This window comes from Enoplosus armatus, chromosome 18 (assembly GCF_043641665.1).
Source record: "Enoplosus armatus isolate fEnoArm2 chromosome 18, fEnoArm2.hap1, whole genome shotgun sequence".
In the NCBI taxonomy this organism is placed as follows: Eukaryota; Metazoa; Chordata; class Actinopteri; order Centrarchiformes; family Enoplosidae; genus Enoplosus; species Enoplosus armatus.
The window spans coordinates 7,965,146-8,037,234 of record NC_092197.1 but is presented as its reverse complement, the minus strand read 5'-3'; the positions used below and the strand labels follow the sequence as shown (position 1 = coordinate 8,037,234).

At 40.6% G+C, this 72,089-nt stretch overlaps 2 protein-coding genes across 2 annotated transcripts; both read left to right on the top strand.

Moving 5' to 3' along the window:
• Positions 1 to 11,959: 11,959 nt before the first annotated feature.
• On the top strand, positions 11,960 to 57,474 carry znf462 (zinc finger protein 462). Its single transcript, XM_070924872.1, has 13 exons — positions 11,960 to 12,064; positions 34,147 to 34,397; positions 34,630 to 39,860; positions 40,569 to 40,703; positions 43,100 to 43,524; positions 45,239 to 45,357; positions 47,154 to 47,351; positions 50,435 to 50,690; positions 50,973 to 51,112; positions 52,121 to 52,344; positions 55,108 to 55,411; positions 56,226 to 56,364; positions 57,169 to 57,474. Exons 2-13 carry the CDS (start codon positions 34,187 to 34,189, stop codon positions 57,386 to 57,388), a joined length of 7,602 nt encoding a protein of 2,533 aa, XP_070780973.1. The 5' UTR covers positions 11,960 to 12,064; positions 34,147 to 34,186; the 3' UTR covers positions 57,389 to 57,474.
• A 7,313-nt stretch (positions 57,475 to 64,787) lies between these two features.
• Positions 64,788 to 71,987, top strand: rad23b (RAD23 homolog B, nucleotide excision repair protein). The gene is made up of 10 exons (XM_070924294.1): positions 64,788 to 64,966; positions 65,949 to 66,030; positions 68,150 to 68,229; positions 69,122 to 69,303; positions 69,415 to 69,470; positions 70,092 to 70,219; positions 70,362 to 70,500; positions 70,620 to 70,747; positions 71,318 to 71,506; positions 71,640 to 71,987. Exons 1-10 carry the CDS (start codon positions 64,901 to 64,903, stop codon positions 71,751 to 71,753), a joined length of 1,164 nt encoding a protein of 387 aa, XP_070780395.1. The 5' UTR covers positions 64,788 to 64,900; the 3' UTR covers positions 71,754 to 71,987.
• The last annotated feature ends 102 nt before the right edge of the window (positions 71,988 to 72,089 follow it).

Here is a 72,089-nt window from a genome sequence, read left to right as displayed (position 1 = left end):
ATCTTTTTATTGACAACTATGACCTTAGTAGGGCCGAGTTCAAGGAAAAAGACAACATAACAAAGTGTCCCTTCATGGACCGTGATTTAGCCACTGGTTACTCCTCATTTTTGTGGAGAGCCCTTTAATTATCGTACCGTTATAAAAAGTAAATTGGATTTATTCAAATATATCCATTCAGGCTACTAATTTTTGAGATAAAAATCAATTTGTCACACTTTCTGGATGCCTAAATTAACAGCAGTTATTTGTAATACACTGCAATGTTTACAAATTATATGATACAAATTTGATATGAACACATATTGTACATAAGATCAGAGACTACAGATCAGGAAGAAGAGCATTACCCAGATCTGGGTGGACTGAAACAAGCAAGTCATGTGAGGGAAATGGCCACACGAAAAAATATGGGTCACTATGTTGCCTGGAGTGTTGGATTTGATTCATGAGGTTTGACCTAAAGGAAAAAAATCACCCGAAATGAAATTCACAAATATTGGGGCTGTCATCCTGAACAGGAATGGACATTTCCAAACATGATTGGCAGTTTGGAGTTTTCTTGCCTAAAGTAGAAATAAAAATAATATATAATAAAACATTTTTTTAAAATATTATAATTTATGAAACAACTAATGGACAAAATCCCCTTTGTGGGATTTTAGAAGACCACAGCCCAGTGGTTTGTTGTTTTACCCCTGAGGATGCTGCTCGCTTTTTATTATATTTCTCATGATTGCATGACAGCCTTGGTGGAGAGATGAAATGTGACCTTGGAGAGACTGTGGCACCTTGTAGCGCTGTGGGTGCATGAGAGATATCATCTTTATTTACTGTGTATGATGGTACAACATTACAAATTCATGATTTTAAAGGCAAATGTTCAATGTTATTCCTGTAGTACTTTCCCTGGTGTTTACTGAGAGCTTACAGGGCTGCAATCAAATAGACTGGAGGGAAGAACTCGGCTCAGATCTCACCAAGACAAAGCCCTCGGAGGCTTGTCGAGAACCTCGGATAGTAGATCAGTTATCCTCATCAATATGCTGAATAGACATATCTATCTGTACCTGTAGACATACATATGTTATGGACCTACTGACTCCCATGAGATGGCTACTCATGCTTTTACAGATTCCTCATAAATATTGGCAACTGACTCTATTTGTGACCACTGCACTTGATATTCGAGCATTCAATATTTGTGCTGTTTAGCCTTGCTAGCACCATCGCTCTGAGGTCCACCACTTTGGTCCAGACTGAAATATTTCAACAGTCATGATTCAAAGACAATGTTTCCTAATGAGTTTGGGGACCCCATGAATTTGAGGTTGACATTTGCAGTTTCGAGTGAAATGAAAGTGAATCTCAACAATATATTCATATTGCACCATCATCACATCAAATTTTTAATTTGCCCAGTACTTTGGTTTATGATCAAATAAATACCTGCAAAACTAACAACATTCCCATTAGCAGATGTTAGCGTGCTAACATGCAAAAACTAAGATGTCGAACGTTTTAGCATACTCATTGTGAGCATGTTAGCATTTCAAGGTCAAGCTCAAGGTAATCTTTATTATCCCAGATAGGGAAATTCGGGTGATCAAGGTGAAAAACAGTCAAAACAGTCATAAAAACAGATGTAAAAACAAATATACAACATGCAGACCCCCCTTCTATCCCCCTAACACACACACACACACACACACACACACACACACACACACACACACACACACACACAGAAAGAGCATTTCCAGGCACCCTCACAGTCTTGCATAAGGATTACACATAACCCTGACAAAAATACCATCAAATCCTATGTTTTTGTAAGGTCCATCTCAATTAACTGTCTAGACTAAAAGACTAAACCTGGCTGTTCTTATTTTCCTTTACAGAATCCTTCCTTTGCCCTGATAGCTTAGTTGGACCTATTGTGGAGAGGGTGCGTAGGGTCACTGAGGATGCACTCAGCCTTACTCAGAGTGAGGTCTTTACACAGCTGAGCAGCTGACATCTCGTCACACCCAGTGACCTCACTTGCCATCTTGATCATGCACGGCAACCGATCTTGGTTTTCTTACTAAACACACAAATCAAGCCAAAGGACAGGATGCTCTGTTGGACACCCTTATAAAACAGTTGCAAGACATAACGATCAACATTAAAACTGCAATTTCCATAAGAAGAACATTAGCTGTTGCAGTTTTTTGACCTTCACAGTAGCACACTGGTCATCAATCTCTATCCCTAAATATTTGTATGTATTAACTCTTTCAATGGGTTCAATGTTGACCTTGAGTCGGACCTCTACTGTGTCTAAAAATTTCCTTTGGTTTAGTTGCATTAACCTCAAGGACATTGTCAGAACATCATTTAATGAAGTCCTCAAAACCACCCAAGGATGTGTTGTCAGGCTTTAGGAACTCCACCAGGGCTGTATCATCTGCATACTTAAAGAAGGTGTGAGTGGATATGAAGCTCGACACTCATTGGTGTGCAGTGTATACAGAGCAGCTAGTGTGTTTATAGCGGTCTCATGTTGCTTAAATAACTCAAATATCATTGTGACAGATATCAAAGTCAGGTCAAAAGAGTCAAAGTTAGACCTCTTTTAAGACACAAATTTCATAATACAACCAGACTAATGTGATGTGACCTTGTAGCTGCACCTATATAGGTGAGTATGCGCTGAATCCTGCCAAATCCACATGAGAGAGACGCCACAAAGGGTTGAGAGTAGCATAGCTTGGATCCTGCGGGACTTCCAGATCCGGTAAGATGAATGAGTAGTGGCCACACAACCAGTCAGTGCAGTAATGGACCAGGAAGAAAATACAGCAGTTGAAATACATGTAGTGGTCCCAAGTGGCAGCAACATGAAGAAGAAGGAATATGAGAAGGTGAAAGGAATAACGGGCTCAGACAGGAACTAGACAGGATGTGGAAAGACCAAGTGGTTCCATCGATGATGGGACCACTTCAATGTTGGGATAATGGTTTCAAGATTTAAGGAACTTTCAAATTCTCTGTCAAGGAAGCGCAGAACCGTCAAACCAGTGGACTCTAGTAGTACTTTAGAAAGACATATAATTTATGATATAAATAGTCTTTTTTAATATTTGTATGCAGAGGCAGTTGGGCTCCGTTTCACTATATGTTCATTAAGCGAACAGCAGGAGGCAGGTCAACATTTTCAAGTCAAAGTCGAGGACATCCATTAGCAACCTGGGCTTCACAGTTGCCAAAAGCATTTTTGTCAAAATTTTAACTCTGCGCAATTAGTCAGTGGAGATGTCAATGTGTGGATGCTTTTGGGAAAGTCATCCCCTTTCTGTACAAGCTTGAATCTCTGAGAGACAGAGACTGCAAAGAGAGAGCGATTTGAAGAGAATTGGTCAGGAGAAGCAAAGTGAAAAGCATAAAGATGAACATTTCAAATGTTTCTCAGTGATTCAGGTGTGATTGTTAGCAATGCATGTTGGTGTCTTGTTTGTCTCTCTCCTGCACTCTAAACTCTCTCTGTATTAGCCGAGATGCTTTTAAAGGGGGCGCTGACAGCAAAATGGATTAAATGGGGTTTGCTGACGGAATACATATCAAATCTGCGGGCATGCAATTGTGGGCTGCGGCATTTGCAAGGCTTATGACTTCTGCTGAGGCTGTGGATCCATCATGCCTTGCCCGCTCTCCTCTTCTCCTTGCTATTCAGATGTGGAGGAAGAGAGAGAAGGAGAAAAGCGAGAGGGGAAAGGAAAGAGCTCTTGATCACCTGCTTTGTCTGAAGTGAGTCACCTTGCAAATATATGAATAGCAAATGCAGGAAAAGTAATCTGGTGGCGCACTGGTACATCCTCCTATTTGCATACCTGCCTGTAGTTAGCTCCTGCATTTCAGGACTTGGCACCTCAAATACGCAACGGTATGCATATATTTTCTTCCCTTTTTTCTATAACTGTGTCTCTTTCTTTTTCTATTGCACCTTCCTTTGTCTCCTTCTCAATCCTGTCCATCTTTTCCCCCCTCCTCTATTTGCTTTTGCCCCCCCCCCCCCCCCCTCCACCCCGCCACCTCACTCATCCTTTTCCCTCTGTCTCCCTCAGACATCAGGGTGTTTTTCCCCCCCGGCAGGATGCATGACAGGGGAGCAGGTGGAACGGAGAGCAAATGACAAATCTCTTTCTCAGTCCCTCCCTGGATCTCTCCCTCTCTCTCTCTCTCCATCTCACCCACTGTCCTGCCAGAGGCCCTCCTCAGCCTTCCTTCCTCCCTCCTTCCGGCACCTTCCCATCCTTTCTGACCACATTGATATTCAAATCTGCCCAGGCTGCATTCCACCTTTCTCTCGCCGTGAAGGTCTCGCCAAACCACCAAGGGAGAAAGAAGGTGGGCTAATGTCCCCACCCTGATTCTTAATCCACAGCTAGACACACAAAAATGACATACGCTGTAGGTGGTGCTCTGCAGCACTCATATCCAGCTCACTGGCCTCAGATCTGTGATGAAATAAGCTGAAGGTGGTTAATAAAAGATTGTGAGACTGCTTATGTAAGAAAATGGTCCTCCCTGGGGGCAAATCAACTCACGCTTTCAGTCCCAAACCTGTGTGTACATTATGTGTTCATGTGTGTGTCCACATAGCTGCTTCTGCAAGACACAATCCCCAAAGAGAGACCGCAGAAGAAAGTGAGAAAAGACTGCTTTGTCTGTCTGTTGCTGCTGTTGTTATTGACATGGTCCCACATGACATGCGAGTGGTGCCAACGTCTCACATCTGGCCATGAGCTATCATTATCTTTGCCTTCTTCTCTCTGATGAATCTGCCCCAGCTCCTTGCTGAGGAGCTGGGCTTTATTTAATGGGCTCTTTCAGCCGTGGTTTGCTAGGCGGAAGCCTCTTACAAACCCATTTAAAGAAAGGTCTATGGATTTCATGGCTCCCCGGGCGCTCTCTCCTTCTTTCAATAAGGTGAAGTCCAAGGCTTTATCCATCCGTCAATGGGCCAGGGGAACAGTGGATGCAGCAGTTTTTAATCCCAGAGATGCCACTGTCCACTGTATGCTTGGCTGTTCCCTGATAGGAGGGCCTCCTTGCGCAGCTCTCACCTGGGGACTTTTTAGTTCCTGTGGCAGAGCAGATTTATTGTTACATAGATGGGGATAAAGACTTGGCACCCTGGACACCGCCTGCAGACAGGAGCGTAGATAGACTGATGAAGGGAGAGACACAGTAAGAGGAAGTGAGATGGTTCTGAGGTAGAAAGTATGAGATACAAATTCAAATACATAGGCTTCACATGCATAGCACCTTTCATTCATAAGATGCAGCTCAAAATGCTTTACATAAAACTGAATTTTTGTACTTTGGCCTAAATCATCATGCTAACATGCTCACAGAGAAACGCTAACATGTTGATGCTAAGCAGGTATAATGTTACCATGTTCCACCTTAGTTGTGTGTGTTAGCATGCTAACATGTGCTAATTAGCACTACATAGAACGTACAACAGAGGCTGATGGAAATGCCATTCGTTTTTGAGGTTTTGACTTGATGACGGTGCTACATGAAAAGTCAGGAGATCACCAAAGTTATTACAATTCATCCTGAAGGCGGCATGAATGTTTGTACTAAATTTTATGGCAATCCATCCAAATTGGTGGACGGACAGACCGACCAATTGACCGACATTGCTGTTAAAGTTAAAATTCTGAAAAATCCTATATTAGCGAATAATATCACTATATCAAATAATAAAATGCAGTTTGAGAAAACGTGTATCTTGACATCATCTCTTCTTTGTATTATATTAAACATAAAATGCTCAGATCATTATTATGCCCTATTTGCTGTTTACAGAAACATACATAGAAAAGAAGGCCTTAGCTTAGTGGCATTTGTTACTGCCCATTCATTTGACTATCTTTCTTTGTCTTAGCCCATGGCATAAAAATGAAAGGCTTAGTAGGTGAGGACCGATCAATGTATGATTCAGTTACTTAGAAGCAAATAAAATGTGGTCAATTTTTGCCCTTTGATAAATCAGGAGCGAGAAACATCCACACCTCTCTCAGAAATAAAAGTATTTTCTTTTCTCAGTCTCTTGACTGCGCCCTAGAGAATTGCAGGGCAGTGGTTAATGGCATTATCAGAGGCAATCACTTCACTGAGGTCAGAGAATGAGGACTTGAAAGCAATAAAAATCCCCACAATGAGAAATTATCCACCAGCACATGCAGAGAAACACACACGTGTGCACACACAATGGTATTTCTATTGTGCAAAAACATATGGCAAAGCACTTTATTATGAATTGAACAATTTTCTGCAGAGAACAGTGTCTTTGCATGTTACATCACACATATTTTCAACTGTAGAACACTGAATGCAGCAGATAAAAGACAAACAATAGACTAGTAAGTTCGACTTATTTTAGCCATGCTAGCAGCAAGGCTGTATAGATGGCGGTCCACCACTTTGGCCCAGAATGAAATATTTTAACAACTATTACTATGTCATGTACTTTTATACAGACATTCATGGTTCCTAGAGGATGAATCATAATGATTTTGGTGACATTCTGTCATCATTGGATGGATTGCCATGACATTTAGTACAGACAATCATGGTGCCCAGAGGATGAATTCACATGAATTTGGTGATCCCTGGACTTTTTATCTAGCAGCACCAACAGGTCAAAGTTTTCACTTTGAAATATCTCAAAATCCACAAGATGGATTGGCACACAACGTACAGATGTTCCCAGATGATGTATGCTAATGACTTCATGAGGTTAACATTTGTCATTTTATCAGATACCTGCAAAAGTGTTTAGTGCTACATAGCAAATGTTAGCATACTAATATGCTAAACTAAGATCATGAACATGATAAACATTATACTTAATGTTATACCAAGCTAAAAATCAGCATGTTACCATTGTCGTTGTAGTTCAGTCTCACAGAGCCATTAGCGTAGACTCTTATTAAAATTAATATTAGCGTATTCCAGCATGATATGAATATGCCCTTACATGATTTAATTATAAAATTCAGAACCAGTAGGAAATAGCACTAACATTAGCCAGTCTTACTGTCTTTTATTTTATTCTAAATGTATAATATCAAGAGTTGTGGATGTCCAGACATACCCATTTGTCTGCATACGGTCCAAAGTGTACAGATCGCTCCTACACACCATCAGCACCCGAGGAGCAGTCACAACCAGTCAGCCATGAGGGAGACGAGGGATAAACAGGAGTGGCAGAGCAATCCCTCAGCCCTTTACAGAGGTGATACATCCAGCGACAACGTCTACAGATTGGAGTATCATAACCAAATGAGCTGTGGAAAGGTTATGCAAATCACTGGGCAGCAGTTTGCTGCTGAAGCCATGCAGGTTCTGTCATGTTTGGCCCATTCCTTTGAAATCAGGCAGTGTCTTACAAACTGTATCTACAAGACTGTATCAGAGGTTCAAATGTTTATTTACCTTCATGTGTATGTTAATGAATGGCTTTACATTCGTTAGATGCTGATTGAAGTAAGTGGAAATGCGTATTTTGTCTAGTTCACTTTTATCATTTGATATTTTTATGCTGAAGGTCAGTGAGAAAGAATTATTAATGTCATAAAATGTTTTTAGTTGTCTTCTGATAAAAACAATATATGTGTTCCTTTCCAATTTGTTCTTAATAACTAAAGATGCTCTATAAATATGGTGATTAGGGACATTTTGAGCATTCTAAGGGAAACGGCAGCATTTTTTTAATCTTGAAAGTATAAATGAAACGCTCACTCTCAGTCCCTTGCTTTGTCTGCCATCACAAATTGTTGTGCTGCACAAAATATATAAAGTGCTCTCATTTAAAAGAGCATTTTAAGTTTAGGCTGCTGAAAATTGCATTCAGATTACACAGCAGGTATGTGTATTGTTCACTGTGCCATTTTGATATGTACTGTAAGTGCACCATAATGATTGTACTGCCTGTTCTCTTTTGAAAATTTGACTTGAAACTACAGAAGGTACAAAAATCAAAGTAAATAAAGGCTCAGAAACACCTGAATATTTTTTTTCAGATACTGCTAAAAAGTCGTGTCATTACTTTTTGTGGAACATCTTTACAGATCTTCTTTTCATTGTCTGTATTTCCACATTCCTCTTCAGAGTAGTGGGGAGCTGGACCCAGCATGTATTGAGAAGACGGCAGGGAAACACGCCATACAGGTCACCAGTCTGCAGGGTAAACACAGACAAAAACATACACACCTTTTGGCAACTAAGGGCCTCAAATTCACCTGATTTGCATCTTTGAACTGTTGGAAGACAGTTGAACACACAGAGGAAAACCCTGAGAACACAAGGAAACATGCAAATTGCACACACAAAAGGCCAGAGTCTGTTCGAAAGTGCAGACGCCTGAGCAACCATTTCTGGTAATCCTGAAAACATGAAGACATTTATGAAACATTTCTGACAAGTTAAAGGGCTTATCTAAATGAAATAGTAATTGAAGCATTAATAATTCATGATCATTTCTCCATTTAGGCACATGCCATGACAATTTGCTGGATGTAACATCTCTGTCTGAAAGTCCTCGCAGGCAGCAGCCACTGGTTTTATTTCCATTTTATGCACATTGTTATACTTGTGTTTTGTAATTCAAGTGATCCCTCACACAGAAGCTGCAGTGTTATTTTTGGAGAAAAGGCTATTGTGGGGGAGATGGTGTAGATACTGATGAAAGAAACAATCATATGTATTGCCGTTTCTTTCATCATAATCTCATAGAAAAATCCATTTCAATTAAGAAGACATGTCAAAATCCCTTCATTCTACTGTCTGTCTTAGTTGAGAATATAAAAACCACAGCACAGACACACAGTTCATATGTATGTTCATGTGTTCATTGTGTATGTATGGGGTTGTCTGTGTTTTATGAGGGAGAGAAGTCATAGAGATAAAAGAAAAAACAGACAGTGCAGCACAATCAGACTTGTAGTTGAAGATAGTTGTCCATGAAAACTCACACTATCAGGGCAGCAATCATTTTATCTCCTTGTATCTCCTCTGTCCCCTCTCCACTGGCACACAGTAGACCTCTCGTAATGTGTGCTGACCCATACAGGACTCCGCTGTGTCTCAATTCCCCGTCTTGGGAACTTTTCAAGGAGGTGCATTTGAGTTCTCACCAGCATACAGGAGAGTATGCATTACAGAAGGTCAACATTTTTCTCATTTAATCATTTTTATCTGCAAAAACCTAAAGAAATAACTAATAGAAGAGGCTTGTTTTTAATCAGCAATTAGATATTCCCAGTGAAATGGTGATACGATAATGTTTATATATCCAAAAAGTCAGTGGCCACCTTCTAAATCTGTACAGCGCCCCCAACTCCTCCCGCTCTCCCACCGTGTAGACCATCTGAATCCCTGACGACTGGTCTGTTTTTAGCCGTGCTGGATAGAGGCCTGGCACGGTGTGTGCGGGGGAGGCCGGACCAGTGGGGATGTCCTGGTGCAGTCTGTCCTCTGCCTGTACACTGGACTCCTGGCCATCCCATATTAATCAGATTTGCCGCAGCAGCCATATGTCCAAGCAGCATGATAAACCCCGGCTGCTACCTGGCACCCACAGGACGCACTGTCAACACAGTGTGTGTGTGTATGTGTCTGCATGGGTGTGTGTCCATTTCACACGTCAGTCCTCCAGAGACAATCCTTCAAAGATCTGTTGAGACATCAAAAATCTTATTGGCATAAATGTTACAGGTGAGTATTTTGAGTGTTTTTGATTTTTTTGAAGATGCTCAGAATAAAAAAAGAAAAGCATGAATGGACAAAAGGGTATCAGAGGTAACCCTGAAGGAGGAGGAAGTCATTTTTGGGCCAAGTGATCATTTGCCACAGTGTTTGGGAAAAACATGGGGCTATGTACGTCACTGCCACAGGAGAACTGGCACTATGGACCTGCATTTAAAAAAGGCTCATTCCTGTTTCCATCTGTCACCTTATGCTTAACAGCACATTATATATTTCATATTCTTACATGATTCAGGTCCCAAGGTGTCGCATATTTTAGAAGCTGTTTGTATCACACTGTTTAACAGCATTGTGGAGAACCTAGCCCTGTATTATCACTGGTGATACGGATAGCAGGTTGGTGATACGAAGACTGACTGAATATAATTTCTCATCTGAAGCTTTCTATTAAATTTCACACAAAAAAATATGTATTCCACAATCCATAATTCATAACCAAACCTCGCAAGAGGCAACACCAACACTTGTCAAACATGATTAACTACGTCTGTATCTTACACAAATTTAATTCCTCTCTGTGTCTCTGCCTGTAAATCAGCCAACAATCACCAGCAAACCTGCTCACAAGATTTGTGGCCGTGGTTTTTCAGGTGTTTGAATGTCACAGACAGGATTATCGGGTGAAAAAAAAAAAAACGTTTCTGGGATTCAAACAACTTTGTTGCTGAATATGAATAAAAACTGTGCAGAACAGTTCACATGCTTTTGTTATAATCTGGACAGATGTTGTTATTACCATCTAGCGTCTGCAAAAGACAAAAGAAGAACACAATGCATCTCACTCACACACAGATCACAGTAATATGAACAGGTATTAAAAATAAACATATTGGCGTTCAGATAAACATAATGTTCGTGTGTGTTTTATAATCTTTTCTCATAATTCTGCAAGACAAAAACAAAAGTTCAGATTTTCAATGTAATGAAGCTTTATTATGAATTTTATATGGTGCATGATTCATTCATCTGCAAGAATTAAAAGATCAGCTAAGGTCAGTTACACCATGCAATGCAGTCAAATCTTAAGTCTTTAGATAGTCTGAGTGTATAAAGATAAAGTGCTCCTGACATAAGAAGTCTGAAGTCTACATTTCTCAAGAACACTTACATTGTGTGGATATTAAATATATTATAAGTGCAACATTCATGGTGAGAAGAATGACCAACACATGTTAAATTCTTTCCAACAAAAGCCATCGAGGCAGATTAAAGCTCTCAGATGACATTATAGTCGCTCGATGATACAAGGTAGACTCTGCTCTTTACTACCCACCCTCCCATGCGTGCCCCCTTCTTGCCGCTCAACCCCCACACCCACCCATCCATCCTTACACTGACATACATCTGAGCAGGACCCTGCACCTTTTGTCTTGGGCTCCCTCTTTGTTAGCATCTGGTGGACAGAGCAGAGCAGCAGCGGCATCATGTCTACTTTACAGTTACAGTGTCATGGCAGCATACTGCAACACATCAGCCATGTTTTTTCTGAATGAAGGACAGAATGAATTAACACTCTAATGTAAAAATGGGTGTTTATGGTTTTGATTTTATTTGAATGCAGATCATAAACCTTGGGGGGGGGGGGGGGGGGGGGTGATCATGGTGTTGAATGGGACGGGTTATTTTTTTTATATTTTAGATATTTATAGATTTTATTATGAATGTATTTTGATTTATTTTTTTTTATAAAATTGGTGTCAACAAATCTATCTATCTATCTATCTATCTATCTATCTATCTATCTATCTATTTGTCTTGTTGTCTGTCTGGTTGAAGTGTGAAGCAGCATCATCATCACCAAAGTGAACTGCAGATAACCCCATGACGTGGCAGACACAGTATGGAAAGCCTATATAAAATTCACAGAGCCCGCATGTATCTGGTGGTGGTCTGAGCCGCTGATAAGGCTTTGCAGGCTATCTGACTTCAGTCTAGATGAAGGATGAGCTTCTCAGACATAGACGTTGTCCATCCTGCTGATGCTCCCTCGTCTCATCGTAAACTCTTGTGCACCCTCTGGTGCTTGCTAGTCTCCCAAACTTCTTTGTGTAGCCTGCTTTGCAGATTGTCTTCCTTGTCTGTGTGGTTGCTCATTATTCAGAGACAGACGGATCTCAGGTCATCTGCAGCTGCAGCAAAGGAGAAGCAGGAAAGATGGCGATCATCCATTAGACCGACCGGGCGCACGCATGAAATACGAGGACAACTTTTGGGAGGATCGCTTGAGGAGAAGATTGTACCAGTGAGTTTTTCCCTCTTGCACTATATTTCCAGTTTCGCCAAGATTTCGGCTGGGCTTTCAAGGTCTGCGAGAACGTCGGTATGGTAGATCATGGGATATAATTTGGAGAGCGCCTCGTGAATGACCTGGAAAGAGCTGACCCCCCCTCCTCCACCTCTTTTCTCCTTTTAGTCCAGGTCCAGCCGACTTGTGAGAGGAAGCCGGGGCGAGATTTTAGTCGGGTGGGCGCTCCGGCTGGCACCCATGCAGCCAAAGTCAAGTGGGTCTTCTCGCTTCCCAGTTAATATCCTAACCAACCCACCGCTTCCTCGCTATGTCGCCTGTCGGTTTGTTGTCAAAGTGACACAAGGAAATGGACGCGGCGGTGTAAAGAGGGGTTGCCTGCGTGTTTCAGCAGCACCGGAGCGGAGTGTTTTGTTATTCTGACATGTCTGGTCAGGGGAATTACTGGCCCCGGCTGCGCGTCCCCTCTCCGGCCGTGCGTGTTGTTGCGCGTTAGCTTCATGGAGAAGCCATTGCACGGATTGCTCTCCTCTCCCAACCAGCCTCCATTAGCGACACAGAGGAGCTGGCATAGCCGCTGGTCCAGTCTCACACACACACACACACACACTCACACACACACATACACACACTATGAAAGCCATGTCCAGTGTGAGGAGGCTTTATGTGCTCCCCCCTCCTCCTCCTCCTCCTCCTCTGCTCCTCTCAATTTTAAAAAAAGAAACCATATCTGGTGGCGATTTTGAGTCGGTTCTCCACAGGGTTGGAGCGAGATATCTCTTGATGGTGGTGATATGAATGTAAGCGCAGTGTGGCTTTGATCTGTTTTTATTCTAATGTTTATTATTTTTTTGTTCTTGTTGCTTATTGCTACATTGTTAACCCGCTTGCCCCCCCCCCCCGCGCTCTCTGTGTTTTTGGATGCCTAGTTGCTGTCACTGGTCTCAAGTCAGGTATGTCACACTAGTAAAGGGCTTCACCATAAAATGGAGGAAAGCAGATGAGTCTCCAAGGAGAGCCCTGGAGTCAGACAGGCAGGATCCCTCACGCCAGAACAAAGGTTGTGTTAAAAAAAAAACCCACAACAACATCTCCTTCTTCTCCTTCTTCTTCTTCTTCTTCTTCTTCTGCTTCCTCTTCTTCTGCTGCTTTTTTTTTTTTTCTGTCCCTGCGTTTTCAGCTCGGAAGTTTAGTCAGCTAGAGGAAGCAGAAGAACTCTGAAAAGTGAGGTTAGATCCTTTAGTGGGGGCTTTCAAGGTTAACTTCTGTGTTTTTAACTCCACTGCTTTCGATTTATACACAATGTTGGCTTGTAAATATGTGAGATCTTTTATTATTTTTCTTAAAGATTTGCAGCTGACACTTTTGGACAGTACAGTGTTTGTGATTGGCTGAGGGACATATGAATGAGATAGGAATTTTAATGCTGAATAATGCAGCGTTTTGACCATGCAGGTAGTTAATGTTCAACAAAGTGGTCTTGGCACACACACACACGCTCTCTCTTCCCTCTGTGTGCATGTAAGTAATGGCTTGTGCAGATAGTTTCTTAAAGGAAGTTCTCAAGATGATTCTCTGCTTTTGTTTTGGATGATTTTGTGGACATATTTTACTCATGTCTGTCATCTACACACTCTGTGGTGGCTTTAAATTCAAAATGAAAGTGTTCTGGTTTATTGTCTTACTCATAATTTACGGAGTAATTATTTATAGAGGGACGGGGGGGGGGGGGTCTCCTGTCTGTTTATTTGGCGGCCTGTTATTGCAAGATTGTACGTATTTATTTTCAAGCATATTAAATGACTTTTAAAGTTATTGGATGAGGTTGTTGGTCATCTATTAACAAGCACTATGTTGTAATGCACTCTGCGTCCACAGTACAGCCCTAGTTGACTTTTCACACATTATATCCTAAAGGTGTCTGTTGACCAGCCTGTCGGGAGAGTGAAGGAGGTGTGTTTGCAAGCTGTAGTGTGTGTTTCTGTGTGTGTGTGTGTGTGGCTGTGCTACGCTCTGCAGTTCCCCCGGCCACTGTGTGAAATCTTGCTGACAAGGAGACTGTGAGCTTGACACACTGTGCTGCGACAATGCTGGGGCTGAGAAGAGCAATCAAAATGGTGGCGTTGCTCCTTCTCCCTGGCGTGGCAGGGCAAACAGGTTCTCAAGGAGGAACGGCCGGGCAGGAATCTGCTGCGGTCGACACATTTGTCTGGCAGACGGGTGCAGTGGATGTAGTCTGGTGGATGGTGGATGTTCTGCAAATGAGCCCGCTGATTTAACTCTGGATGCGACTGTGATGTTTTTCCTACACAGATTGTCTCAGGGATACTGACACTGTGTGTGTGCTGTCTCTGTGCGCTTAGAGCTCCTGTCGTAACTTTCACAAGTCTCCAACACATTCTTGAGTCTTTCTCAGTTGTAAAGCTTATTCATGCTACACTAGCAGCTGATCTGTGTGCTCAGGTTTTCAGTTCAGCTCACCAGCTAAGGTCGTGTGGGTCAGGGCTGTTTGCTTTTGCTGTGGCAGAGATGGCATTTCCAGTGGTTTGTGTGATAGTGAACCAAGGCTGGCTTACTAACAGGGGCCCCAGACTCTCTGTGTGGCAATCGCTTTGTTGTAATTTGATTAATCACACATTTGTCTGGTAATATAATATATACCCCTAAAGTCAATTAAGAACTGAAAAGCTCAGGGTCCTCAGGTGGCTCCGGCATTCTTACCTGATCTTGAGGACCTGTCTTATGGAGGGCCTGTGTCTAAAGTGTAAAGCTGGAACGATTAGTTGACTAATCGGTAATTGATGCTGAAAATAATCATTACTTGCAGCCTGACCAAATTGAATTCAATATCTTAAGTATTTTAATTTGCTTACATGGTGTGTATCTTAAAACACATTTGTGATTAATCAGTTCATCCCAAAGTAACTGACATGCAGCTGACTCACAAAACGCGTTGGGTCAGTATGTGTGTGGGGGGCTCAATAGGGGCCCACAGCTCAATTTTGCCCCGGGGCCCCTTAGCAGGTTTGTCTTAACATAACGTGCTATGAGATGCATTCAGAACACATTTAAAGCTTTAGTTGTAATTTCATGGTCCAAATGTGTGCCTGACTAAATATTTGTATCATGTTTTGAGTGCTACAAAGGCTATCTAAATCAAACTAGTTGACTTTTTACCTCCACATTGAAATATTTATCCCCACATTGTTGCTGCAGTTCAGCTTTAAGGTGATGGGGCAGAACTGAACTATGGTAGATACTTTTAGAAAAAAAAATGAATTACATAACTAGATTTTTGCAAGGTATTTCAGGATTACGCTTTAAAAAAAGCTCGACAGAGAGGACAGAGGATTAAACAAGAGAGACTTCTGTGATGGTTTGAACGCTGGAAGGAAGTGGTTGTGAAGCTCATCACTCACTCTGATACTCTTTCTGTGTCTCTTGCACACACACACACACACTACTGCTCTCCCTCCCTCTCTCTCATTCACTCACTCACATTGGGTGATGCACTCTTCCATTCTTCTCTACCTGGGGCAGTGAAGAAGGCCAGGGAGACGCACAAAAGCAAATTGAAATGCTCCAGTGAGTGCTTTCTTGACATGATGCATGGCTCATGAGATGCAGCCTGGCCCCACTGCTACACTTGTAAGTGTCCTGAAACACACAGGCCCCCCAAATCCAAAACACTACGGTCATTACAGCTTCTCTTGCCTTTTACCGACCTTCCTTGCTCCATAAAAACACGTTTCTTTCTTGATTCAGATATTTGATTTAGATGTGAAAGAGTGGCATTGTTACATTAAAAACAACAGCCAGGGTCCTTTGAATAATTGAGAGCTGTGTAACTAGGTATGGGCCTATTTGAAAAACTGAAAAGCAACATCATGTCAGGGTTTAAATGTAACAAGGAAGTGGCTTGCTAGAGGTGTCATTCCAGTTTCTGTTGTCAGTTGCCACGTCGCGCCGCTGCAAAACTGGTTCCTCCTCTCTGCTTTCCATCAGAACATCAACATTTCTAACGTCACCTTTCCTCTCCTGGAAAAAAAATGCTTTTAGCTCAGTGTAGCGCACAGTTGGGTCTGTCTTTGCCAGTCTTTTCAGCACATGTATGTTAAGCATATAGGGGGTTAGTTTTATAGAAAGTGAAGACTTCAGGTGTAAAGTGGCCATGTTGATGTGTTTGTCCAGTGAGATAAATGAAGCCATCACGACATGCTCAGGTTTCCAGCCTGAATTCAGGATTTATGCCCTCCTCTAGTAAGACACAGTGAACCAACTCTGTCAGCCCCGAGCTGCCTGTGGTGGAAAAAATCCTGAATTCTTTGGAGACGCCCGTTCCTTGGGCAGTGTGGTGCCACCAGACAAGGCCTTCATTGAGCAGGAACAGGAGTGGTCTTGTAGAAGGGATCCACACTGGCTCAGCCTACGAAGCAACAGAGCTGTCCAAGGACGATTAAGTATTTAAGAGCTTGGAAAGGAGGTCTCAGTGGTAAGTTAATATTGATGGGTCTCTCATCTTTCCCTTCTCAAACCTGTTGCCTCGAGAGGTCTGTTTGGCGAACCTGGAGAGGAACCTCACCTCGTCTGTACTTAGATAAACTTACCAGTAGATTTAAAAAAAAGCTGTCCAAAGAACTTTGCGAGTAAACCAGACAGAGTTTGACTTTTCTTTTTTTTCTTTTTTTTAATTGCTTCTCACGCCCTCTCTTTTGGTTACTCTGAAATACTCCATCATGACTAGCTTGTAACCTCACCCACTCCCTGTAACTGTAGTAACTGCCATGTCAGGCTTACAAGGAAGTCAGCATTGCAGTGTTTTCTGGCAGTTGTCCACTGAGCACCACTTACAAGAATCCCTTTAGTGCATCTCACAGCCTTTTCTTGTATTCTTTTTTTTTTCTCTTTTGGTGAACTGGTGGAATTAGAAACTGCTGAAGGCATTTTAATAGAATAAAGGAAAAACAGGAATGAAATCAAGGTTTTAGACTTTTGACTGAGATGAGATGAGAGCCTTCAGTGGAGTGAGAAGGAAGACATCATACAAACAACACACTTTGCTCAATTATTGGAGTGTAGTCTGTGTTTGTTCCCAGATATCCATACATGTTTTCTGAGATATTTATTCGAGACGGCAGCAGATTGATTTACGTCAGGAAATGGTTTCCTAGGAGAGATGGACTTACAAGGCCGCATGGAATGTAAGGTTTCCTGGAGTAATTGTCTTTGTGGAAAAACACTTCCTGGTTTCTCTCCAAGATTTGTCCTTGGACATCCTTCACTTGCCCGACTGGTGTTTATTTAGCCCATGAACCCATGTCTTAAAGACCTCTCAATGAAGCATATTGTCAGCCTCTTATGTCTGACTGTGAACATGCATGGATTGAACTTAATGTATTGTGTCTGGAGCAGCAACCAAATGAAATTTTACTTTTGCTGTAGCCTACTTGTGTACAGTACTTGATAGAATTCCTTTCTGAGAATTTTTCTCTTCAAGCTCGAGGGGAAGAAACCTCTTGAGAAAACCAAATATATCTACCTATTCCTTCCCATATAAATTGTAAAAATAATCACGCCCAGGGCTATTAATTAAATTGTGCACTTAATCATTTTTGGATTGAATATTTAATCATGTTGCTGAGGGTTGCCCCAAGTTTTATCCTTTATGCTTTTCAGTCTAGAAAAAAAAAAGATTTCACCTCTCTCATAGAAGCACTAAAACGTGGTTTTTGGGTCACCTGTATTTGATAGTTATCTACTGAAGCGCACCCAAGTTCTGTATGACAGTGTGAGTGAAAGCTCCATATTTAGAGGCACAGTCCTCAGATCTCTTTAGGATGCTGCCTTCAGCTTGTGAAGAACAGCAGAGCCGCACTCTAGGTGGCCATCTTTGCAGCGAAACAAAACCACACATCTCACTTCTGCTTTTGCTGTCTGCCATGACGGTCTGCTGAGGAACAGACAGGAGGGGAAGCTGCTCGCTCAGGTCTGTGCTCTTAAAGTTAAACACTTCCATCTGTGTAACAAGATAGCATGAGCGAGCAGAGGCAGCTCCACTCAGCCGAGCAGGACAGTCAAAGACCTTGAGGAGCACAAAATGGTGGACGGCCATGCCACTGATACTCCAGCATGATTGGCTGTGTGTCTCCTTGGCCACAGTGGGGCTGGCTGTGTGAAATGGAGTCCTCTGTGTGGAGCGTTGGCCCAGCCTCAGCTCTGATGCAGAAGATAATTCTGTCAGCCCCGAGAGAGAGAGAGAGAGAGAGAGAGAGAGAGAGATGAGAGAGCAGCCAAGTGAGGTGACTATACTGAGGGAAGGTTGAGCAGTAGACTTCCAGAAAACTCAAACTCATGCATGTCTGCCTGCTTCCACCTCTTATCTTCACTGAAATACTTGATTTCCTGGGTTCTGACTTCTGTTATTTACTGCATTTTTCTTCCATTTTTGCATTGAACAGGCTAAAAAAAGATCAGCTTAGATGAAAAGATTCATTTTTGGTTTTGTTAACAGGAATGAGGAGGGCAACTATGTAAGGGTATTCACTATCTAACCTTCACACCCAGCAGGCTTTAGCTGAGGGATTTACCAGCCCCCTGTTTTGTTGCTTTGTGAACATTTCAGGCTTGAAGGTCACATAAATATCTCTGAAGGCTCATGATTAAAACGTAAATGCAGGAGATGTAAAAGACTGCAAGCGCTATATTTTTTGAGAGTTTTTTAAAAAGAAAATTCATGGTGAGTTTTCACCATGACAACCTGGAGACCGTTGCCACATGGCCATGGATGCCCATTAATTCTCGTCTCCTCCTAATCTGCTTGGTCATTATCTTCTGTGCAAAAGAGGTCAAACGTTGCTACTGAGTGCTCTGCGTTGCAGCCGTCCTCCTTTTCAGAAGGAACAATCCGAACCCTCTGCTAAACACAAAGGCTACCCTTGGAGCAAGGTTACTTGTGCCATGATGGCCAGCCTCTCTCTCTCTCTCTTTCTTTCTTTCTTTCTTTCTTTCTTTTCTTTTTTTTGTTTGATGCAGCTTTAGAGAGGAAACATGTAATTAGCAAGTTGGATGTTCTTTGATTGGGAAAGGAAATGTCTTGGTTTGCAAAAAAAAAATAAACTAGAGAGGAGAGCGAGTGCAGTGATATTAAGTATTAAAGGCCGTCTGAATGGCTGGGTGATGTCAGGTAACCATCTGTCAGAGAGAGACGGGCGCTGTCTGACCTTGCAGTATGGACGACCCACACATAAAATAGGAAATCATCATCTCTTCCTGGGATTAGCATAGCATTGCAACTGTAAGCCATTCTAATGGCATGCCTCCCTCTCTCTTTCAGCTTCTCCGTCTCTCCTTTTGATGTGAGGGCTTGCTTGAAGGCCTCAGCTCAGTCAGCAGAATCCTTTGAGGTCCAAAGATCAAAATCCTTCAGTTCCCTAGACTCTGCTCACTGTCCTTTATTACCCAGGTGGCACATGTTCATACGTATCATGTAACGCATTAACTTTGATGTCGAATCAGATGATATCCTAGGTACGATATTGATAAGTAAACCAGTTTTAAGGGTAGTGATATTGTGAAAACACCCATTCAGTGATACAGTAAAAAAAGAAATCAGCAATGCATCTCCTGCTTCATTTTCTTCCATTAGACCTGCATTTAGTAAACTTATTAGACTGGTGGTGAGCCTGCATGATCTTCTCCTTTACCCAGACTCCTTAAGGGTTGCCTGGACCTGCAGCGGTGAAGTGTTTCTTTTTAACGTCCTCTGAATGTGACACCAGTGAAGGTCAGGCTGCAGACAGATCAGCAAAACTCGCTGGATTGCAGCGTCTGAAAGGCTCTGCACCTGTATTTACCAGTCCTCTGAGACAATCTGGGATTACTGAGCTGGTTTCCTGAATGTGCACCAAAAATCCAGACTTTTTTTTTTCTTCCCTCATTCAGTCAGTTCATATAAACAGTAAAAGAAAGTTAAACACAAAAGGCTACTGTTTGTAGTCCCTCTGTGTTAAGAATGAGTTAACACTTTGGTTGCGCGTACATCATTAAGTCAGGGTTAGGGTTGTAATCGTGTTAAGATTCAGTTAGTTGCATTAAAAATCAAGAACTTAGCTAATTTTCTTCAATTAAGTGAAGTGATTCTAATTAGATGAAATGAAACTAGATTTTCAGTGAATGTCAAAGTGTACAGAGACGAGCATGGGCAGCAAGGAGCCGACACAACATTTTTGAGATGTTACTGCTGAAAGATTCAGATTATGAAGCAGATCTAAAATCAGATTTACTGTAAAACCCTTTACATTGTTTATCTGGAAGATAGTGAAGACAAACTTGAAGACTTAGAGGAATGATGGCACCATAAGGACCTTATCTAGATCAGGTCACCTTTCTATGATGGATGGCCATGTAAAGAGGAAGCTCTAAAGGAAAAACTACCAAGAGGCAAACAGTGAGCTAAAAATAACTGAAGGACTGTATAGCAGAGTCTATCCACAACATGCGCTCAGTTTCATGTGTTCTGAACACTTCTGAGCTGAGGGGCAACAAGATGAAGACTTCTTCTCACCAAAAAGCACATGTTAATTTTGTAAGCATGTGGTTCATTCCCATGACAGACAGTGGAACTTGTGATCTTATGAAACCAAGGTAGAAGGTTTTGATCTTGATTCCTAAATATAGACCAATGGCACATGGAGTACAGGTCATTACCTTAAGGACAATGCTACTGCACAGCTGTTGTGTTGACTAGAAGGGGAAGAGAATAGTTTAAGACACAACAAAATGTTTCCCCTGTAAAAAAGTTAAAAAGGAGTTTAATAATTTATTGTGCCTGAGAAGAAATATCCTAAATCTGCATATGCAGAAAAGCAGAATCTGAGAAAGGAAAAAGCATTTAATGTCATTTTTCTACTGGATCTGTAAACATTTTTTAAACATCTGTCACATGAAAATAAGACATAAAATTAAAATGTAATTAAAAAAGAGGTAATACATTGCAGGGAAAACCACTTCCTGTCTCCAAAAGTGAACCAGAGCAGTCCAACAAGGTGACCTTTCTTTATCTCCATTTACAGCGATCAAATGTAACTTTGGCTAAACAGAGACAACTGTGGCAACACGTGTCAATTACAGGATGCTAAAATGTAGCTGAACAGTAGTAGAGAAGAGTCAGTTACAGAGCAATATCTATGTAAAGTCTGCTAACAGTAGCCACCATAAGCTACTGGTATTGAGCTGAGCAAGGGTGCGTTTTATTTCTTATGAATTCACCTTTTAATTTGTAAAATGTGGTATTTCTTGTTTCAAAAATAACACAATCTTTCTTTAATGCAGAATGTTTTTGCTTTACGTCAGATATTTCAGATGGACTTAAGATGAAGGAGTATGAAGAAGACTGTCTCTGGTCAAGGCCGTGTTAGTGTGGTTAATGGTTGACCTACTTTTTTGGATGCCATATGCTTCCTGAAACAGATTTGTTGCCAGATTAAACGCCAGCGTTTTTGAGTCAAGTGGCTGATAATATCTAATGACAATGTTGATGTTTTTGGCCGCTCTCAGTGACATTTTGGACTTTTGGCCACATTCACACATGGTTGATTCGTATGAACATGATATGGATCCACGTTTAGCTGCATAGCTGGTGATTCAGCTTAAAAGATGGTTAATGTTGCATATTTATTCAACATATTGACCTCAGAGAATAAAAACTAAGGCAGAATCTATAAACATTTGCATATTTGGAGAGTACCCTAAAGTTTGAATGCAATTTAAGCTTAAAATAATTTAGTTAAAATGTATGCCAACAGTTAACAGGGAGGTGTGTGATGGTTACCAGCTCTATTCTACTCTTTTCTCTGCTGTATTCCATGCCATTCTCACCCTTTTCATTTAATTCCAGCAGACGTCTGATGAATGTTATGACAAAACGTTCATACCGAACATTATTGATTCCTCACATCTCCTCTGAAAAGGCCTGGTCCATTGATCGGCCAGGTGGGATCGATGTCTCATCTCTGTGTATTCAGACTTCCTCAAATGAGCAGCACCACGTGATCACATTATTTAAGGAAGCTCTCTGCTCTGATCACAGGCAGACAGGAGTGAGGTCACTGTTGTTCTTATCACCCGAGAGCGGAAACGCTGTTGTAATGAAACAGATATGCTCATCAGGACTACAGTAACAAGATATCTATGTGTCACATTCAGGTGGTTAGATTGTGGTATTGTAAATTAATACCAATGTCAAAGTCTATTAGATTACCTATTAAAGTGGATTATTATTACTACTTGTTTATATGCATCTGCATTAAACAAGGTAGTAGAGGCCAAACAGCTGACACTGCTAGTTAAAGTTGTATGGGGTTCCAGCCTTGTAAGGCGGGTGACATATAGGGCTCATTATTTTCAAATTTTATTTTCAGTATTATTTATTTATTTACTTAAGCATCTAAAAGAAATTGTGGAAATCAAATTTAAAAAAATCATTATTTATGTATTTATTTATATTACTTTAAATCACTCTTGTGTAGTGCTGAAACTATTAGTCAATTAATCGATGAGTTGATTGACAGAAAAATAATTGGCAACTATTTTGATAATTAATTTCTCGTTACTACAAGTTACTACAAGCACCAGTACCAAGAGTCTACAGCCATGCTAGCAGCTCTGTGAGGCTGTACTTGTACTGTGCTATGAGCAAAGTGCTAACATGTGTATGCTAACTTGCTCACAATGACAATGCTAACATGCTGGTGTTAAGCAGGTCTAATGTTTTATCATGTTGTCCATCTTAGTTTAGCGTGTTAGCATGCTAACATTTGCTAAGTAGCACTAGAGACAAAGTACAGCTGAGGCTGATGGGAATGTCGTTACTTTTGAAGGTATTTGGTCATAAACAAAAGTAAATTTTGACCTGATGATGGCGCTAGATAAATTTAAAAAAGTCAAGGGTTCACCAACATAATTAGGATTCATCCTCTGGGCACCACAGAAATCTGCAGTACATTTCTTGGCAATCCATCCAATTATTGTTGAGGTGGACCAACTGACTGACCATGGATAAAATGCCAAACGTTTGCTGGTTCTCCTCAAATGTGAGGATTTGCTGTTTTTCTCTGTTTTACATTGTTGTAAACTCTCATTTTTGGGTTTTGGATTATTGATTGGTGAAAACATGCAATTTGAAGACTTCACATTGATACTACTAATGAAACTATTGGTTGCAGCTGTAATCTTATGCAGAATCAGCACCTCATTGAGATTTTTTTTCTATTCTCTTCACTTGTTCACCTTTCTCCCGACTCTTCATTGTCTGAGCTCTCCTTCGTTTACTGTAAACTTTGATGTCTTCTTGTAGCAGGAAACCCAACACTTTTGGGTGCAAACTGGACATAACAACAGTGTGAAAACTAGTTTAAATCGATCTACTCTTCATGAAAATCTGTAAAACCCCAAAAACAATGAGCATTAGAGATATACAGCACCTACGTACAGTGTCTCCACTCTACATGCTTACGAACACGATATGAGGCTCATTCAGTGTTGTGGTTGTATCTGTCAATAAGTTATTCTTCTGTGAGGGGATTAGGCAGCGGCACAGTATTGGAATATGAAGGTCATTCAGGTCGGACCAGCTTTCCTCTTTTGAACTAGTGTTGTTATCTGCTACAGTGCCGACAGATAAAAGCCTAACTGTGAGCCAACAAGAGTGTAAGCTGCACGCAGGCCAAAGAATCACCACAAACCAGACGCTGTTATTCTGACTGGTTTGCATTTGTGGGCACCAAAATAACTTTCAAAGAGTGTATTCAGAGTCTTGGGGGATCCTTTTTAAGGAATAATGCTCTGTGACATATTCAGAAGCCATTCCTTTAATGTGTGTTTTGAGACCTTCAGTGGAGGCAAAGACACAAGAAATCCAAAACAAGTTGACGCTGGAAATCAGACCGTTGTGAGTGTTTGAGGTGGTGATGGTGCCGGGTGGCTGTGTGCTTATATGAATGTTGTGCATGCATGGCTCGGACAGTGTAGGCTATGGCTGCATGTTAGCCGACAGTCCAAACGTTAATTATGCTTCCTGGTTACCCTTTGGCTGTTTGTAGCAGCCCTGAGTCTGTTCACCATAAATAATACAGCAGGAACGTTGAAAATGATGAAAATTATGCCATAACTGTGTCTGACCCCACAACACGGTTAACAATGTCATATTATTTTATTTACTTTTTTAAATTTTATTTTATTGAAACCTTCTATATCTGATTTTGTTTTTAGGCCACTTGGGGGCAGCGGAAACAATTTGCGAATATCATCACCTTTTTGTTAGCGAATAGTTGCTTATTTACGCATCCAGCAGTTACGGAGCAACATTATCATTCATTTGGAGTTGTTTTTCTTTCCACCTGACGACTTTAAGTCCAATATTCACTCTCTTCTAGCTCTGTTTTTGGTCTCTACCAACTCTGTAGGGAAATATTTGGCTCTACAGCTGCTAAGTGCTCCGTTCAGCAGCTAGTCGCTAACTTTGTCTGCTTGGTGCTGAGCAGGTAGTGTACAGTGGGTTATTAGAGCCTCTAAACTGAAAACAGCTGCCTCCTGAGGCCGAAAACAACACAATGAAAACGCTGAAACTCACTATAAAGCTCCGTAAAGCTGAGGTGGTAATTCTCTGTACATTTATCACCATTTATGTGAGTGAGCCCTTTCACTTTGTCTGTGTTACGACAGTAGAGAAGTTAGCAGACGGACTCACTGATATCAGTTACACGGAAAATATCTATTTAAAGTTTGCTAACATTAGCTACCATGAGTTTGTGGTTGATTGACAGAAACTTAATCTACAACAGTTTTAATAATATTTTTTTTTTTTCTGTGTGGCTTTCAGCTTCTCAAATATGAGGATTAGCTACTTTCTTTTGTTATATGTGATAGTAAACTGTTTAGCTTTTTTGATCAATGGTCACATTAAACAAACGATTATTAGATGCCACCTTGGGCTCTGGGAAATTATAATGGGCACCATTTTTATATATTTTATTGACAAATGAATAATCATTAGTTGCAAGTGTAGATGGGAACAACCAATGTGATGTGTCATACTGTCGAACTTAATTTACTCTCTGACACCAGAAAAACAACTTCCCAGACTGTTTACAGGAAATTCAATTAATATTGTAATTACTACACTGTAGATATGGCCATTCTAAAGTAATAGTTTAATTAACTATTTTATATACAGAGCTGTGATAAAACTGAATGTGCAGTCGTCGCAGATCAAACTATTTTGTGGTTAAAAATGATGTTAAGGTTAAGTGAGTTGTCTGCAGCTCAAACAGAGATGGTGTCTTAAGATTTCCCACAGATGTGGAAGAAGTGACTCAGTTGTCCTGACCCTCTAGTCAGCGTCAGTGGTGGCTGTATTTTGCAAGTCAGGGCAGCCTGGATGGTAGTGGCAGTCACCGAGTCTGAACTGTTTTGGTGATCCGTCTGAGTTTTCAACCTGTTTTAGGAGTTATGCCAAATATAACTCAAACCCTGTCAAGTGTAGCCCCACATATTGCCCTCTTTGAACAGATTTAGCGCCCCCTTCAGCAATTTTCTTGATTTTACTTGTGGATATGAAGATTTCATGTTTTCTCAAAACTTTAAATGCAGCTTGCGCATCGTTTCGGTGTCTTTTACAGTCAGAATGGCAGAAGTAGCTCTAAAAAGTCCTGCACATGAAAGAAACTACTTTTTGAAGTTGAAATACCTTTTTGTGTGTGTGTGTGTGTGTTTTTGTGTGTGTGTGTTTTCAGGCAGAGAACATACGCACACAAATCAGTAGTCTGGTCGAGAGCTAATAATTGCATTTGTCACAAATTAATCTGTTTGTTATCTCAAGTAATTGTTTAATTGTTGGTCAGAAATAGTGAAAAATGTCTGTCACCAAGTCAGAGGTGTCTTCAAATTGCTTGTTTTGCTCAACCAGAAGTTCGAAACCCAAAAATATGTTATCACATAAGACAAATCACAAGATCAACTGTAGTGTGGTCGGATTCAAATCTTCACAGAACGTGAGTACCTCTTCAACCCACATTAGGCCAATGAAGTCCATTTTAATATGTTTCATGATCATAAAACTGCAGAGCTTTATTTAATAAATATATATATTTTTGTGCCAAATGACTACTGTCAGTCTACAAAACGCTGTAATATTGTAACATTGCAACTGTAGTATTGGGAGTTAAATGCCTACATAAACTGGCACAGTTGTGAATGACCTCATCGACAGGCTTTAATTATCACTCTGAATCTTACACCTGATGATGCCGTCACCAGGTGCAGGATGAGCAAAAAAAAAAAAACTTTGACTTTGAAACCAAAGCCTTACCTCAGTTTCTCTGCTTTCAAAGTCCCTCAGTTGTATCTGGTAAAGAGAATGATTAAAGGTTTGGTGCCAAAATAAATATTTCTTGCTGCTGCTTGACTTGGCCCATACTTGCATCAGCACGATTTGAGCCTTCAGATACAAAAAGCTACTGAAAGGCTGCACAGAGGTTTGTCAAACTGTGATAAAGACGGGTATTGTTGAAACTTAGCCAAGAGGTCCTCAAAGTGTTTTATGTAAATGCATTTGAAATCAAAACAAGGATGAATCAGAAGCAACTTAATAATTTTATAGAATAACAGACGATATAACATGTCTTTAATACCTCAGTTTGAAAAGAAAATAACAACTGACCTTTAGGAACCTTTAACTACTTAATGAAAATGGTGTATGATCCCAAATGTTAATGTAATAATAAAACTATAATGGAAAACTTATTTGAAAGTTGAATAGATTTTTCTTTATTGAGTTACAGATACATTCCTAGAATCTCATTATTCTGACTGACATGATATTTCTTTGTGTAAAGGAACACTGCGCAGACTCAGAGAATCGTAGGCAGATATGGCACGTTCAGGAAAAGCAGGTTGTGCCGTTAAATGTTTACTAAACTTAAAACAAAAAGTGTGATAACAAGGGTGGGTGGGCAGGCGTGCACACAGCATGGCAAGGCAGTATCCCAGTAGGTGATCCAATGAAAATAAATATGCATTGAGAATTTGATATTAAGGGATGACTGACATCCATCCACAAAACGAAAATTAAATTCAATCAATAGCTGTTACTTCCACACCTGGTCTAAGACTTACTTTGCATGGGTGCTTGTCAACAACATCTTCGGTCAGGCCTAATGGGACTGAGTCATAGTTGAAATACTTGTGACACTTGTGATGTGTTTGTTGTGATGTGAGTCTCAGTCCCTTGTCTAAACACCAAAGTGTTAAAAACATTGATAGGTATAATAAGGAAGTAAAAAGTGAGAAAACTACCTGAGCTTAAACAATTTCTTGGGCTTTTGTACATCTTTTTGCATACATAATACACTGTATGCCATGAGATCAGTATTACTATGCAAAACAACACATTTTTCAGAATTGTTTGTGCTTTGCCGTTTTGTTATGTTTATTCCTCCCGTGCTTCTGTTTGGACACAAAGGTGACATGTAAGCATAACGTGCGTCAGTGTAGAGCTGGAAACGATTAATCAATGAGGTGATGGACAGAATTTATTGGTTAATAATTTATAAAAAGTGTTTATTCAAGCACAAATGCCAAACATTTGATGGTCCCAACCTTCTCACGTGTGAGGAATTGACAGACAGTAAACTTAATATCTTTGAGTGTTGGACTGTTAGTCAGATAGACCGAAAGATTAATCGGAAAAAGAAAACAGCCCTGCTTCAGTCTACATGACACGCTTACTGCTTCACCGTAAAAGCCTTTCATTGCTGCCAATATTGACTCTTTTTTTTAATTCCGATATTTATACAAATGCAGTACCTGATGCTGTAAGTGCTTTAAGAGCTAGTTTCTACACATCAGCACCATTAATACCTATTATTATAAAAGCTATGCATTCAACTACTCATTGTCATATTCAGTCTTTCTGACCAGATGTATTACAGCCCTTAAATGAATTCTTCTATTGCAGCATCCTGTCACAAGTTGGCATATTTCATGTCAGGAAGTGCTTTAAAGTGGAATGATTTTTGCATATTATAACTGTGAGGAGAGTGTTGGGGTGGGGAATATTGACAGAAAAGAAATGCACAGATTTTGGCGCTGATAGAGATAGCTGAAGCTGAATTTATGTAAACAAATCTCCTTCAAACCAACCTTTTACTGGTTAGGAAGCTTTTTGACATTGAAGTCTGGTTTTGGATATCACCTTCTAAAGCTTGCGGTTGTGATGATGTCTGATTCATGTTTCTATTGAACAGAGATGGTGACAGTTTGGCACATTTTTAATCCAATAACCAGAAGTTTTCTGTTTTTAGTTTATGAAGCATTCTTGATGAACGTGATCGTCATGTGAACTTAATATTTAGAATTTAGAGTTTGGCAGGAGTTTGAAAGGTCATGTGTTTACTTTCACCATAAATGAACTGCTTTATAACTCATGTATTTGTGACAGTTTTAACATGTTTTACAGTTGATTTTGAAGTTGTTAACTTCACATTTGTTTGTATAGAGCAGGTGGACATATGAACACCAAACTGGTATAAAAGCCATGCAACCAGTATCCTGCTACTTTTCTAAAGCTTATATGTTCGTTTTTTTGTGAAGACTTGTGTTAGAGAGGTACTGTTTCAACTCTGTGGTCATTTTGAGTCCACAGCTTGTGGTGTATTGTATTATATTGCATTATATTAAGCAGTGTGTGTTATTTGTGTATGAGCAACTGTTGAGCACACTATCAGATCCGGTGTGTTGAGTTCTCCAGGGCTGATGACATCAGGGGATGGGAGTAGCCATCTTGATCTTCAGCTCTCTATCTCCTGTTTGTGCAAGAGGCCAAATTCTCACTGGTGCTGTGACGCAACGTTTTTCTGCTCTTCTGCAGACACAATGAGATCTTTCTCTGCTGTCTTTTTGCCCTCCTCTGAGAAAACCCTGGTGGAGACTGAGGGCCGAAGAGATCAGAATTTGAAGTACTGTACGATTTACCTTTGCACTTCTTTTGCTCTTTTTTTCCTTGAAACTAAAAATGTATTGATTTCTCTCTGATGTTGTCATCTCATCTCATGCAAAAAAAAAAAAAAAAATCAATCGCCACAGCTCTGGCTACCTGCTGTTATTGCCACTGTATTTTTCCTTTAAACAGCAGGCTGTCATTTTCAATCAATGGGTCATTCATTATCCAGGGTGTGAAGGTTATCAAGATGCACATCCTGTCTTGTTTGCTAGATGAATTGTCTGTAGCCAGGATGCCATATAATAATATCACAACACACCAGTGGATTTTTCTCTCCCCGACGGCATGAGATGGTAGCACTAACCAACAGTTAAGGACAAAACCTCTGTACTCCTAATCAGCTTAATACTGGCTTATTCAAAGGCCCTCTTTCAGACAGAGCAGCTGCTGTCAGCCAGTTTGAGTAGAGGGTGTGACTGCTGGCAGAGCTTGTTGATGCAGAGAGACCGGTTGGTGATTAACAAATGTCAGTAGACTTTGGAATCTGGGGAGCCCAGTCTGATGGCTTTGTCCTCTGCTGCTTACCACTGAAGGTCTTCCAGGTGGCTCTGTCATGCTCCCTGGCTTCCTCCCTTCTCCTCCCACCCTTCCCCTTCAGGCCTGCTCTACCCCCCTTCTGCTTCTCTCTGCCCCCGTCTCGTCCTCTCCTCAGGGCTCAGGGTTGCAGAGCTCTGAGATAAAGAAGTTCAGACATGCCTCACATTTTTAGACCCCCTTGTGGAACGTAGTTGGCAGCTCCTCCAGAACGCTGTATTCCTCTCCGCAAAAGTGTTGGTGCATGCCGCTCGCTCTGACCTATTCTGTCTAGCATTCTCCGAAAATCTCTTGATGCGAGAGATAATGTCCCTGAGAAATGAAAGGACTAGGCAAAGACAGCCTAGCAAGCATGTGAGATGTTTTCTGCTGAGCTGTGTGGGCAGAGGGCTTGGGTGCAGCAATATACATCTGGCAGATAGATTTCTGTCAGCGGCTCTCCAGTGTCAGGCTGCCTGCCTTTGAGGAAGAGGATCAGATCTGTGGGTCCATGTTGTGTGCTGGCTGAACACCTAAGCGCACATAGTCGGCTCCTAAAATGGCTGCCCTTGAAGCTCGGCTCAGAGGAGGATCTGAGCAGCTCAGTCGCTGCCTGTTAGAGCCCCAGCTGACTAGATGAAAGCACTTACACAATCTCACCCATTAACTTGGTGTGGCGCAGGGACTGACTGGCTGAAAAGACACAGCCAACTCTAAGGCAGATGGTGGTTGTGTAGGAGGCTTTTTTTTTTCCCCTCTGCAGGCATTCCTCTCCCCTTCTCTACGAAAGGATTCTCTTGATATCCATGTCAAGGAACCTGGCATTAGGAGGCAACTTTGTTCAAAACAGCAGTGAACTGCCAAGAGAGCAGGGTGGGGCCCCCGTGGTGAGGCTGTAACCTGACCCCCGAACAACAATGGATCCCCTGGTTGCTCAGGGACATGCTGGCAGCTTGGCCGGCTCACATGGAGCGCTCCACTGGCTGGCCACTTGGGTGTGGGAAGCAGGGCGGGATTCCCAACTATCTCTGACTGGATCTCACTTGAAATGTCTTGGTTTCAGTATCCAGATCAGTGGACTGAATTTGATCGCGGTATTAAAGCTGACTTTGTAACACAATATGCAGTTTGTATTTGTTCAGTATTGCATAATTTAATTTGTTGCTTTTTCTAGTGAAAATTATTTAGATGCCAACAGATTGTCTATAACTTTGGAAATATATGTCAAATACAGCAGCGGTTTTGTTTGAAGCTAACATGGTGCCATTCAAAGTCTGTTTTCGAGTTGGCACACTAAAGTAATAAGCCTGCGGTAGTTCTAAAACATGCGCAACAGCATGATATTCTGACTTGTGTCGGCACAGTTAGGGCACTGCAAGGGAGAATATTTCAATGTCAAATATTTCAAAGTGTTAATTATGATAGCATCAGAAAATCCTTTTATTATTTGTTATTATTTTATCACCAACTTACACCAAGTTTTAGTTTTTTTGGGTATTATTTCAACCATTGATGAAACATCCTCATCCTCTGGTATTTCAGCTAGAATATAAGGAGAGCTGTTGGTTCTGATGGTTTTAGTAAGATTGGATTTAGTTGAATTCTGTACATGAACTATGGTGTATTGTGATGTACGCTTTTTTTTATTAAGAACAATGGATCAACAAAGGGTCATGTTTGCTGTGTGAACCATTAATCCTCTTTGAATACATGCAAAATATGTCTGCCTTTGTCTAATAGAATACACAAATGAATACTTGTTAGAAAGAAATAGTACTTACTAAAAGTGGCTCTCAGCTTTCAACAAAATGTGTGTTTTGGTTTGGAAAGTGTCCATCAGCGTGTTAACGTTTTCAAAGTTACATTTAAGTTGTGTTCCTGGGATGTCAGGATGGACCATAATGTGTCCAACGTAACTGTGATGGTCTCAGTTTGGTGAAAACATATATCTTAAATACCAAAAGGTGTGTTACTTTGTCAGTACACAAAGGAGTTTGGTACAAAAGAGAAACATAAAGTTGTTGCATGCTAAGGCTTCTGTTGTGGTCGTTTTTAACGTTACCAACTGAACTGACATGCAGTGTACACAATATGTGTGTAGGCTGATTTGTGTACATACATACCCACAAGTTGTGTGCACAACTTTCCATGTGTAAACTTTTTGTTTTAGTCTTGTATTTCAAGTTTTTTTTCACCACCTGACATTGATATGCTGGGGTGGTCAAAATAAAGGAAACACCTGGCTTTATATTTGGGAGCTAATGAGGAGAATGGCCTCCTGTGCTTTCAGAGGAGCTTTAATCCATCTAGAAATGCTGTCATAGACGGCCTAGCTGTGCACTGGTTCAAATATGTTCAGACCTGGATGGTGGCCATATTGTTCATGAAACCACTCTTAAACTTACTTAGTGGTGTGGGGATGTAATCATCCTGAAATATGGAAACATCCTGAGGGACCCGTGTTTGTACCACAGGGTGCACCTGGTCCTGTAAAATGGCCTCCTACTGTAAGGCCATTATGTATCTATGGAGAGCAATCAATATCCCTAATGAATCCCACAACATAGCCATACAGATCCTCCGTGGTATTTGCATCTTTGTGTCTGGGCCTTGGATATGAGCAGTTGGGATATGAATGGGAGCCTTGTTATAAATATCAGCTTTGTAAACTCACATGTACAGTTCTTGTACAGACTGGTTCAGAGATGTGCTTATTCAATTCCTGTCAAGTGTCCATTTGTTGGCTTTCTTTAAGCTGGGTTACTTTTTGTTTGTTCACGTTTAATATGTGCAGTTTTGTGATCTCTTGGACTCTTGGACAATGTAATTTGTTGTCGTACAACAGTAATATGGTTCACCTTTATTTAAAAGTTAAACTCAGTTTTCATGTGGTATCTTCTGTACAATGTGTTTGATCTTGTCCTTAACAAACATAATATGTTCACAGAAATGAGCAACTTTTTACTTTGATTAATGTTATTGTGTTCAAAAGAAAATGTGAAAAAATTCATATTGATTGGGTTTTCATTTGAGTCAAGGTTGTACTGTGTTCTCTAAGTGTGCCCTTTAACTAGGTATCTCAGTGTGAGCTACAGAACCTCTTTGTGATATTATATGCTTTTTGAGACAAAATGACAATTGATTAGAAAGCCATGATGAAAGAGCTGTGAAATGATGGCCACATCATCAGCATCTATTTTTCTGGCCCAGTCCAAACTGCAGTGAAGCCCAAAGACGTAAAGCCTTCATCTCTCAGTTGATTCATTCAATCTTATTTCAGAGCAGTTGATACAATCTGATGGAATAGTCTGCTCTAAATACTGAGCTTTGGAGCTGCTCTCCAGCTGTTGCTTATCCCAAGGTAATAAAAATGGGACAAATCAGCCCTTAATCCCTCCTCAGTCCCTCCATTGTTCTTGGAATGATGCTATGCTAAAAAATGGGACCTTCTTAGTATTCTGCCTAACATCAACATCTGCTGAATTCTGCTCTTTGTCATGTTTTGTGAGGCTTTCTATCAGAGTTTGTGGACAGCTCCAGACATTATAGTGATTGTACATATTCTCTTTTTCATGTGAATTTGTGGCTCTATGTGTCTTGATAATGAGGCAGCAGAAATTTGTTGCAGTTTTGCATCAATTTCTTCTGTATTTAATATTTGGGAATATTACTTTTTGCAGTAACAAAACAATCGTCAACAAATCATTTTAATTTAGCATGATTTGTTTGTTTGACAGGTTTTTCAGTGACCTATTCGATTCAGACTTGAAGGCTCATAATGCTTTAGATTTTTTCTTTTATTAAAATCTATTAAAAACCTCTGCTTTAATTTTACCATCTCATCACTCCCACATGTTATTGAACATTATGGCAATCATAGAGAAATGAATGCACAGTATGATGTGTCTTCATTCATCCTAATTCAAATTACAGTCACAGTTTACAATGCAAGAAACATTTTCCCCTCCAGTGCCAAATTTACAACAATGTTTTACATTTTGTATCAAATTCTTGCAAATGCAACTTGAAGAGGCTCTATAAAGCCAGCAAATGAGACTGTGTTTTAGAAGGATATCTTTTCAGCACATAGTCATGAACATTTGAAAGCATTATATCTTTTGCCAGGCATTGTCTTACTTATGTGTGTCATCCATCCTGCACTTGATTATTCTTTGTTCACAGCGGGAATTGCTATTGGTAATCATGCTAGATCATCAGCAAGCTCATTTTTATGGAAGGGCATGTTCACTACTCTAAATATTGAAGCATCACAGGATAATATTAGTGAATGAATGAAGTATATATACAAGTCTCTGTGCTATAGTAAATACCCCTTAACTTGCTCTGTAAATACAGGCAAGCCTATGGCTCCTATGAATATTTTAACATGATTCTCATAAATTACTTTTTTATTCAATCACAACCACCTGATTAAACATTTATTCTACCATGTACTCTTTGGAAAATGCTGTATGTCCTCATGATTGTTTCTCTCTCTTTTTCTTTGCAGGTTTCCCTGATTTTCCAGGGAGTGCTCCCTCTTTTTAGTGATGGAGGTATTGCAGTGTGATGGCTGTGACTTCCGTGCCGAGTCATATGATGACTTGAAGACCCACATTCAGGAAGTGCACACTGTTTTCCTGCAGCCTGCAGATGCAGACGAGTCTGACTCTATGAAAGACGAGGATGAAGATGAGGAGGAAGAGGAGGAATTTGAGGATAAGCATGACAAGGATTACACGCCTCCTAAAGCTGGAATGAGTATGTCTACCATATTAATTCTGATGTTACAGTTAATTTGTTAAGGATTAGGAAACAGTTATTTTTCTGTTTCAAATAACTCTTTATAGTAGAATGATTGTATATTTTATTGAGGAGCATAAAGATGTATTGTGTTGTCGCTGGTTTTATTGACAGAAACAACAGAAATGTTACTGATTCACTATTTTATATTCAGCATACATGTCACATCTCACACTCTCATCTTTCTTAGGCCCCAACTCTACCGATTCCAACCAAACAACACAAAAGCAGACAGCTGAAACCCATCTACCGTTTTACCAGTGCAAGTTCTGTGTCCGTTACTTCAGATCGAAATCATTCTTAAGAAACCACACCAAAAAAGTGCATAATTCTGTAGAGGAAGATTCAGATGCAAGTATCTCCTCACAGACAGCTAAGCAGCCCAGCTACACTGTTATAATGCACAATGACCATTCAAAAGTGTATTCCTGTCAGTATTGCACATACAAGTCTCCGCGCAAAGCAAGAATAATGAAACACCAACTAATGTATCATAGCAAAGTTCCCTCAGAGAGCACTGGAGATCCTTCAGAATACGCTGAGACTGGAGAGGAATCTGACTCAGCCAGTGGGCTCGTGAAGGGAACATTTGCCTGTGAATGGTGTGACTATCAGACTGACCAGAAGGACAGCTGGACTAATCACGTGGTGAAGGAACACAACGACAAGGTCAAGATAGTTTCCTGCATTGCGGATCTGGAAGGGGAGGCAAGTGCAAGCTCACCCAAACCAGATTCTCCCTCCGCTTCCCAAAGCCCGACTAGATCAAAGACGAGTTTCACTGATGTTCAAGGAAAGGAAGAGTCTGAAGGAAAAACAGCAGAAAACACGTTGGAGTCAGTCCCAGAGATCTCGTCCTTTCAATGTGCACAGATTAGTGCAGTAACACCCAACAGCACAGGTTCCTCCATTTTGTCCAAGAGGTTTGCTTCATCTGATGTCTCCAACAGTGTCATAGAGATGGATACCAACATAGTAAATGAGGAAGACTCTAGGAGCAGCTTAGAGGATGATGATGATGAAGAAGAGTTGGGCGATATAGATGATCCCAGCTATACTGGGACCCTGTCAGCTGATGCAAAGCAGCTTTTAACTGATGAGGATAACAAATTACTGGAGACTAAAGGAATACCATTTAGAAAGTACATGAACCGATTTCAGTGCCCCTTCTGCTCCTTCCTCACCATGCACAGGCGGAGCATCTCCCGCCACATTGAAAATATTCACCTTTCTGGTAAAACCACAGTGTATAAATGCGATGAATGCCCATTTATTTGCACCAGCCCTCTTAAACTAGGCACGCACAAACAGAGCCACAGTTCCTCAGATTTAGATACCTTGGACCTAACAAGTGATAGCCCAGAACCTCAGAATGACAATGCTGCAGAGCCAGTTAATGGGGGTAATGTAAGTTCCAAAGTCAATGGAAAAAAGACAACCAGCGCATCAAACGACCAGCAGAACCCTCATCGCTGCACGCTCTGCAGCTTCTCTACCACCACTCTGAAAGGTCTGAGAGTTCACCAGCAGCATAAGCATTCCTACTGTGATGACCTAGATCCCACTGTCTTTGAAAGCCAGCTGACTGACCAGCCGGACTCTGAAGTGGACCCTTCTCCAATCTTTCTACAAAAAACCCAGACCTCCATTTTAGGACTTGCCACCAAAAAGACCTTAGTAACAGGGAAAAGAGCTAGGAAGTCCATTAATGACTTGCCTTTGGATTTGTCCTCGGTCAAGAAGAGAACTAGAATTGATGAAATTGCCAGTAACCTTCAAAGTAAGATAAGCCAAAGCCAACAGGACATGATCATAAACCTAGATGACATGGATGATGAAGATGCAGGAGAAAATCACGCCAGTGCTGATAAAGAGGGTAGAAACCATGACAATAAAAACCCTGTCTTCACTTATAACACACAACAGCTACATGCAAGAGAATCAATGATCTCTCACGAGGGAGGCAGAATAGGGAAAAGAAAAAGCAACCCTAAGTCAAAACCTAGAAACATTCCTATATCACTGACTCTCTCAGATGATAGTGAAAACATCTCTGCTGACCCCAGTGACAGTACTATCCAAGAGAACGCTGATTATTCAGAGGAACCAGGAACTGCACGTTTCTACTGTAAACACTGTGATTACCATAACAAATCAGCTCGTAGCGTCAGCACCCATTACCAGAGGATGCACCCTTACATCAAGTTCAGCTTTAAGTACATCCTGGACCCTGAGGACCAGAGTGCAGTCTTCCGCTGCTTAGAGTGCTACATTGAATACACAAATTACAATGATCTTCACCAACACTACATGGATCACCACCCTGAAGCAAGCAATGTGCTCAACTTTAACCAACCAAATCTGGTATACATGTGCCGCTTTTGTTCGTACACAAGCCCCAATGTCAGGAGCCTAATGCCCCATTACCAAAGAATGCACCCTACAGTGAAAATAAACAATGCTATGATCTTCTCCAGCTATGTAGTGGAGCAGTCACAAAAAACAGGTGAATCGCAAACCCTGAGGGAAATATTAAACTCTGGCCCCAAGAATTTTAACTCGGCAACTTCAACCCCCAGGTCCTCCTCCAGTCCAGTGCCGAAAACTGTCTCCAAGATCCCTGAAGCCAGTGCTGAGACAGACTCTCTCAAAGAATCCATGGGTGGCAATGTTGTTGTCTATGATTGTGATGTGTGTTCTTTTGCTAGCCCCAACATGCACTCTGTTTTGGTCCACTATCAGAAGAAACACCCTGAGCAAAAGGCATCTTATTTCCGTATACAGAAAACCATGAAGGTCATCTCAGTGGACCAGTCACAGTCTGTTGCAAACTCTTCATACAATCTCAGCATGGCTACGCCTTCAAAACAACCAAGCACAGCAGTGTATGGATCAGATGAAGAAATGTACTACTGCAAACATTGCGTGTACAGCAACAGATCTGTTGTTGGTGTGTTGGTCCATTACCAAAAGAGACATCCAGAAGTAAAAGTGACGGCAAAATATATCAAACATGGGGCTCCCACCCCTGGTTTGATGAAATTAATGGATGAATTGCAAATTGCGGCTCCCAAACAATTTTTGAAGCAGTTTCAAAATAACGGTCATGATGGATCTAATAACTCAAGCCCTAAACCAGGAAGTTGTGAGAAAGGTGAGGACGAGCTGTTCTTTTGTCAGCACTGTGATTATGGCAACCGCACTGTAAAAGGAGTGCTTATTCATTACCAGAAGAAGCATAGGGAAACTAAGGCCAATGCTGACCTTGTACGTCGTCACACTGCCGTTGTCCGGAGTCAGCGTGAGCGTGCACAGATGGTTCAGTCGAGTAGTGTCTCTTCTGCTGTGGTCCCAGCCCCTCCAGACCCTGAAAACACTACATCCCTGCGTTCCCTTAAGTGCAGACACTGTTCCTACACATCCCCCTACATCTATGCCCTAAAGAAGCATCTGAAGAAAGAGCACCCCACTGTGAAAGCCACAGCCATGACCATTTTACACTGGGCTTACCAAGATGGCATTCTAGAGGCTGGCTACCACTGTGAGTGGTGCATTTACTCCCACGCTGAACCCCAAGGCCTGCTGCTCCATTACCAAAGACGCCATCCTGAGCACAATGTCGATTACACATACATGGCCAGCAAGCTATGGGCTGGTCCGGAGACTACCCAACAAGGGGGCAATATGGAAACTAAACATTACAAATGCAGAGACTGTGCCTTTGAGGCCTGTACAATATGGGACATCACTAGTCACTATCAGGCAGTCCACCCCTGGGCCATTAAAGGGGATGAATCTGTGCTTTTGGATATCATCAAAGGAAATGGCTCAGCTGAAAAGATCCACCAGCAGGTTGTCAAAGAACATGCGTCTTTCACTTGCCAGTCTGTTGAAGATGATGGAGCACTGGTCATTGCCACCCCACCTCAAGAAAGCAATCCCCATCCTTCCCACCCACGTCTTTCCATTTCTAACAATCCTTATCAGTGTACTGTATGTCTGTCAGAGTACAACAGTCTCCATGGCCTCCTTACTCACTATGGAAAGAAGCACCCAGGCATGAAAGTAAAAGCTGCAGATTTTGCACAGGAGGCAGATATCAACCCCAGTTCTGTGTATAAATGTCGACACTGTCCGTATGTAAACTCTCGAATCCATGGTGTCCTAACTCACTATCAGAAAAGACACCCATTGGTGAAAGTCACTGCAGAAGACTTTGCAGATGATATAGAGCAAATCACTGACGTAAATGAAGGAGAAGACAAGTGCAAAACTCAAAGGCAAGGCTATGGCGCATACAGATGCAAAATGTGCCCATACACACACGGGACACTGGAGAAACTCAAAATCCATTATGAGAAATATCACAATCAGTCGGCCTCTGTTATGTTCAGTCCCTCTATGACACATTTTTCTCCCAGTAAAGAAACAGAGCCAGTAGCTGAATGCAGTGCTGGTAATATATCAAGTGCAGCAAAAGTCCAGGAGGTCAGTGAATTGGACCTTGCCCTCTCCCAGTTACCCATCAATAAGACAGAGAAACATGCTGTATTCAAGTGTCAGCTCTGCAAATACTTCTGCTCCACCAGGAAAGGCATCGCTCGCCACTACCGTATCAAGCACAACAATGTCCGTGCTCAGCCAGAGGGTAAAAACAATGTCTTCAAATGTGCTCTGTGTTCATACACAAACCCTATACGCAAAGGCCTGGCAGCACACTACCAGAAGCGGCATGATATTGATGCCTATTACACCCATTGTCTGGCTGCTTCCAAGACTATGAGCGAAAAGCCTAACAAAGTGATAGCACCCCCGCCATCAGAGGGGGACAATTCGGAAATGAGTGAAGACTTGCGTTTGGCTGTGGAGAGCCGAAGGTGTTCTCTTTGCGCCTTCCAGGCCTTCAGCAGGAAGAGCATAGTCTCACACTACATTAAACGCCACCCAGGTGTCTTCCCCAAGAAGCAGCATGCTAGCAAGCTTGGTCGCTACTTTACCGTTATCTATGCCAAAGAACCCGAGAAGATTGCTGTCAGTGCAATGGCAGAGGAAGACAAGGAAATGCCGGAGGTTCCGCTTGAACCTGAGCAGGACAGTGAGGTTGAATGGCTGCCATTCAAGTGTCTAAAATGCTTCCGGTTGTCCTTCAGCACAGGCGAGCTACTCTCTATGCACTACAACGACCACCACAGCAATGACTTGAAGAGGGACTTTGTGGTATCGCCTGGTCCCGAGGATGAGGACTCTGAGTTGTACCAGTGTTCTCACTGTGAGCTGAAGTTCCTGGCGCTCCCAATTCTGGCCAAACATCTATTGAACCACAATGAGGAGTTTCAGAAGAGGGCCATGAGGCAGGAGAGGAGGAGGCAGCTTCTCAGCAAACAGAAAGCCGCAGAACTACCTGAGACCAAACCCGAGAAGGTGAGCGGAGATACATGTCTCCCTTAAACCTTGTGAATGAAAGAATAAAACTGGCATAATTAAATTTGTCCTTTTACCATTAACATCTGAGAGCATACTATAAGTCTTCTGATGCCGTAGTCATAAGCTACTACTGTGTATCCTACTACAGGTGTTCCTTAACTCCTGGAAGTCATGGGCTCCCATGCTTTGTAAAACATCCATGGAAAACAGCTCATCGAGACATCATGTATCACTGAGAGTATTGTTGATTTATCGTAATATGACTTTATAAATCCACAATCATTGCAGTTGATCCCAGAGAGAATATTATGTATTTTTAATTCCCCCTTCACTGTCACCTGAAATATATAACAGTGCATAATAATGAGGTGAGATAATTAGCCTTATAATAACTTTGTAATGATTCCATTGATCTCATATAATGTATATTTGAGATCAATGGCAGTTTCTAACTTCTTGGATAAAAGGTACATCTCGAGAAGAAACAGTAGTATCTTCTGACTGCGGCAAATACATCAGCTGGTTTAGATATACTCATAGGCATTAATGGCACTTTTATTTCATTATACTGCTATTATCCTTAAAAGGTTAAATAATATAATTTAAGATAAACATCTTTATCACAAATCATATTTAAATACAATACAAAAGATATCAAACAAAAAGAGATACAAGTTATTTTTGTCATTATTTTTTTGTAAACAGGAAAACCTTGTAAATAGAGCTCCCATAGGATTCAGGTGTAACTTCTGCATAGAGGTGCACCCCACCCTCCGAGCCATCTGCAACCACCTTAGGAAGCACGTCCAGTATGGAGAGGTCAAAGAGGGACATGTGAAGGTAAAAGGAGTTGGATTTATTTAACATCAAGTCTCAAATATTTTCATGTTACTATACACATGTTAATAAGAAATAAGACTAAATTAATGAATATAGATAATGATTCTGATAAATATGAATTAATGTTCTTTATTTATGCACATTTCTTTTCAAAACGGCATGTATTGGCATATGTTGTTTACTTGTTTGTAACATGCATTAAAGGAATAGTTTGACATTTTGGAATTTATATCTGTCTGATAAATATAAAACTATAGCCATCTGCTGGTTAGATTAAATTAGCATAAAGGGAAATTAGGAAGCTTTAGAGGTGCTTGTTGGCATATTTTGTTACCTTGACAGATCCAAGCTAGCTGTTTCCCACTAGGCAAAGCTAATCTGCTGCTAGCTGTAGCTTACTATTTAGCGTACAAATTTGAGAGTGGTATCAACCTTTGTATCTAACTCTTGGCAAGAAAGCAATTAAGTGTATTTCCCAAAATGTCAAGCTACCCCTTTAACAAATCGTGCAGCTACAACTTTTGAGATCAAGCAAAGATGCAGTACTTACTCCTATTCAGCTTATTCTGATATCAACATTATGTTTCCTTAAACAATGCTCGAAAGACCTACTTTGTCTGTTCCCAGTGTATTGTCTTGTAATCTAACCTTCATCCTACTGGGCTCTGCAGTGATCTGTTTTACTGGACTTGGGTTCTGTTTGCCATTTTGTTTATTACTGACGGAGGCTTCTGGGTAGACAGTCTGTCAGCTTCCCCCAGAGAAAACAGGCAATGCTGTCCCATTGCAGTGGAAGGGGGAGGAGTGGAGGACAGAGTGGTGAGCCATAACTTTTAGGGCAGCGGCGGGTAACCATTCGAACATTAGTATTCCACTGAGGCTGCCAGAGAGGGGAACAGGCCTAAGGATCCAACGCCTCACCCAAATGGAGGCCTGGTTCTTCCGTCAGACACTCTGTCTTTTATGTATTTAAAATGAGATGGTCTGCCAGGGTTATGGGTTAACTGCAAGCATTCATGGCCTATGACCATGATGGTGTACAGCATTTCCACCAGATGGAAAATATTGTATGTTTTACACATTGCACAGGGTAAAAAATCATTTTGCTTTCTATAGTGTCACGAATACAGTTTAAATTGTCAAACTGCAATGGTTTTTGATACAGTTGGATGAAGAACAGGCTGACAGTGCAGTCAGGGCAGACTGGATGGCAAGGTTGGGCCTGTGGATGCCACATCTTATTTATGGCTGCATGAAGTGCAGGGTCAGGTCCTTCCACAGAAAGAATGAGCTTCCTCGGGGCAATAAAAAAGTCATGGTGATTGTCCACTTGTGACGACTACAGAAACAAGCCTGCACTTCAGCAGATGGAGGAAGAAGAAATAGATGGAGTTTTGTTTTGCAATTGGTTCGTGTTGTTGTTGGTAGATGTGCGAATGTGCAAGGTCTTCTGTTTTAGCTCTTCATCTGTTATGTTGTGACTAGTTTTATGACTAGTTTCGTATCATCTAATTTCTTTTCTGGGTGATTTAGCATCAGCAGCAGCTAGTAATGAAACAGGTCTAGTAGCCGAACAGACAAAATGTATTAATAATTCAGAACAAATGCTTGTGGTTTGGTATAAAAGATAGGACTGGGTGCATATTGAGATTGAGATATTGAGACTTTGTTGAGAAGAATTAGAGTTAGTAATGATGTATAACAAAGCTCCTGAACAGATTCAAGGGGTGGGACTCAAATTTTCATGTCACATTCCATTTATATAGTGCAATCAACTCAATGTCAACCAAGTATGGCATGTCAGTAAATACCGGCAGACTACAGAGTTTCAGGTCAGGGTTGGAGTTAGCCTAAGGTTACTGTTAAGGCTTGCCTATACTGGACTCGACCCAGTCATGTTTTTCAGTCATTCGTTCTTGGATCGCACTGCAGCTTGAAGTATTTTAATGTGCTGCATAGAAAGGCTTTCAGGTTAATGATATACCCAAATGTTGATCTCCCAATAGTCAGTACTCAAGCACAAATGTATTGAGTGTGAGTGAGAGAGCTGTAACTGAAACCTAACTGACCCTAACCCTGATTGCACTGACACAGCATAGCCAGAACCAGAGGTGTTAGGCAGAAGCTTAACTGTTGCTTATGTGCTGTTAACATGATTAAGCTGATTTAGGAAAAAGCGTTAGAGGTGCCAGACTAAGTGATACTTGAGTGAACAGCTATTTTTGTCATCTGGTAGTTGGTTATCAACACTGGGCTGTCCTAATAAATTGTTACCCTTAATCTTTCTCCTTTTATCGCAGTGTTGTGCATCCACACAACGAAAAGGCTTTGATGGACAAAATCAACAGGCTAGAAAGGTTACTGAACATCTGAGACTTCTCCTCTTTGTTTTGCAGCAGGAAGTCAGCGAGGTCCCTCTGACTCTTCCTTCAGAGAGCCTAACTAATGGCGACCTGGAAGGGGATGAAGCTGCTGAAACAGATGGCCTCGAGAGACCTGTGGCTACAATGATGGGTTCACCCTTGGTTTCCACAGCCTCTAGTGGTGTTGTCATTGCCGCGGAGACATTGGAACCAGAAACGGATGCTGTGGAAGGAAGGGCAGCGGCCCTCGTGGCAGCAGCGAGGGCCGTGGTGTCAGAGGACCAACTGAAGCAGCGATTAACAGCAGGGGGTCACCCATGTGCCCAGTGCGACAGAGTCTTCATGTCCATGCAGGGACTGAGGTCCCATGAGAGGAGCCACTCAGCCATGGCGCTGTTCAGTAGAGAAGACAAATACAGCTGCCAGTACTGCCAGTTTGTCTCACCCTTCAGACACAAGTGAGTAGGGAGGAGCAGGGTCTATGATTGATACCTCAAATGCTATTTCTACAGTACACTACTACCAACTACAGAGTCCCCTATATTTATAAGGCGTAAATAAGAGCAAATTGGGCAGCTTTGTCCAAGGTAAACAGATACAGTATTTACCAGAATGTAACTTTTTACTTGTGTTAATGTGTTGGTCCAATCATGAACATTGATCTGTTCTGACTGTCCAGTTGCTTTCATGTTTGCTTTTCATTAGAGTTAGTTCAAGTTGTAATCCTTAAGATTTCAGTCCTGGTTGATTTGGTGACCCATGATTTCAGAAGAGCAACTGGTTTAAATTTTTATAATGCAACCAAACAAAATAGGTTGTTTTAAATATGCATATACATATGCAACCACAATCTTATTTCAATGCTGTTGATGGTGCAATTTTGATGAATGATCGTGGTCAGCCTTGGTGACAAACAAATTGCCTTTTCTTTGTCTGCTTCACAATAAAGGCCACCCCGTGGTTTGCTAGTTGAATGCTTTTAATGTGAAGCAGAATCAGTAATCAGGAAATATGTGGTTAGCATTAGCAGTAACTCAATACAGCTGTGATATGGCAGTAAACAGTGAGTCTGATATTTGAGACAATTACAACCAGTAACGCTGGATTACATGCATGCATCATTTCCTGTGAATCCCAAGGCAATTTCAATCGAGTGCGGGATTGGCGTCCCCCGCCACTAACAATGAAAACTACTATATTGTGAAGTAATTATAGAGTGTAAATACATTGAATGGCTATTGCTTAAATACTGACCATAAATTGTATCAAAAATGGGGTTTGATCTCATGAAGATCTCAAGGATTATAACTTTCAAAGTTAATGATGTGATCCTGCCAGGTTTGCTGCCATTTTGAGAGGTTTGACTTATTTGCCGTCTATAAAAAGCAATGCAATAGTATACCCACACTATACCACAATATTCCCAATATGTAGCCCAGGTAGCAGTATATTTTAAACTGTCACCCTTCTGTACCAGTCTTACACCAGCTGTTCTCCAAATCAACTGGATGTTAAACTCATTTTGTACAGAGCACTATTTTACACCTTATTCTGTTTACCCTATCACAATCCCTTTTGAATCTTCAATCTTCTCTAAGATTTCCTGCCTCCTAGGAGAGTAAGACAAACATTACAGCGAGACAGACATTTGGGTAGTGTGATTTGTTTTATCCATCACAGAGACTCAGAGCGAGAGGGAAAGAGAGAGTCTTCATCTCCTCTGAGCTCCCAGGTGTAATCCCTCTGTACTGTATGTGCCCTGACCCAGAAAGAAGCCGCATTCCCATGCCACCTAGGAGGCTGGCATTAAAAACACAGCCACCGTCCCCACAGGCACTCACGCACTCATTCCCACCAGGGGATTGTGGGTAGATGTGTTCACCCCATGGCTCCTTGTTCTGTAGTCACTGAAAATGTGCGGCTGTTGTTTGTGAGGTAAACAGAATCGAGCGCTTTAGATGCTGCTGAAAAACCCTGCTGTTGAAATCATCAAAGTGGATGCTGTAGAGCAGAGCTCTCTCTCTTTCTTTCCTGTACTCTATTCTTGTCACTTTCGCTCTTTATCTGCTATCCTTTTGTCCTCATTTCATCTATTCTATTTTTTTTTTCATGTCTTTTATCCTCTTATCTCATATCCCTCCCTTCTTGTTTTATATTTTGTCTCATCACCAGTCTGGACAGACATGTGCAGTCTCACCATGGGCACCACAAGCCCTTCAAGTGCAAACTCTGCCCCTTTAAATCTGCCTACGTGAGTCGCTTGAAGAGCCACCTGCATAAGGCACACACAGGTAAAAACAGACACACACACACACACATACACATACATTAAATCGCATCTTACAGCTGTATCCATGACTAACAAGGTGTTCCTGGGCCAGAATAGCAGCCTCCTGTTTATCTTATTCCACATAACAACGCTGTGCTTGATTTAGCTTATCTAGCACGATGCAACCAGTGGGTTAGCTGGAGGAGCAGCATCACCATTCATACATTAGATACACCTAATTAAGCACACCAAAAAGAATCATATTTGGATTCAGATTTTAACACAGATAGCCCAGATGAGTTTATTGTTAATACTGTTTATTTGGGAATATGGTGAGAAACCCTCAGCATGTTACAGAGGTGAGGGCATTCAGGTGTCTTTAGTTAGATGTGATTGTTCACCTTGAGGGAGCCAGACATTGGCATTCAAGCAAATGCAAAAACCCGAGCGATCAATACATGAGTAAAATGAACAATCTTAAGACTGGCTATTTTCAAAAAGGCATTTGAGTGCTCTCAACTGGCTGATTGGAGAGAACAAGAAACAGCAGTAAGAGTTAACAACTGCTGTGGATAATTGGCACAAACCAATTTTGAGTTGCGATTACATTTGAAAAGTGGAGTTTGGTGATTTTGTATACTTTGTGAAAACAATCAGTGTTAAAATTTCGTCATTGTGAATCACTTCTTTACCTTTGTGTCCTTGCTTGCATGTCGTCCAACAAGCTAAAAATACTTTGGGTTGATTGTTGTACCAGAAACAGTTCAATAAGGAAGTAGTTTCCTTTTTAAACCACTTCTGGTAAGAATATGTTCCAGTCAGATCAGATTTGGTTGTAACGGCGCCACTCCTCAGGATGCTGCATGCATTAGGTTGGTAAGTAAATACATCCAACAGCTACAGGAGGCAAGATGCTACAAATCCGCCATGGGTACATTTAAAACTCTACCAAAGCGTTTGCCAACAACAGTAGCCAAAAGAGCATCGGGACTGTCATGTGCACAGCTCACCAACCAGCACAAAACTTTATTTAATGCTGGCTCTTGTGTCAGTCTGACTCGACGGATGTGGACAGCTGAAATCAGCCCTCACTGGGCGACTTTTACAACCTGCTCCATTCAGGTCTCCTTTGCCATTTTCATTGAAAGACAACAACAATCAGTTGAGCTAGCTAACAAGCTTCATGCTAATTACGGAATTTGTGTCCCCTTCAGACTCAGACCTCCCTCCTGCAATGAGAGACTACAGTATGTCCATGTTTACATTCAAAGCCTTCTATACTATATATATATATATATATATATATTAATATATGTGTATATTTATATCAGCTAAAAATAGTATTTCACGTTGTAGCACTAGTATGTCTAACATACTGTACTGTTGATTTTTGTAGAATAAATACAAAATCAACTTTGTAACTTCCAAATTGCCTACAAGGAAAGTGTATGTCGAGGAGTTAGAATGTGGATCTGACTTAATATGTTATTAAGTTCATGTCCGTGTGTGATACCTCAAGACATTTCTATTTTAATTTTAATGGAACTTCAATAAACGATGCAGCTCAACACTTTTTTTCAAAATCAAAATTATGCTAATTAGTCCAAGGGGAGCACTAAGCAAGTACAAGATGACATATTTGTTACAGACTGGCTCAGAGGGGAATAGCTTTGTATGTGGTGGAGGATGTGTTTATTATCACTACGTTTTAAAGAATCTTCAAGCATTTACAGGTCTCAAATCCTCATCTGCCTTTGTACAGTCAGTTTCATAAAGTAGTTGAGTTGCTGACTTGATGATTTTTGATTTTTCCCTCAGGTGAGCAGCACACATACAAGTGCTTGTCATGCCCCTTCTCCTCTATGACCATCAGCCAGCTGAAGGAGCACTCTCTGAGAGACCACGGCGAGGCCCTGACCCTCCCCAAACTCCGGGCTGCTACCCAGGCTGCTCATGCCGCCCTCAGGCCCTCCCGGCTGGCCAGTAACACAGAGCAGACTCCCTTGGACCCGGATGGTATGAGATCCTGCTTAATGTCATTTTAATAGATATAAGATCGTATGATAGGCTTGTCAAGGCAGATTTGGAAAATCTCAATTGAGCATCAAAGCAGAATCCACTGTAATAAAAAAATCCTCAAAACAGAGTTTTGGCTTTGGAGAAAAGGCCTCATGTGGGGGTTATATAAAAATTTAATTATATGTTTTTGGAAATAGGTCTATCATTTTGTCTATATAATGCAACTAACAATTATTTTCACTATTAATTAATTTTATTGATGAATTATTTTCTTTTGGTCTATGAAATCATATGGTCTATAAAATATCTAAAAACGTGCCAACTGTCCAGAGCCCAAAGAGATTTACTTAACTGTCATTATATGACAAAGGAAAGCGTCAAATCCTCACATTTGAGAAGCTGGAGCCTGCGGATGTTTGGCATTTTTGCTTGATTAGTAATTAAATCATTTTTCAAACTAGTTGCAGTTAGATTTCCTGTCGCTTAACTAATCGACAAATCATTGCAGCTGCAGCATATACTGTATATAACCTATATAATACATGCCATGCTCTTGGAAATCAAATAAAGTAGCAGAGGAAGTGTCATCAAATAAAACTTTAGAGCTATTTCTAGAGGGCCTTTTCATTCAAGGTGTTTTTATTTTTTATACTATTAATGTAACACATGAGATTTGCTATAAATATGGAAAATCAGCAAGTGTGTGCCTTTGGGAAAGGGTTGTGCGCACAGATTGAATGGATTATATGGGAATGTAGGAGTTCGACTGCTGAGGTTGGGCTACCAAAGTCTTCTTCAGTGTTGATTACGACGCTTTTCTTAACAGAATACATTCTATCAAATAGGCACCTTCACTGTAGGTCGGTGTAGCAGCTAACTCCTTGACGCGATGCCGTGTTGTAGGTGTTTCAGTGGCTGTGCAGCCGCGGCTCTAGCTTGCAGACTGTTCTTGGCAGCAGCTGCCACCTTGCTGCTGGAGCTGTGGAATCTTCCCTGGAGCTGAAGCAGGGCAGCATTCCTCAATGCACCAACCACCACTGTCAGCTGTGCCCTACCAAGACAAGTGAAGCATTGAGAAAGAGCAGAGCTGACATATTGAATGTCTCTGTACCGTGCCAAACTAGCTACCTTCAGTTGAATGTCTAAAATTCTGATATTTGTAGCGGAACAAAGGGTTTGTTTTGAAAAGGTTAACATTTGATCGGCTCTAATTAATTGTGAGTTTTACTTAGATTTCTATGAAGAATGTTTTGAATATAGCTGCAGTTTTTTAACAGTTACACCTGCACCTGCCCAAAACTATAAATATAAGACCCAAGCTCTTTGAACTCCAACCCTATCCACACTTTTTATGCAGCCTTAAGATCATCCTTAAAATGTTTTGAAGGCGTTCTCCTCCTCCCCTGTCTTCTTCAACTCCTCACAGAAGCATTCCTCCTCTCTTTTATGCAACATAATAGACAGTTTTGGCCGTTAATCCCTTTAAGAAGACCCATCACCACCTTTCGACAGAATTTGCTCTCCATCCGCTATCTCATCTCCATACATCTCCACTATGCAGAGAGGATATTAAAAGCATGAATCAACTGTGGCATTGTTTGATTTGTGTGAATTCCTCTGCTTCCTCTGCAAAAAGTGAGAAATTGGATCTCAAGCATTTTATAAAGTAAAAGTTTAAAAGAAAAGTATTTTTTGTCTTCCATGCTTCTTCATACTCTTGAGTGCTGTGTGAAGCATTTTTCACATGGATAGATATTCTATTAGTGTCACTGTGGTTTATTTATTGATGTGTTGGAGGCTCAAAGTAGGACGAGAAGATGAGCTTGCTCGCTGATATTATAGACTCTTGAGAAAGGGAATGAGGAGGGAAAGAGGTAGGGGACGAATGATGACTTCTGTATCTGTGAGGGGGGAGGGGACACAGCTAGATTCCCGATAGTCATGTCTCCTTTAGAGGGATCGACTGCCGTCTGCTGATAGCCTTTTATTAAATGTATGTGTACAGAATATATGCTCTTTGTTTTTTAAGAAATAATCAAACATCTCTCATAAATAGAACAGAGGAGGCTGATCGATTTGGAGAAGATGTAAAATGTAGGTTAAACTCCAACCTCCTATGCAAAAATGTGCATTGGAGTCTTTGATGTATAGTGACTCTTGTGGGTTGAACACTAGTACCTAAATCGTCTTGAATGAGCATAAAATATATTATTTTCATTCCAGCGATGATGTATTCTTGTTAGAGCGGTTACTTCCTGTTGATGTTAGAAAATAATTATTAATATACTGGTAGCCTGTACACATATCTTTTGCTTTGCCAATAAGCTAAAAATATCTATAGAGCAGAGGTGGATGAAGTACACGGATCATTTGCTCAAGTAAAAGTGCCAATACAACGATGTAAAAGTACTCCATTAAAAGTAAAAGTCCTGCATTCAAAATCCTACTTAAGTAAAAGTACAGAAGTTAATCAGCTAAATGTAATTAAAGTATCAAAAGTACTCATTCTGCTGGAAAATGGCCCCTGTGACTGATGTATTATTATATATTACATTACTAGATTGTTAATACTGATGCATCACTGTTAAAGTAGTATTTCACTGTTATACCTGGTGGACATGGAGCTGGTTTTACTACTTTATGTACAGTCAGGTACTCAAGCCAGGCGTGGGCCACCTCTAAAGGGTGATAAGATAAGTCTGAGGAGGGGCTGTGAGATGATTAATGATTTAGAAAAGAAGAAAAAGAAAAGTTCTGCCACATAAATATCCTTTAATTCTTTAGACTCTTCTCTAATCTTTGCTTTTTTGTGAAATATTGGGTAGTTTTACCTCAGTGGGCCTCAAATAGTTATTTAAATGAAACCATCTGTTTAAGGTTAAAGGGGAAATGTCTCTTTGGGAGAGCTGCTAACAACTTGAAACGTTACAAGGTGCTCCAACGTTTGCTTTTCTGTGAGTGGTCACCATCCAGAAAGGTTAGAAACCACTGGTTTAATCTTAATGCTCTCTATTTTATAAGCTGTTCCATTTTCATAATAAATAAGCAAGTTTCTCTCAATTTCTCTGCCCCTCTCTCAGACCCATCATACCTGGAGCCAGCCGATGTTCGTCAGCAGCTTAGTCATTACCAGCTGGCCTCCCGTAGTCACATGTCTTCCGGCTCAACACCTGGTGGCTCAACAGTGGGTGACAATCGACCAGACGGCGTCCTCACTTGTGAGTTCTGTGAGTTCAGCTCTGGATACATGCAGAGCCTGCGTCGGCACTACAGGGACCGCCACGGTGGCAAGAAGCTCTTCAAGTGCAAAGACTGTTCCTTTTTCACCTGCTACAAGTAAGACTTCAGCTTGACAGAGAAAACAGGAAAACAACTGAAATATTGTGTGTGTGTGTGTGTGTGTATATATATATATATATATATATACAGTATGCTGTTTATGTGAGTATAGATGCTGCAAACTTTATGCAGAGTATATGTACTATGTACGTATAATAATGTAAAATAACAGTAACATACATTCCAGGAAGTATTCAACTGTACAGATACTAGAAAGACAAGCACTGGATTCATTCCCTCAACAGTTTAATGATCCTTCTTTCTGTCTCTGAATCTCAGGAATACCTTCACCATGCATGTGGAGGCCGGTCACAACAACAATGCACCTGACGACTTCCCTAAAGACCTGCGCTGCCCTCTCTGCCTCTACCACACCAAACACAAGAGCAATATGATTGACCACATTGTCCTGCACAGAGGTACACATCATGCAAAACGGACCCATATTAAACTTCACTTTTAAAGGAATAGTTCAACATTTTGCGCTTACTCGCTCTCTTTCCAATAGTTAGATGAGAAGTTTGCGCCTGGAAACAGGCTGTGCAGAGACTGTGCAGTGACTTCCTGGAGTCTCCACTGGTTGCCTGGCAACCTCACGGTCCAGGAAGTCACTGCGCTTGGCCAAAAAAACGGTCAGGCACATTATGCTGCATTCACACAATGTTGGTAGAATGGGAGAAAAAGGAAAATGTCTCGTTATTCCCACTGTATGAGTGTTCACGCATTATTCCAAGATGGTTAACTCAACTGCCAGCTTTGTCATTTAAATAGCCTGACTACTTTTGCAGTGTAGCATATTTGTAGCCATTAAGTGAAACCACATATCAACAAACCGTGTATGAGGTTTAACCGTAGTATAAACCTCATAACTCTAGTGTTGGCACTTTGAATGTGGTGTAAATCGTTTAAGAAAGGCCTTCAATGCTTGAACATTTTAACTGAATGGTTGACAAACTGAAAACAACATTTTCTCCTATGCACCTTGTATTCCATTATAAGAAATGTAAACATAATACAAACAAAGTAAACACAAGTCATATAAACCGTATATAGTAAGTGTAGCAAGCACAAAGGGATGAAACTGATGTGATAAGCAGATAACTTTTTGGGGATGTTTCGGGGAGTTTTTATATGAGACTATCTTCAGTTATCTTGAGGAAGTATTTGTGTTGAAAGTGAGGAAATGACAAAACCACCAAAAGTTAACAGCCACTATGATTACGTTTTCCTTTATCACTGTGTGTGTGTGTGTGTGTGTGTGTGAGACAAACGTCATTTTATATCTCTCCTGCAACCTCCACGTCTCCTCTTCCCATTCTGTTCACGCTGCTCCTCTTTCCCCTCTCTTTCTCCTCCGCTGCCATTATACCCCTTCCCTTTCTCCAGCCTAATAATCCACTTTGCGCTCTCTCCTCTTCCTCCACCAGAGGAGCGTGTGGGTCCCCTGGAGGTCAGCCGCTCCAAGCTGTCGCGCCACCTTCAGGGCCTGGTGTTCCGTTGCCACAAGTGCACCTTCACATGCTCCAGTGACCAGGCCCTGCAGCTGCACCTGCAGAAGCACGCTGAGATCAAACCCTACCAGTGCCAGCTCTGTTATTATGACAGCAGTCGACGGAGACAGCTAGAGGAGCATCTACGCCTCGAGCACAAGGTCCGTCAGAGTCCTCATATGATGCACATGACATTTTGTGCGACTAAATTTAAATTGATATACCTTACGTAATTGGTTTCTACAATGTGATTTAAAAAGTAGGAAGAATATGACCATCACGAATATGAACAGTGCATTTAGCAGATTTTTATTGAATGCGGTTTAGGTTTTAATAATTAGTCTGTTTAATGGCTGTAACATGATATGTTTACAGCTTACACACTCTATAACTGTTCAGTTCATTCTATATGGCCTTTGCTGGTTTTATCGGAGGTCGTCATCTTTTCATGCGACAGCAGAGGAAGGGAACCTACATGCAAAAAGTATTAAAAGCTTTGAAAAAATATTTAGCATGCCAAAAAACTAGTCTGTGGCATTTACTATGATCTCATTGCACAGTGAAACAAGAATTATAGGCAAAGATAACTCATGACTTCACATTTTGAAGTGATGCCATGCAGAAGGTAGGAAGAGGATTGAAACAGCAACAATCGATACCCAGTAAAGTGCAGCCAGCAACTGCACAGGAGGAGGCTTTTGTTTATTTGGTGATTTTAGGTTCACCCAAGCTTCAGTCAGCGCTTGAAGCTCTTGCCGAGCAAGTGCACCTGTGTAAAACTGATAAAATGACGAAAAAAGAGCTGAAATGTAGATTTTTACAACATCAGTTGAAATGTAAATAAGCTACTCCCACTGACTACAGGTGAACGCTTCCTGCAGCAGTTTCACATCCAAATCAGTCCACCTTAAATATAGGCAGGGAAAACCCTAATAATGATTCCCTTGCAGCATTCATTTATTGTGTGTGTGGTATAATATTTCCAACATGTGTCATAAAACTTTACTAGATGAGAAATTATTACAAGATCCCAATTACAGTGGACCATAAAGTTAGTCAGGATTATGAAAGTATGTAAACGGCCTTATTTGTTTGGCCCACAAAACACCTCTGTTCTTCCTTTCTTATTTTTCCATTCAAACTTTTCCTTAAAAGTGATTATTACCGCATGGAGCGGATTTATTAAAACAACAAGATGGCATTGCTACACTCTACACACACTATCCTGCGTCTTGACAGATAAGGAGATAAAATATCAGTGAGATGGCTCCTGAATGATACAGTGGGATAAGATGACGAGGTGCATACATATCAGGTTGCGTTGAGTTTCAGTATATTCTGACCACATCCAGGAGAGAAAAGGTTTCATCTCTCAGTCTCCCTTAATGGGGATAATTCATGAGATGATATGAGAATGCAGATGGTATTTTAGAAGTTTAGAGTACGTTAAACTTAAAAAGGGCACCCGGTTATCATTTTTCATTCTTTACATGACTAGATCCCTGATTTTGCCCAATGCATGCTGGGATGAGGTCCATCCCTCGTGAAGTAGAAATAAGCAGGTATAGATAATGAAGGAATGGATAATTAGCATGGTTCATATACAGATAATTTACTCAATTTATCCATCTGTGGATCTTTGGTGAAGAAACCTGGGAAACCTGCAGTTGTTGAGAGGGAGGGACTTAATGTTTCTGGAAATGTGGAATAATCTGACATTTGTCACAGGAGGCACGAAGCATCTCTGGGACGGTAAGGAGAAGGGACACGACATCTTACAGCACCAGTACGATATACATCTCTAAACCACCCTTTGACATCTAAATTCTCTATTGTGTATATATATGTGGAGTTATTCTATCAGATGATATGTGCCTATGTAGATTATCTTTTGACATTTGTAAACATACAATTCTTGTTTACAAATAGAAGAGCTCTGTGGTTTTGTTTGTATTGTATGGATACTAGGTGCTGCTGGCACCCTTTTCCACAGCTATGTTTACAAATACGGTACCGGTGCTGTTTGTCTGCATGAAGTTTATTTGATGAAGGTTTGAGCATCAAATATCATAAATAAAAGTGAGTACAAGTGATTGGCAGATTGTGCAGGAGTTTTCGGTCCTTTCGTGTGTAGCTGAAGGTCAAAAAATATTTCCCATCTTGGCTGAATTGTATTTTTGCCATCAGGCTAATGTAAATATGTGCCTCAATCTTGTCCATTGTTGACATGCAGTTGAAAGGTAGAATGAGAGAGCAAGGCTCCTCCTGGATGAGACAGAGCTGAAGCTTATACATGGTAGGAAGAGTGGAAGAACAGGGAGGAGGGAATTGTTCAAAAAGAAAGAGTGACATCATTTGCAATGAGATGATCTGGTTCATCAAAATCTCCCAGAGTCTTTGTTAAAATAACTCAGTTTCAGATCATTTTACTTGATTCATCATCATCTCGTGATTTGACAGACATTCATCTTCAAAAGCAGTACTTTGGGCTAATAGACATGTCAACCAGCCTAAAACATAAAGATTCTGTTGAAAAACGGGCTTCTGCTAAAACATGTACTCATTTTTTCTGTGGTTTGAATTTTGAGTCGGCAGGGTGTGGATTTGTGTTACAAGAAATGAAGTTAGATCTGGAAAAAAAGTTAGTTAACATCAAGAGCCAAACAAACATCAGCTTTACTGTCTTAACCCATAATTTATAATACTGTTCCCAGTAAGAAACTTTATTTAACTTTATAAAAACATTTAAAATAAACACTGAACATATGTAATTCTTTGTGCAAAATATAGTTTCCACCCATTCACTTGTTGATGTTTTTGAAGGCTTCAACAAACTGCAAAAGAAAAGAAAAGCCGTTCTCCAAGATAAGCACTGCTAAGAGCACACAGTACCAAATCAATTAACACCTCCTGTTTCTGATCAGGTTATCCGGAACTTTGAGCTGATGGGCCGGGTCAACCTGGACCAGCTGGAGATGATAAAAGAACAAGGAAGCAGCGCAGAGGAAGAAGAAGAAAGAGAAATAATGGAGATGGTCGTGGATGGAAAAATAACTACTGCAGGGGAGGAGGAGGACGACGATGAAGGAATGGAAATTATGGAGAACATAATGCAGGAACAGAGAGAGATGGATGATGAGGAGATAGAGGACAACATCAAAGAGGAGGAGGAGGAGGAAGATGACGAGGAAGTCAAGGAGGCGGAGGAAGAGATGCCTGCCCTGCAAGGTAAATACAGATGAAGTAATGCTGATCTTTCTCTCTCTCCTGTGTTACATATTATCTAGTCATATTCAGCCTTACTCTGTTGATCAATAACAGTATCAGGGAGTTTGAATCCTCTACTTTGTTTCACATTGTCAAACACAGTCACTGATGTCTGCTGAAAGAAGAACCAGAACACTGAATACTGTTTAACTGCTGTAAATGAGCCTGTTGCACAACAGATGTCTTTACAAAACGTTTTGGAATGACACTATCTGCTGAAAAGCCATTTTCTGTCTTTGTCTGTTCTCGGTTATTTTATATCAAATTGTGATCTGTGTGGAAAAAATCTCCTGTGTCTCATTTTAAAGCCAAATAAATGCGCCCATATATAAGAAAACAATCATACTTCTGGAATATTGTTTATCCTGGAAGTCCCATGTAATGCTTTCAGCTATTCTTCATGAGCAGTGTTTGTCTTCTAAAATAGCCAAAGTCTCATTGTAATTCTGAATGGATTTTCTCATTTCATTCCTCTAGTTTATAATTCACTATGCTTGACTGGTATTGGTTGTTCACCGAAGGAGAAAGCAGATTTCATACCAAAATATTACTGATCATCTCTGGTCTACAGAGGAGCCAAAATTCATTTCTAATACATTAAGCATTTCTACTCTACTAGTGATGTGTAATTATGTATGGGATACTGATTGCCTGATAATAAATACACAATAGCAATAAATATTTATATTGTTTTCCAATATTGTAACAAATAGGAAATGAAAACTTGCTAAATCATATTCTAAGGCTGACCAATCATTTGAACTCTATTTCCCAGAGGTCCTTGCATCTCCCACCAGCAGCACCAGCAGCAGCTCTGGGCCGAGCGGTGCAGAGAAGCGTCTCCCCTGTGAGTTCTGCGGCCGCTGCTTCACCAACAGTGTAGAGTGGGAACGACATGTCCTTCGACATGGCATGTTAGTATTTTTTTCCTGTTTCTCTCTTTCTCTTCTTCTTCCCTCTCATTTTGCGTGTGAGCTTGTGTACTTTCCTCACACAGTAAGCCACTGCGGTTCTCTTTACAGGACTTTCTGGCCTTTGCGCAAACAATATGTACCTTTGGGTCGGTCTGTGTTTGGTAAAGAGTTTGTGCATTCAGACTTCAGGGTTACACATGGTGAGGGAACTCTTAATGCTGTATTGCAAGGAACAGTTTTTAGCCACGCTAGCGACATGGCTCTATGGATCGCATTTGATGGATTGCCATTAAATTTGGTCCCCAGAGGATGGATCCTAATGACTTTGGTGATCACCTGGCTTTCCTTGAGGTTGACATTTGTGGTCTTGACAACTATTGGATTGTCATGAAATTTGGTACAAACATTCATGCTCCCCTCAGGATGAATTGTAATAACTTTGGTGACACTCTTTTCATCTAGTACCATCATCAGGTCAAAATTTCATGATCAAAAACCTGTAAAACTAACATTCCTATCAGCCTCAGCCGTACACAGTGCAAACGTTTGCATGCTAACGTGCTAAACAATGATGGTGAACATGGTAAATATACCTGCTAAACATCAGCATGTTAGCATTGTCATTGTGAGCATGTTAGCATTTAGCTCAGCTGTGCCTGTAGAGCCTCACATAGCCCTTTTAGTCCTGCTTTATTATTATTTTATATTATTTATATTTAAAATCATGCCCCCTCTGTCATTAGTCTTATGTTTGCTCATATGTTAAAAGCATTAACATATTTTTGCTCCCTCCTTCATTGTTAGGATGGTTAACAACAACCGAATGGACACCAGCACCACCTCAGCAATAGAGGCCTCAGCTTCATCTTCCACTGGCTCCTCTGTCCTGATAGACACAGGATTGGACCTGTCCAGCAGCAAAAATGAGGAAGGGAACCTCGCTGATCTATCACTGAGAAGTCAAAGCCAGTATGTGGAAGACAAAGAAATGCTCGACACCAAAAAGGATCAACAGTTTGGTTGAACTGATTGTGGCCTCTTGGGGATATTGTGCTAGAAACTGATAACACTGGGTAGGATCAGCACTGAGTTGGATCTTAAAATAGGACGTCAAAGGAAACAAAAAGATTGAAACTGAAAAAAAAGTGACTTCTTTTGAGTTGGCGCATTACTAGATTTTAGGTGTTACATATTTATAAGTATTAGGTTGTGCTGCATAAAATGGCTGAGCTCTTTAAATGGGCAGTCCCCTAGGACAGATCTTAATATATTGGTAACCAATAGTGAACAGAACTCTTTATTGCTGACATTCTGGTCAAATCTACAGTGAAAGATCCCACCTAGATAAAACTAAGCTATTTATAAAGAATGTTGTCCAAAATGATTAACTAAATTTAGCATTTTATTATTTGAAGCACCTTTTACACTCCCCCACCCCCTGGTCCTCCAAAACAGGGTTACTGTAAATTGACCTAAAAGGAACAAACAAAATATGAAAGCATTTACAACTGTGGTCCACTGTAGAGCTACCTTTTCTTGTTTCTTGTTGAAATTTTAGACTTTTTTCATCTTATCCTTGTGTTAAATGTGTAGAAGTATTCCTTGAGGAAGAGTCGCACCTTATCTATTTTAGTAAAATCACAAATCCTGTTTTCTTCATACATAGAAATACTGACAATTTCCCCCCAATGTTTGTAGCAAATTGCTATATTTTAGGTCCCTTAATATTATACTACGTATAAGCCTTCAGCCTGTGGCACCCTTCGCATTTTGACTGTACTATGTTATTGTCCAGTAATTTCAGTGATGAAATCATGGAAATAATGGTATTAGTTTAAATCTCCCTTCTCCTGTAAGATATCTTGTTGTTTGTAGTCCAGGTTAAACAGTATCACAGTTAACCTGCGCACTCAGCAGATCAGTATAACAACAGAGATATGTTTAATGTGTCATGACTGAATCCGTATGATATAGGTATCCGTTAAGCTGGGCATAGCAAGAGTTAGCCTGGAACATAACTACAGGGTACAGTGGTGTAATATTGATCATGATCAGTAGACAGCGATTACACTTGTCTTTTCAGTGCAAAATTAGTAATTGGATGTGCCGGAATCCGGCTGTGCCCACACATTGTATGTGTGTCCACAAATGACAAGTAAATGCAAAGTTTGGAGGAGGCTTTTTGCTTTTAATGATATATCTGGTTGTGTTCTGGCTGACTGGATTACTACTGTGCACAAACCGAGTGTTGACCTCCACGGCTGAGTGTTGGAGCCAAGTGCCTTAAAATGCAGTTCCTCTAATGGCCACGTTATGGCTTTAATTGCTTTAAAAAAAAAAACTCAAACTGGTTTTTAAGTAAAATCACCAACTTCTCTCTCAAAGTTTTATTCCACAAGAATTTATGGCCTCAACAGCTAAGTTCACCTCTTCTGATGTGTGTGCCTTAGTGGCAATTTTGAAAGTCATTGTTTAATTAAGATCAGATTAGATTAAATCAGATTCGACTTTATTGTAATTGCACAGAGTAAGCACCAGTACAAGGAAACGTGGTTTAGCATCTAAACAGGTAGTGCAAACAGTAGCAAAGAGGATGTTGAGGCTTAATGTGTCTGTTAAACCAGATTACAAATATATATATGTATATGTGTATACACACACACACACACACACACACACACACACACATACATCACCCTCTAGTGGTTTTTAGCCATGCAGATAATTTTGGTTTTGAGATTTCCCTCTCAGAGATTTCTGCTGATCCATTAGAAGTGAATGGAATTTAATTTGTTGTACTCACAGCATTGAAAGATTTGAGCAGTTTTCATTGGAGCTATTTTCTACTAAATGAATAGTCCCTATGAAAACTGTTGACAGTGTGTCAACTGTGTGTTGTACTCTATTATCTAGAGTGAAAGGCGATGCTGTTTATGGGAATATAAAGAAATGCTGCTATTGGTTTTTTAAAGTGTATTTTCTTTTATGCTGTGAGCACCACAAATGAAATTCCATGCTAAAATGGGTATGTTTGGAGCCCTGTTTGCTTGATTGACAGATGTCTCTGCCTTTCACAGTCAGCCCTGGTGATTACCTCGACTCCATCCAGGTTCCTCCACATTGCTCCAAATTCGTATTTTTAGGCTCCAAATGACTGACAGGCTGGCATCAAGGATCAAACTCAAATCTAGCACTTCAAAACGTCCCTTCAGAAACTTATGTTTTTCTACAGTCTATTGTCCAGATTTTGACGGGATGGGATGCACTGAAAAGACAAGTGTAACCAGGTCAGAAAGCCCTAAAACTATTTGTTTCCACGTATATGTAGAGTATATTTGCCACTGGGACTGTGTCTTGAAGATTGACTTTTTAAAGGTGTCAAACCCCCCAACTTTAACCCTTTTAAATTCCCACCCTGTATTGACATAACTGTCATAGCCTGCATTTGTGTGCTTCTTTTTAGAAAAAAAAGTTGTCACGTTATTGTTGATACTGACAAAAGGCAGAGATTGTATTTGTTGGAAGTTGCTGCTTGAATGCCCTAAAGCCTTATAAGATAATGAATAGCAATTAAGTCAAATTTATGTCCAATTCCAATGAGACCAATAAGCAATGTTAAACAGTCTGGAATAAAATGACTGATAACTACAATGTCAAATTTGTAGAGGAGCACAATTAATGTAATTGTGTTCTTGGTACCAAAATATTTACCAAGCCTGCTGTGTTTGCTGCTGTGATTGTCCTTCCTGAGCATTGAACCATTGATGGAAATAGGAAGTCTGGGTTTGGACCATAGAATTAGAGTTCTATGGATGTAACCCAGGTGAACTACATGTTTGCAGCCATGTATAGAAAACAAAACTACTTGTTAAGTGTTTGAACTGTGGTGTTTCAGAAAGGATACTTTAACCCTTTTTTCCTTTAGGTGTTCTCATGAAAAAAAAAAGAAAAAAAAAGAAAGAAATCTTAAGATGATAGCTAACCCTTCGGGGCTTTTTGAGTCCCCAATCCAACATTATTACACTGTTGTACAATGTCTGGTTACAATGAAAAATATCTCCTTTTTTGTACTGTAATGGGAATGAGCAGATGGGAAGAGCAGTGTGGTTGTACAATATTTAAACATGAGAAGGAAAATGATGCAGTTCTCTACTAATTAATGGCCAGGGCTTTTATTGTGAAGTAGACAAAACATGGCAAAGTAAGAGACAAGAAAAAATAAAAAGTTCCTTTGGGGACATTTAACTGCGTGGTCCTTTTCTGGGATTGGCCACCATCTGGATTCCCAGTCAACCTATAGATCCCTCTGTGATCTAGCGCTCTCCAGTCCAACATCTGACACTCCAGTATCTTCTATCCATGACCAGTCAGGGTATCAGCTCACTTGCTCCAAGCAGGCCTGCCCATAGTCTACCCAGTCAACAATAGGTGGGAATGTAGCAGCCCCACTTTGCTCCTCAGTCCTTGTAATACCTTAAAAACCGGTTGAGTTGGTGCTGAATCTCAAAGCTCCTTTTTTCTGTTTTTCAGGACCAGCTTGTAGCTTTTTGAAAAGTGAAACTGTTTGAAAACTGTTGTTGTAGAAATAAGCTTTGTAAGGCAGCTTGTTGCCCAGCTTGAAAACCCAGTAAAGCAGATGATATATTGGGACGATCTGGGTAATGAAGCTGTCAACCCAAAATTGTTTGTTGTTCTGTGATCATTTTAATAGAAAATGACTATGAATCCCTCACTGTGTGCAGTCACTAGACTGTAATATTCCCAGTTTGCCCAAAGTTACACCCCTGCTGACAACACACTGGATACTTGTATATATGTTTAGTTTGTTTCCGATGCATTTCTCTTTTCAGACTGTTGTCTCCATAGTTTGACACTAGAATCTCTCCTTCTTGCCTTTCTTCCCATATAAATCTGATTACCTGATGGTGGGTTGTGATGTTGCCTAGAATGATTGTTTACAATTTTATTCCATTTATCTCTGGATATTCTGTAAATATTGTAATTCATTGTCTTTTTTTAACTTGATAATAAAGTTATCAGATAACGGTTAGTTGTGTTTATCTCCTCTTTGTGCAGACACATCTTATACATTCAATTAGGGCTCTAAAGTGTGACTTTTACTTGCTTAACACTAAGATGTTAAGGATTAAGACTGAGCTATGTGGTCATTTGAATATAGAATTTAAACATGCTGCAATTTTACCTTGTGAAATAACTTTTATATTTTCTGCAGACTTGACACGCTTGATATCACCCATAATATCACTTCCTCATGTGTGATATATGACTTCTGCTGCCCTCTAAATCAGTGAATTATGCATATCAGCACAGATGTCAAAGTATTAAAATTCCCTGATAAGGAAGCGTCCTGAATAGCAAATTGAGAATAAAGTGTAAGTGAAGTGCCTCACTGTCAAGGGCAAAGTGATGCCAAAGGAACTTATCACTTCTAAAGCCTTCTTTCTTAAGAAAGTATCATACATCAAATTTGATCAAATAGTGAGTCCTTCATATCATTACTTGCAGCTTACGTTGGATATGATTCTCATAATGAGGGGCCAACATGTTTAGTTGCTTCATTGTATTATACAAATACCCGGCCAATGCAGATATCTGTGTCCAGGTGGCAGAACACTAAAAAAAGGGGTTGGCATAGTTACTTCATCTTGATAAATTAAAAAGATGAGATAAGCAATAATTTACAGTTTGTGGAAGTGAGAAGAACTGAAACTCAGCTTCATTTGCATCTGAGGGCTCCTCAAAAGGCCATGAGGGAGTGACCATGGAGATGAACAAATACCTGACTTTCACCATTGGAGCCAGAATTATCTTACTAAAACAACATTGTTTGCTTAAATCCTTGGACAAAAATGATCATTTGGGAATCCTGAATCCTTGAGAAGGTCTCTAAGCAAAATATATGTTTAGCCATGCCAGTGGCTCAAGTCAAGTACAGCCTCACAGAGCTGCTAGCATGGCTGTAGACTCTTTGTCTTGTTTTATTACTGTTCATATCAATGATTTTTAGGATGGTTAACAACAGTCAGATGGACATCAGTTTGTTGGTGATACTCAGTGGACATACTCTGGTCTAATAATGCATTAATTCACAACCCCTCCTCTAAAGTTAATTATATGCTTTGTAAAATGCCTCTATGGTTATCCATTCTAGCTTTTGTGCCGACATGTTTCCCATTTTCAGTGATATATAGGATTTCCTTTGCAACATGTCCACAGAGCCCCTGGAACAACCAATAATAGTCCCGGCAGCTTGTCCACAGGAAATAGCTTCGGGCTGAGAAGGCATCTCAGTGGCCTTCACTTTGTGTTACACACTTCCACCCTTCTGTTGCTCTCTCTCTCTCTCTCTCTCTCTCTCTCTCTCTCTCTCTCTCTGTCTACTCTACTCCACACCCTTCAAGAGCTCTGCTGACCAAAACCACAAACCTGCAAATACCAGGCGTGAGTGTGTGCTGTGTACGTCTTTGTGTGTCTATGTAATGTACATGCATAAAATGCTGCAGCTCTTGCACCATAAATACCACAAGGTTCAATCAGCTATGTTTCCACTTCTATCTTTCACTGTAGGTCTTTTTAATTTTGGCAACGTCTCCCAGTATCACTAAAAAACAGCACTTGGAGTAGTCTATCCCTAGTGTCTTTCTATTGAAAGTCTCAATTTCACACATGTCCTCTGCATTTCCTCTCCTGCCTGTTTTAGAAGGGGCCAAGTCTTTATTTCACATGTCTAACATCATCTCTTAAAAATATCTCCAAGTCACCAGGGATCAGACTGTAATCTCTGTGGCTCACCACTTCAGAGGGGGCCAATGGCAGACTGACGACCCCTGGAGACAGGAGCAAGAGGCACAGCCACAGTGTGGAGAGGGGAAAGGAGGACACTGCTGCTGCTGCTGCTGCTGCTGCTGAGTGGAGCAACATAAGGAATGCCTGATGAGAGCAAGTGCTCTGGCCAAGGCAGGCGAGGGCACTGCTCCTGTCGTAATAACTGGATGACGAGGGGGTGAGTGGAGAGACAGAAGGGAAAGTCAGGAAAGAGTAAGAGAAGAAGAGTGAGAGTAGCAGAAGGACAGGGAGAGACAGTTGAGAGTGTTAGATAAAGATAGACAGATTCATACATGCAGTCATAGAACCTGAGAGGGAGTGATATGAGAATAAGGGAGACACTCAACAGTCCCCTCAAAGTCAGAGCTGGGCAACATATGAGACAGAAGTCAATAAAGCCTCTGAATGCAGAGTGCTGGATACAGAAATTCCTCCATGCTTGAAGTACCTGGGATTGTTGTGAAAGTTGTGATAACAGGATAAAACGCTATCTCAAGTGCAGTAAGGCCGGCAAGTTTATTCCACCAATGTCAGTCCTGAGAGGGACATGATGAAGAAGCACCAAAAACATTCAACTTATGTATCCAAAGGTAAAATGTTGTCACATGTCAATTAAAAGTTGACGTAAGATGTTAAATCTGTCACGGATTCTTGAAGCAGAAATTAAAATTAGCCGGTCAGAAATACATTTGCTTGAGTGATGGAGTTGTGGCTTGTGTTTATTGTTATGCTGCTTTAATTTATGTTTCTCTTCTTATACTCTTATTATAAATGACCCTCCCTTACCTTGCACTGTATTACATGATGAAAATAACTGACTGAATAAAATGCTAAATTCATAAGGGCTCTTTAGAGTGGACAGGGCTAAAGGGTTTGCTATTTTTTGTTTTTTAGATATTTGTCTTTATTTCTATTTTTGTATACATTTTTGTATTTTACTGTTTAAGTGGAATTATACTGCAGAGTGTATATATTTTTAGAACACAATCTCAATTATTTATTTTTCCAGTAATTTCCAGCCAGTCAAGTCAAATTAAAGTAATGGTGGAAGGTAAGCAAGTACATTTACTTTAGTACTGTGCTTAGCTTAGCTTTACTTGAGTATTTCCATTTTCTGTTACTTCACACTTCTACTACACTCCATATCAGAGGCAAGTATTGTACTTTTTACTCTACTACATTTATTGTTTGCTGATAGTGATTTTAAATAAAGAACATATGATCACCTTACAGAATATGACGCAGTGTCGTATTTTTATACATATTAAACTATCCAACAGTATATAAAGTCGGTATTTGGCTCCACATTGACAAACTACATATTTAAAAGCTGCTTATATGTTAATGCATCAGTAATAGTAATCAATCAAGTACAATGTTGAATGTAGGACTGTTCCATGTAAAAGAGTATTTTAAAATTGAGGTATCCCGACTTTTATTTAAGTAAAGGATGTGATAAATACTTTTTCCACCAGTAAATTAAATGGAGAAAACAAATGGCCATTTTCGCTGCACTTCCAAGGCTAACCAGTGGGGGCGCTGCAGCCAAACTATCTTACGCAGAAGAAGAAAAGGCGAAAAGTCATGGCTGCTGACAGTTTGTAATGAGCCAACGAAAACAGCCAAGATTCTTGCAAGTTGGACCTTCAACGTTTAAACCTGGCCCGGGGATAAAAAGTCAGACGCCAAAATGCAGATAACTTTGAAAACATTACAGCAGCAGACGTTCAAAATCGACATCGATGAAGAGGAGACGGTGAGAATTGAAACCCTGCATTTGTGAAGGGGGTGGAATGGGAGTTGGGTATGTCCTGGAACCGAGTACTTCAGTTTTTGACCATTTCAAATTAGACGATCGGCAAATAGGTCTGCGTAAATACGACAGATACATTTTAGATGGACCGACTATTCGGCTGAATATAGCTTGTGTTAGACGCGGGAATTAAGACATATTAGCGTAATGTATTAAATACTGGTCATGAAAGTAGTTTGTAGGGTCGGCATTTAGCCGCAGCCCATTTAAGGTTCCAGATGGGGGGGAAGATGACAAGTTAGCATTAACGTTGACTAGCGTTTAGTGTTTGTAGCTAAACCTGTAAGTTATGATAAATGAACACAGTTCAGTTTATGTGAAGTAAATCAAAATTAGCACCACATTGGTGACAGTAACAGTTAATCAACGTTGTCTACTGTATATTATAACGTTTAACTTACCTACGTTAACGCAAGTGTAAACTTAAGGTAGCTAGTATAACGTTAACGTGAAACCAGCACTAAACGTTGTGTTTGGTGGAAAAAAATCAAATCAACCGCCGATGACTGAGGTTTGATGGCTAACTTACTGTACATTTTAATACAATTTAACATTTTTGCAGCTTTAACTGTTAACTTTTACTGTCCATAAGCCTGCAAATAACTTAGCTTCGTTAGCAGCCAGTATACAGCCACCATATTAACTTAACGTTACAATCTATTTAAGCATGAAAGCTAAATTTTGGGAACTTGGTTTAGGTATAAAACTTTGTTATGCTATCCGTCTGTAATTTCAATTCAGAGTTCAATGTGGTTTCTGAGGTAGTTCACCTAAAGTGTTATGTCTGTTCAAGTCCAGTTTAATGATGGTGCTAGCAGCAGGATTTATGGGTTGGGCGAAATTATGGCGGAAAAGCTAATTAATTTTGTATGATTATATCATAGTATACAAGGATCACGAAAAGTGTTATAATGTTTTTTCACAGGTGAAGACATTAAAAGAGAAGATTGAACAGGAGAAAGGAAAGGACAATTTTTCGGTTTCTGGACTGAAACTGATATATGCTGGTATGTTACAGGCTGTTTTTAACCCTTCTTAAATCCTCACATTTCTTGATAAGAGTTTCTCTTCTCCTTCCTATGCAGTCAAAATCTACACTGCCCTGGTTTTCAGATGAATGGTTTACTGAAGAGTACACAATACATTTAAAAATTCCTTCAAAATTACTGCCTTTTGTTTTATTCTATTTATGTATTGGGTGTTAATCTAAGTACACTGTTTAGTCATGTTAGCAGTGCACTTGTAATGCTGTTACTGACAGGAAGGTCTGTTAACAAACTACATAAGATGCACTCCTGATACATTCTGGGATCCACGTTTATCTTGTCTATATGTTGTATTCTGTACAGTCATGGGGAGCCTAAAGTTGCCATGAAAGCTAACATGGATCTTTCAAGCTAGTAGATTTGATTCACAGTGCTCTTGAAGCCTCAAGTGAGCCTACATTGAGATTATTGAAATATTAAAAATGTTCGCCAGCTGAGTGCTTCTGCGTTAAAAAGGTATTGTCTGCATTACAGCTTTCTTTCAATGGTTTCCTGTCATATTTTGTAACATATCCTATAGCATTTTGTACACTATAAATGGAGAGGGGAGAGTGACTCTTTAACCATGGTGGCAATAAAGTTGGACAATGGTTGATAGCTTCTCTTCACGACCCAGCATGAGTTCATATGCAGTTTTCAATCAACAGCAGCACTTTAAAGGTGTGGTACACCTCCAGAGTATTGCAGAAATTGCATCTCTTGCTGGTGCACGCTGATAAATAATTGAAACTGCTGGCTGCTGTTTAGACCCTTGGTGGTTCACTCGTGGTTACCTCGCTTTCACCGCTGTGCAGTTCCAGTGTTTTAATGGAGCACAATGTGGCATTTTTTGACAGCTGGCATACCCGGAGCAATCTAGCAGATAATCAGAAATAGATCTGGCTTTGTAATAACTTATATCAATCAATCAAATCCTGCCTGGATCCCCCTCAATCCCCATCCTGCAGATTGCCTTGGAACATCCCGATTCATAACTTATTGTTATTGGAGATGTAATTTTCAGGGGGTTGTCCTTCACTTGGGTTTACAAACAAAACTGATGTGAACCAGCCGTAAAGAAGGTTGTAAAAACATTATTAGATTTAGTTTTGTTGTGGGCCCATTCTTTGGTCTGCAATGCGATCAAGGATGTAGCCTTTACCAAGTTGCACAACTCTTTGCGTTCCTCTGAATCATGTTATAGTAGAACTTGTGTAATTGTAAGGATCTGTTTCCACATGTATTATAGCTGATGCATTTTTATGCAGATGTTTACACACCAGATTTTTTACTTATGCATTGAGAGGCCTAAATTGATTTATTTTGTCCGTGTCATTTTGGCTCTTCAGCGATATTGTGTAGATATAAAGATGCAGCGCTGTCAAGCTGGTTAATAGTTGCTGAAGGCCTGCAGCGTGTTTTCTGTTGAGTTTATGTGGATACATTAAAGCTACAGCAAGGGCTGGTTTTCCCTAATGGTTTTAATCTCCTGTTGCCCATAGCAAAAATCCTATAGCAAGAAACCTGCCAAAGAACACATCAAATGAAAATGTTAGTCAGATAACTGCAAAGCTTGCAGCTTGGTTAAGTGTTTCACAAGTGTTTCATGACATGCCTACCTTCATTTGTTTAAACAAGCTTTGCAGTTATCTGTCTTTCAAAATATAGATAAAGCTTGGGGAACGTGGGAGAAAAACAGGGAGTGATTAGGATTTTTGTCAGTCTCAAAATTTCCCAATTACACCAAGGTACTTTGTGTTTTAAAACACTCAAACATGATACACTCCAAGGGAGGAAGACATTTGAAGACATTTTATAGGCACTGTGTATCTATAAGCATACTGTAGCATTTTAGACACTGGGGTTTTGTGTGACCTACTTAAAATGCCTTCTCAGACATAACACGAAACAAAAGCAGTGCTTTACAATGTAACAAAAAGAACCAGATGTGGTGACAAAAGCAGGAGAATTATCAGCTCAACAACTTTCTATTCAACGATAAAATGTGATACCATCTATTGTTACATCGCTGCATGTTATTTCAGAGTTCACGGCAGGTAAAGCCAATAGAATGGAGTCTAATTTTTCTGTTTCTTCCCAGGTAAAATCCTCAACGATGACACAGCCATCAAAGAATACAAAATCAATGAGAAGAACTTTGTGGTCGTCATGGTGACAAAGGTTCGGGAATTACAAATAGTTTTAGTAAATGGTGGTTTTTGTTGAACAGATTTTATGACATTTTTTATGTAGAACATCATTCCTTTGAATGTTATAAATATGGACTGACACTGAACTATGATTAGGTTTTGTGACCTTCTCTTTCCACTGCCAACCACACGTCTGTCTGTTGGAGCTGCTGAACAGGCTCTTTTGGTGCACTCGAACAAGTAGCTCACAGTGTGAACACAGCTGATTTATAGTGGGGACAGCATTGTCTGACTCTGGTTTACTCCTATATATTCCAGTACATTTGCAGATAAGATTATCTTTAGAGATTGTTTAACACTAATCCCTTTCCTCAAAATATACAGTGTGTTATGTTCATGCTTTTTGAACTCCTAACATGATGTATTCCTGTATTTAATACACAACGAGAAAAGCTTTATTAATCCTGCTTTAACACATACTTCCCATGAAATATAATACAAGAGTACTATATTTTCTTCATGCAGAGGGGGGCAGATCAGGGGTTACACATTTAAATAGCTTCACTAATTTTAATGTGGGCTTGGTATTACATTGGGAAACATTAGAAATATTCAGTGGGATTCTGTATTTGTTGATTCACATTATTTGTAGATTGCATATTCAGGGGCATAAAACATGACTTGGCAACTCAAATAGCCAATCAGAATATGTGGAAGAAAGCTCAAGCTAGCTATATCATAGGAGTTTAAGTCTATAATGGCTTTTATCTGTATAATTTAGGATAGCCAAGACACCACAAGTAAAATACAAAGACGGCCAAAAATTCACATTTTGATGACAACTTATAAACAAATTACCCATTGTGACTATCAAGTGATATCGGAGAAGTAACATATTTTTATGTTTTAAAATTGTCTTGCAGACTAAAGCAGCCTCTGCCGCCCAACAACCTTCACCTGCCACTTCAGCTCCCAGCACTACAGCTTCCGCAGCACCTCCCGCCTCATCATCCACCTCGGAAAACACAACAGAGCGTGCCTCTACAGATGACAAACCAGAGGAGAGACAGTCTTCCTCTGCTGAACCAGCTTCCACCCCTGTCGGGTAAAGATGGGTAGATGTCTGTCTTCAACTATCTATGTGGTTTTCAGTGTGTCTCTCTTTGAGAAGGGACGTGCAGATCGCGCCTCACCCAAGGTCTGTTTTCTCTTGCAGAAGCTCGGAGGCTTCAACAAACATGAGCCTAATTGATGAGGCAGTTTCAACTCTAGGTAAGGCTGTATTGTAAACATAAGTTGTCGGTCATTATTGTAAGGCATTTGTGCAAAACTTACTTTTTGCCACAATGCCTTTAAGCCGCATCTCGTGGTTGTTTGTTCATTTTGCCCCACCCTGCTTCTTGTGGATACCCATAGCATGCTGGCATTGATGTATCTTAATCAATAAGCAGGCGGATACTGCGGCTCGGCCAAAACATAATCCCACAGTTCCCCACGGCCACATGCTCTGAGCTTTGGAAATATTGCTTTGCTCAGAGCAAATCCTGTAGGTCTTAATTATTATGAGTCATGTAGCCATTGATGTGAATTTTCGGCATTTGAGGCAGATTGTTTCTTTTTATGTAACATAGAAGATAAAGGCCTTGACAGTTTGACACCCATGTTTTAAAGTAAATGACTAATGCACATTTTATGTTCAATAATAAAAGAAAACTTGACATTAATTTGCAAATATTGGGTCATTAACAATTAAAAGTGATTGGGATTAAGTTCTTAATTTTCTGATCTGGCTTTAAATGTGGCCACAGTGCTGTACTTGGCAAAACAAAGGTTGATCCACTGTGAAGCAGTCCCACTGCTGATGATGCACTTGGTGTTTGTGTGTTCCCTTAGTGACAGGCCCATCATATGACGCCATGGTGAACGAGATGATGCTCATGGGCTACGAGAGGGAGCAGGTGGTAGCAGCTCTGAGAGCGAGCTTCAACAACCCGGACAGAGCTGTGGAGTACCTGCTCACAGTAAGAACAGTGTTACGTCTGTGGCCCCTAGCACATTGCTGGATTGGTAACGATAGGTTACACCTCAGTCTGGCTTTGGGCAGTCATAGAGCTCAGTATTCCTGCTCAGGTCAGGCCTTTTATTTCACGAGTTTTCTTTCAGGGTATTCCAGGCAGAGGAGATCAGGGTCATGCAACAGGACCGGATGCAGTGGTGCCTCTAGTGAGTGGAGCTCCTGCTGCACCCACAAGTGGTCTTAGTCTTCCCGCCAACACCGGCTCTTCACCAAGTGCTGGCGGAGGTAAGTGGCCCATACTATTCTGCGTTCAGCAGCCTCAATGAGTAAATATTTGTTTGCTTCCTTCCTGTGTCTGTCTTTTTGCTGATGAAACTTTCTAACTCACACTTGTATCCTTACAGGCAACCCCCTGAGTTTCCTGAGGAATCAGCCCCAGTTCCAAGTGATGCGACAACTAATCCAGCAGAACGCCGCCCTGCTTCCTGCCTTGTTGCAGGAGATTGGCAGGGAAAACCCAGAGCTGCTGCAGGTGAAGTACCAACAGAGCTTGATGTGTTTTTAAGTGACAAGAGTGTTGCAGTCAGTGTGGATGTGTGTGAGGATTTATTAAGTTCATGGTTTAAGCATCGGAGTCACAGTTCACTTAAAGGGGTACTTCACTGATTCTACACATGAAGTTCAGTTTACGTGTCATACTGAGTCATAAAATGTCCTCTGTGGCTCTGGAGGGAGTTTGAAAAAATATGATCTCAGTTTGTACTTGTTTTAATAAGCCTGCATTACAAACTGTAGGTGTAGGGTTTGAAAGACGAGGGGATTTAGGCGTCTAATGAAAGAAACTATTGCATTGTGGCATTATGGGATTTGTAGGATCCAGTGTTTTTGAGTTTGACCCATACTTGTGACCAAAAGTCAGAATTTTAAGTTGTCTCTTTTGAGACCCCAAATTTATTGATTAAAAAGCAAATATACAACAGTCAATCATTATTTTCGGTTTGTTTTTTAATAATACTTTTGCTCCACTTCGTTGAGTTAAATGCATAAAGGAACAGCAAACAGTCTCCATAGTCATTCCTCAACTGTTCATTTACACCTGTAGGAGATCAGCAGCCACCAAGAGCAGTTCATCCAGATGCTGAATGAACCCAATCCAGAGGCAGTGCCTGTAGGTGGTGGAGGTGGAGCCGGAGGAGCCGGGGGAGCCGGAGGGGTGGCAGGTGATGCACCCAGCGGGAGTCACATGAGCTACATCCAGGTCACGCCGCAGGAGAAAGAGGCCATCGAGAGGGTGAGGAGGAGCACAACACTGTCACTTTTCCCTCAGTCCAAAGTTCAGAAGTGCTGGAATATGACGCACAACTGATGTCATTTTCTTATTAAAGTACTGTTTGGCTAATTTACAATTTTCTCTCTAATTCCAGCTAAAAGCCTTAGGATTCCCAGAGGGACTTGTTATACAAGCGTACTTTGCTTGTGAGAAGAACGAGAACTTGGCCGCCAACTTCCTTTTACAACAGAACTTTGATGACGATTAAAAGAGCTGTCTTCATTTTGACTTTTTGTCTTATTTCTTCCTCTTCTTTTTGATTGCTGATACTCAATATACGTGTACAACAAGCCTTTTACATTTCCAAAAAAAATCACTACTTCCACATTCACCTTTCTTAATAACACTGGATCATTATCAGCTAGTGTACAAGGACAGGCTGTTGTTTGTGATCAGTTTGAAATGAAGGAACAATTAAAGTACAATAATGTTGCATCAGAAATCACCTGCGTGCTATTGATTCTTTTTAATACTTCAGTTAAGACCAATATTTTTTTTTTGTGAGGAAAATCAATATGGTTTCATTGGCAGTATATAAGTGAGA

Bases quoted from the DNA above. Each gene is read 5' to 3' on its own strand.
- rad23b (XM_070924294.1), top strand. From the start codon at position 64,901: ATGCAGATAACTTTGAAAACATTACAGCAGCAGACGTTCAAAATCGAC. The intron at 69,304-69,414 runs GTAAAGATGGGT...TTTCTCTTGCAG, and splicing joins CCAGCTTCCACCCCTGTCGG to AAGCTCGGAGGCTTCAACAA. The intron at 69,471-70,091 runs GTAAGGCTGTAT...GTGTTCCCTTAG, and splicing joins TGAGGCAGTTTCAACTCTAG to TGACAGGCCCATCATATGAC.
- znf462 (XM_070924872.1), top strand. From the start codon at position 34,187: ATGGAGGTATTGCAGTGTGATGGCTGTGACTTCCGTGCCGAGTCATAT. The intron at 34,398-34,629 runs GTATGTCTACCA...CATCTTTCTTAG, and splicing joins GCCTCCTAAAGCTGGAATGA to GCCCCAACTCTACCGATTCC. The intron at 40,704-43,099 runs GTAAAAGGAGTT...TTTGTTTTGCAG, and splicing joins TCAAAGAGGGACATGTGAAG to CAGGAAGTCAGCGAGGTCCC.